This window comes from Triticum aestivum, chromosome 4B (assembly GCF_018294505.1).
Source record: "Triticum aestivum cultivar Chinese Spring chromosome 4B, IWGSC CS RefSeq v2.1, whole genome shotgun sequence".
NCBI lineage: Eukaryota > Viridiplantae > Streptophyta > Magnoliopsida > Poales > Poaceae > Triticum > Triticum aestivum.
In genome coordinates this window covers 285,270,865-285,342,953 of record NC_057804.1, presented here as the reverse complement: position 1 = coordinate 285,342,953, position 72,089 = coordinate 285,270,865, and the positions used below count along the sequence as shown (strand labels likewise).

At 46.6% G+C, this 72,089-nt stretch overlaps 1 protein-coding gene across 7 annotated transcripts; it reads left to right on the top strand.

Moving 5' to 3' along the window:
- Nucleotides 1-43,619: 43,619 nt before the first annotated feature.
- LOC123092001 (paladin) lies at nucleotides 43,620-71,282 on the top strand. Of its 7 annotated transcripts, XR_006444026.1 has the most exons (22): nucleotides 43,620-44,022; nucleotides 44,438-44,569; nucleotides 45,134-45,205; nucleotides 45,589-45,659; nucleotides 45,736-45,835; nucleotides 45,914-46,012; nucleotides 46,302-46,428; nucleotides 46,678-46,811; nucleotides 46,893-46,952; nucleotides 47,037-47,269; nucleotides 52,556-52,985; nucleotides 53,624-53,947; nucleotides 54,064-54,669; nucleotides 54,753-54,926; nucleotides 57,861-58,091; nucleotides 58,159-58,442; nucleotides 58,531-58,809; nucleotides 58,970-59,098; nucleotides 59,438-61,278; nucleotides 61,360-62,804; nucleotides 62,913-63,035; nucleotides 63,151-64,904. XR_006444026.1 is itself a non-coding variant. In XM_044513638.1 (20 exons), the coding sequence occupies exons 1-19, from the start codon at nucleotides 43,855-43,857 to the stop codon at nucleotides 62,989-62,991; spliced, it is 3,732 nt and encodes a 1,243-aa protein (XP_044369573.1). In that variant the 5' UTR covers nucleotides 43,620-43,854; the 3' UTR covers nucleotides 62,992-63,035; nucleotides 70,751-71,282. The 7 variants fall into 7 exon arrangements, 4 of the variants coding, with proteins under 4 accessions (XP_044369573.1, XP_044369574.1, XP_044369572.1 ...); XR_006444024.1 differs by lacking the exons at nucleotides 59,438-61,278; nucleotides 61,360-62,804 and having other exon boundaries at nucleotides 63,151-63,302; nucleotides 63,398-64,904; XR_006444025.1 differs by having other exon boundaries at nucleotides 59,438-62,804.
- The last annotated feature ends 807 nt before the right edge of the window (nucleotides 71,283-72,089 follow it).

Below are 72,089 nucleotides of genomic sequence, written 5' to 3'. Positions count from 1 at the left end.
TCCAGAAATTGTTTTAAACTTCAAAAATTCATAACAATTCAACCGTAGCTCAGATTAAAATAATTTATATATGAAAAATTATCAGAAAAATGCAATCTTTCCATCTGTACTAGTTTCATGCATGACAAACCAACTTATACATGCTGAATATGAGAAAACACAGTATGGCATATATAGGAGCTTAATTTGGAGATGCATTTGAACCTTTGGTTCAAATGGACTTCAAACCAAATGATTACTAGTTGCATTAGCTCAAAGAACCTCACATCCTCATGCCATGTTCATGCATCATATTGTTGCATATGTTTGTGTATTGATTGCCGACACTGTTCCTTCTCGATAGGTCCTGCTCCGGAGTCTGTTCCAGAGTGCCTGTCTATGAAGCAGTGCCTTCCTTGTTGATCTACCAGGCAAGCAAACCCCCTTGTTCATTTCGATAAAACCCTACTCTCTCGCTCCTGCTCTCAGTTATTGCATTAGGACAACAACGGTTCATCTGCTACTTTGTGTTGCGGTAGTTGAACCCATTCCTCTGCATGACCTGTCATTGCCACGGTAAATAGTTGAAACCCACTAGCATGTGTAGGAGTTGATTGAAGCCATTATTGTGTTCCTACCATGCTATGCCTGCTATTGCTTAGAGTTGTGTCAGGTCTGGTTCATTGGGAATGAATTGGAGTGCTACGATATGTTCTGATGCTGAGAGTGAAGTGTGTGAACACGATTTGGTAAAGGTAGCGGTGAGAGGCCATGTAGGAGTACATGGTGGGTTGTCTCATTGGAACCGTCCTTAAGCACTGAGTTCTATGTATGTTGTCCAATGACTCGATACTACCACACATTGGGTTCCGGTAACTCGACCCCTCTCGACTTATTAACCAACTTGGTCTCTGTCCAGGAGTCGCAACTAGTTTCTGGTGTTTGTAGGTAGTGCTATTTTTCTACCAAGTGGCACCCGGCAGGGTGGGCTTGGGACAGACTAGGCACACGTGGCACGGTGTACCAAGTGGCACCCGGATGGTGGGCTTGGGAACCCTGCTCACATTGTTTGGGGCCGTGAGCGACACCTCGGCCGGATCTCCTTGCGGATGGAACCCGAATAGGCGATAAACCTGGGCTAGAGTCTTGTGTGGTTAGTCAGGTCGTGGCCGACACCCTCGCCAGGCTTCCGCTTGAAGGTTGCCGAGATACATGACGTGTACATGGCGGTAAGTGGCGAGAGCGTGTGTGAAGAAGTACACCCCTGCAGGGTTAACATGATCTATTCGAATAGCCGGGTCCGCGGATATGGACTTCTTGGATGCTTACATGGTACATAGACAACTTGAAGTGGATACTCTAAAATGCTCAAGACAGGTGTGAGTGCTATGGATGGCCTTCTCGTAGGGAGACGGGGATGAATCCATAGTAGTGTATTGTGTGGTGATTAGTGGACTCGTGTGCGCCATATCACCTCAAGAGTTTCTGGTAGTCGTAGAACAGGATAGCCACAGAGTCAAAGCTGGCTTGCTGCAACTAAACCCCACATTACCCTCTTGATACAAATGCATGTATGATAGGATCTGATGTAAGTCTTGCTGAGTACCTTTGTACTCATGTTGCTTTATTTATGTTTTTGCAGCGGAGACTTCGGTCTTATTAGTGTTCCGTGGACTTCGACGAGTAGCTTGTACCTCAGCTACGATCTTGATCGGATGTTGTAGATAGTCAGGCTCTTCAGCCTTTTTCATTTGTAGGTGTCTGTACCCAGACATGTAATGCTTCCGCTTGTTGCTTGTATGCTCTGTATGACGGGTTTTGTGACCCCTGTTTGCAATAAATGCTATGATGGCTCTTCTGAGCCTTTATCTATATGATTGTTGAGTTATGCTGTGATGCCATGTTGTACAACACATACTTGCATGTTATGCGTACGTGTAATGTGTATTGCTATGTGTGGGATCTGACTATCTAGTTGTTTATTCTTAGTAGCCTCTCTTACCGGGAAATGTCTCCTAGTGCTTCCACTGAGCCCTGGTAGCTTGCTACTGCTCCGGAACACTTAGGCTGGCCGGCATGTGTCCTTCTTCGATCCTGTGTCTGTCCCTTCGGGGAAATGTCACGCGATGAATACCGGAGTCCTGCTAGCCCGCTACAGCCCGGTTCACCGGAGTCCTGTTATCCCAGTGCTACAGCCTGGATTCACTCGCTGATGACCGACACGTTCGATGATGGGTCATGGATGCCTGTCCCTGTAAGTTAGTGCCACTTTGGGTTTACGGCTAGCCATGTCAGCCCGGGCTCCTTATCATATGGATGCTAGCGACACCGTCATATACGTGTGCCAAAAGGCGCAAACGGTCCCGGGCAAAGGTAAGGCGACACCCGTGGGGATACCGTGCGTGAGGCCGCAAAGTGATATGAGGTGTTACATGCTAGATCGATGTGGCATTGAGTCGGGGTCCTGACAGCGTTGGTATCAGAGCCTGACTGCCTGTAGGATTACCAAGCCAAACTGGTCGAAGTTGAGTCTAGAAAATCTTTTAGTTATGTAAGGGAATTGATTGTGGGAAGGAACGTAAGGCTCTTTTTACTCCTTATACCTCATGGCCTTCTGATCTGAGTCATCCTATCCTTTCTACGGGGTTAAGGAACTAGGCTTTCTCTTCCGTCTATCAGGATCACGTGTTACTACTCCGTAGTCCCATAGGATTGGTTGATCAGAGTCATACCCCAGTTTTCGAGTACTTCCGGTGTAGTCTGTTTAGTATGATCTCAGAACCTTGAGTATTGCTGATGAGTATGTTACCACCCCATTTCTAGTAGGATGTCTCATTCTGAGCATTTTACTGCCGTTATGCTGCCGGTATTTTCCCAGGAGTTCGAGAGATACTAATTCTTTGTCCTACATTCTACATACTATAGTTAATGTTGATTTCATCCCTGGGTTTCGTTTCTCAGGATGTCATCAAGTTCTATTGTTCGTGGACAGAACCATGGAGATGCTAGGGATAAGGATCCTCCCGACCAGCCTTCATTGGCAGAGTTCATGTTAGAAATGGAGGGGAACAAGCGTGAGTCTAACCGTTTGTTGGCACATATCGAAGAGAACACCGCACATCAGTTCAAAGAGTCTGCGACCATTCATGACTTCATTCGCTTGCACCCACCTACCTTTCATCATTCCATCGAGCCACTCGATGCAGATGACTGGCTCCGTAGCATCACTCATAAGCTGCGTTCCGCGAGCGTAGCTGAAGATGACAAGGTCACCTATGCCACATACCACCTGGAAGGTCCTGCTAGTCTTTGGTGGCAGAACCATGAGGCTATGCTTCCAGCTGGCCAGATTCCTAACTGGAGAGATTTCACTGAGGCCTTTCGCGAGCATCACATTCCTGAAGCCCTCATCGATCGCAAGAGAGAAGAGTTCTGTAGTCTCACCCAGAATAAGATGGTTGTTGATGCTTATAGTAGAGAGTTCGAGTACCTCGCCCATTATGCCACAGAAGAAGTTTCCACGGACGCCAAGAAGCAGGCTAGGTTCCGAAAGGGTCTCAACCCCAAGTTGCGTCGTGATCTCCACCTGCATCATTGTGATACATTCCAAGCCCTTGTGAACAAGGCCATTAATGCAGAGACAGCTCAGCTCACTTACGAGGAGTCTCGTAAGCACACCCGTGATTTGGGATCCTCCTCTGGCTCTAGTTCCCAGAAGCGCCGGATTTGGGTTCCAAACTCCGCTCTTCCTTCCGGATATACACCGAGGCCATCCTATGTGGTGCCTTCCCCAGCTCAGTCGTATGTTCCACCCTTGCCTACTGGTAGACCGCTTGTCAGTGCGGGTCCACGTCCAACCTCAGGGACTTGCTTCACATGCGGGAAGCCAGGACACTATGCACGTGATTGCTCTCAGACTAGTTATGCTCCACCCCAGCCCGAGAAGACTGTTGGCTGTATTAAGCCATCACGCAAGATGATCAGGGTCAAGTCAGTTCCCACTGAACGTGGACGTGTGCATCACGTCTCAGCTAAAGACGCTCATGATGATCCGGATGTCGTTATTGGTACACTCCTTGTCAATTGTCACCCAGCATCAGTTCTATTCGATACTGGAGCATCTCACTCCTTCATTTCTGAAAGCTATGCTAACTTGCACAGTCTGTCATTTTGTGATATGCCAACTCCGCTAGTCATCCAAACTCCTGGATCCAAATGGCAAACCTCTAGTGTAAGCCATGGTAATGAAATCCTTGTTGACAGACTTGTATTCCTTGCATCACTTGTAGCCCTCAAGTCCTCAGATATTAACATCATCTTGGGTATGGACTGGATGACAGCTCATCATGCCAAGATTGATTGTTACACCAGATCTGTTCAGCTTACACACCCGTCTGGCAAGATAGTCACCGTCTCCACTAGAGTTGCAAAGCGTCAGCTCTATTCTCTTAATGCCAGCCCTCTTCCAGACCTTGAAGATATCCCGGTAGTCCGTGACTTTCCGGATGTCTTTCCAGAGGAACTGCCAGGTGTTCCACCTGACAGAGATGTAGAGTTCGTCATAGATCTTATCCCAGGAACAGCTCCAATCTCCAGGAGACCTTACAAGATGGCACCCTTAGAACTAGCCGAGCTTAAGAAGCAACTTGATGAGTCCTTGAAAAAGGGTTTCATCCGTCCTAGTTCTTCTCCTTGGGCTTGCCCCGTCCTCTTCGTCAAGAAGAAGGATGGTACGGACCGGATGGTTGTAGATTATCGTCCCGTTAATTTGGTCACGATAAAGAACAAGTATCCGCTCCCCAGGATCAACGACCTGTATGATCAGCTCGCTGGATCCTCAGTCTTCTCCAAGATGGATTTGAGGTTAGGATACCACCAAATCAAAATCAGAAACGGGGACATTCCCAAGACAGCTTTTGTCACTCGTTATGGCCAGTACGAGTACACCGTCATGTCTTTTGGCCTAACCAACGCCCCAGCCACATTCTCCCGCTTGATGAACTCGATCTTCATGGAGTACTTAGATAAGTTCGTCGTGGTTTACCTCGATGATATTCTTATTTACTCGAAGAACGAGGAAGAGCATGCCGAACATCTTAGACTTGTGTTAGAAAAACTCAGAGAGCACCGCCTTTATGCCAAGTTCTCCAAGTGTGAATTTTGGTTGCCAGAAGTGACCTACCTAGGCCACGTAATCTCTGGTAAGGGCATTGCTGTCAATCCCGAGAGAGTCAAGGTTGTTCTCGATTGGACTCCACCTGAGACCGTCAAACAAGTTAGGAGTTTCCTTGGTCTAGCCAGCTATTGTCGCCGCTTTGTTGAAAATTTCTCCAAAGTAGCCAAACCCCTCACGGAACTTCTCAAGAAAGATAAAAAGTTCGAGTGGTCCCCACAGTGTGAGTACAGTTTTCAGGAACTGAAAAGACGCCTGACTTCTGCTCCCATACTTGTGCCACCGGATTTCACAAAGGACTTTGTTATCTATTGTGACGCCTCACGACAGGGACTAGGTTGCATTCTTATGCAGGATCGTCATGTGATTGCCTATGCATCTCGACAGTTGCATCCACATGAGGATAATTATCCTACACATGATCTAGAGCTTGCAGCCGTAGTCTATGCACTCAAGACCTGGCGACATTACCTCCTTGGTAAACGTTGCGAGATCTACACCGATCACCAGAGTCTCAAGTATATCTTCACCCAACCGGATCTGAACCTTAGGCAAAGACGTTGGCTGGAGTTGATCACAGATTATGATCTAGGGATTACCTACACCCCAGGCAAAGCCAATGTCATGGCTGATGCTCTAAGCCGTAAATCCTATTGCAACAATCTCATGTTGCAGCAAGGCCAACCACTTCTCCATGAGGAATTCTGTAAGCTTAATCTTCACATAGCTCCTCGCGGATTTCTTTCCACCTTGGTGGCGAAACCTACCCTTGTGAATCTTATCATAGAAGCCCAGAAGCATGATACGGGGATTACCCGGACCAAGAGAAACATTGCCAAGGGTATTGCTGGTAGTTTCTCTATAGATGATCGAGGTGTTGTTTTCTTTGGGAACCGCCTGGTGGTCCCCAAGAAGCAACATCTTCGACAATTGATTCTTAAGGAGGCGCATGAATCTCCTCTCACGATTCATCCCGGTAGTACTAAGATGTATCAGGACCTACGCCAGAAGTTTTGGTGGACTAGGATGAAGAGAGAAATCGCTGAGTTCATTGCTAAATGTGACGTTTGTCGTCGCGTTAAGGCAGAGCATCAGAGACCTGCTGGCACCCTTCAGCCTTTAGCTATTCCTGAGTGGAAATGGGATAAAGTTGGTATGGACTTCATCACCAGCTTTCCCAGGACCAAGAAAGGGAATAACGCTATCTTCGTAGTCGTTGATCGTCTTTCCAAAGTGGCTCAATTCCTTCCTGTTCGAGAGAGTATCACTGCTAGTCAGCTTGCTGACTTATATATTTCTCGAATAGTGTCACTTCATGGTGTTCCACTAGAGATCAATTCAGACCGTGGCAGTCTTTTCACTTCTCATTTCTGGGAGAGTTTCCAAACTGCCATGGGAACCCATCTTTCCTTCAGTACCGCTTTCCACCCTCAGTCGAGTGGTCAGGTGGAACGGGTCAATCAAATTCTCGAAGACATGCTCAGAGCTTGCGTTATCTCATTCGGTATGGATTGGGAGAAATGTCTTCCTTTCGCCGAGTTTGCCTATAACAATAGCTACCAATCCAGCCTCAAGAAAGCTCCTTTTGAGGTTCTCTATGGACGAAGATGTCGAACACCTTTGAACTGGTCAGAAACCGGTGAAAGACAATTCTTTGGACCGGACATGATCCAGGAGGCAGAAGAGCAAGTTCGCATCATTCGTGAGAATTTGAAAACAGCCCAGTCTCGTCAAAAGAGTCAGTATGATCGTCATCATAAGGATATGACTTATGAAGTTGGCGAAAAGGCTTACCTTCGGGTTACTCCTTTGAAGGGTACCCATCGTTTCGGTATCAAGGGCAAGTTGGCTCCTCGTTACATTGGTCCTTTTCGTATTCTCGCTAAACGAGGAGAGGTTGCCTACCAATTGGAACTACCCCCACATCTTTCTCGAGTTCATGATGTCTTCCACGTCTCTCAACTCAGGCGTTGCTTCTCGGATCCCATCCGCGGAGTGGACCACGAAACGCTTGATCTCCAAGATAACCTCACATACCGAGAGTACCCGGTTCGCATTCTTGATCAAGCCGAGCGTGTTACCCGACGTCAGAACATCAAGTTTCTTAAAGTTCAGTGGTCTCATCATTCCGAGAGAGAAGCTACTTGGGAGCGAGAAGATCGTCTTCGACTGGAGTACCCCGCTTTCTTTTCGTCAACCCTTGAATCTCGGGACGACATTTTTTCAAGTGGGGGCGAGTTGTCACATCCCTAGTCTGGTATGACCTAGACTAGCTAGTCATTTGTGCATCATGTTTAAATTTTCATTTAAATTTGAAATGAGGATTGGTGGAACCCTCAGAACCATTCTGAAAATGACCCAAATAAAAATTTCTCCAAAAGGGTCCAAGAAAATGCTCATGTTGCTCTCTGAAAATATTGGACAGAGATAAAAATCGAACCAATATTTTTAGGAGCTCATGGATATTTATTTTGGCCATTTGGATTAATCCGATAAATATTTGCATTGGAAATATATTAGTTATATATATTAATATATGTCCAAAAATTATGCCACCGGTTGGGGAGTTCTGGAATAATATAGCTAGCTCCTGCAAAAATTGGCATAAGGTAATTAAATCATTTAATATTTTAATTAAATCAAAACAAATGTCAGAAAATTTAGAAAAAGAAATAAAACAGGAAAACCTTACCTGGGCTTCTGCCCGGCGCCTCTGGCCCAGCAGCAGCAGGCCGGCCCAACCAGCAGGCGGCCCAGCCCGCCTCCTCCTCTGTCGTCTTCGTCCTCGACAGAGGGAGGGGAGCGTGCCCGGCGCGCGCGCGCCACCGCGCCACGCCACCAGCCTCCCTGTCTGCCTGGCGCTCCCCCCCCCTCCCCCGTCGCTCTGGACGATCCCGCGCGTCGCCACGCCCCCCCGTACCCTCTCACTCTTCCCCCGATTCTTCCTCTCCTCTCCCTCGCTCTCTCTCTCCCGTGTCCGAACGCGTCGGTCGCCGCCGTTCGCCGTAGCCGCCGCCACCGGCCTCCCCTCGCCTCCCCGACACGCGCAGGAGCTCCGCCCCCTCGCCCTGAAGCTCCCCATCAAGCCACAAGACGCCGGACACCCAGTGGAGCCGCCGTCGCCGTCGTCTTCCACCTCGGGCTCCGACCACCACCGCCGTCGATTCGCCGCACGCAGGACGTCCCCGAGCCCGCTGACGCCTTCGCTGGGTCCGCGGTGAGCTCCGCCATCGTTCCCCTCTCTTCTCCCCCCTCGTTTCCGTGCCGTAGCACCGTTCCCCACCACGGCCGGAGCCTCTCGCCGCCGTCCATGTCGCCGTCGCCGTCTCGGCCCGCCTCCGCCCAAACCGAGCATCCCATCGCGCTCCCAGTGCCACGAGGGTGCCGCCGAGCCCCTCAGGTGGCCTCCCCGTGCCCCGCAGCCCGTTCCCGCTCGAAGCCGAGCTCCGGCCGCCGCCGCGAGCTTTGCTCCGGCGAGCTCCGGCCTCCCCCGCTCCTTCCACCTGCCCCACCAGATGCGCGAGAGCCCGGGCTACACCCTGGTGCTCTCCGACGCCGCCCCCGTGGCCTGTTTCGCGGACGCCGCCGCGTCCAGAGGTCGCCGCCGACGACCTCGCCGGCCTGACGAGTGGGCCCTGTCGGCAGGTGGTTAGCTTAGTGCTAATCACTGTTAATTAACCCCCCCTGACACTGACAGTGGGCCCCAGCGCCACTAACTTTTAATTAGGATTAAATTAGCCCCCTGTTTAACCCCCTGTCACTGACGTGTGGGCCCCACACGTCAGGTTTGACCCCATCAGCCGCAGTTGACTGCTGACGTCATGCTTACTCAATGCTGACGCAATATATGATTTCTGGATTTATATTTAATCAGAAAATTCCAGAAATTGTTTTAAACTTCAAAAATTCATAACAATTCAACCATAGCTCAGATTAAAATAATTTATATATGAAAAATTATCAGAAAAATGCAATCTTTCCATCTGTACTAGTTTCATGCATGACAAACCAATTTATACATGCTGAATATGAGAAAACACAGTATGGCATATATAGGAGCTTAATCTGGAGATGCATTTGAACCTTTGGTTCAAATGGACTTCAAACCAAATGATTACTAGTTGCATTAGCTCAAACAACCTCACATCCTCATGCCATGTTCATGCATCATATTGTTGCATATGTTTGTGTATTGATTGCCGACACTGTTCCTTCTCGATAGGTCCTGCTCCGGAGTCTGTTCCAGAGTGCCTGTCTATGAAGCAGTGCCTTCCTTGTTGATCTACCAGGCAAGAAAACCCCCTTGTTCATTTCGATAAAACCCTACTCTCTCGCTCCTGCTCTCAGTTATTGCATTAGGACAACAATGGTTCATCTGCTACTTTGTGTTGCGGTAGTTGAACCCATTCCTCTGCATGACCTGTCATTGCCACAGTAAATAGTTGAAACCCACTAGCATGTGTAGGAGTTGATTGAAGCCATTGTTGTGTTCCTACCATGCTATGCCTGCTATTGCTTAGAGTTGTGTCAGGTCTGGTTCATTGGGAATGAATTGGAGTGCTACGATATGTTCTGATGCTGAGAGTGAAGTGTGTGAACACGATTTGGTAAAGGTAGCGGTGAGAGGCCATGTAGGAGTACATGGTGGGTTGTCTCATTGGAACCGTCCTTAAGCACTGAGTTCTATGTATGTTGTCCAATGACTCGATACTACCACACATTGGGTTCCGGTAACTCGACCCCTCTCGACTTATTAACCAACTTGGTCTCTGTCCAGGAGTCGCAACTAGTTTCTGGTGTTTGTAGGTAGTGCTATTTTTCTACCAAGTGGCACCCGGCAGGGTGGGCTTGGGACAGACTAGGCACACGTGGCACGGTGTACCAAGTGGCACCCGGATGGTGGGCTTGGGAACCCTGCTCACATCGTTTGGGGCCGTGAGCGACACCTCGGCCGGATCTCCTTGCGGATGGAACCCGAATAGGCGATAAACCTGGGCTAGAGTCTTGTGTGGTTAGTCAGGTCGTGGCCGACACCCTCGCCAGGCTTCCGCTTGAAGGTTGCCGAGATACATGACGTGTACATGGCGGTAAGTGGCGAGAGCGTATGTGAAGAAGTACACCCCTGCAGGGTTAACATGATCTATTCGAATAGCCGGGTCCGCGGATATGGACTTCTTGGATGCTTACATGGTACATAGACAACTTGAAGTGGATACTCTAAAATGCTCAAGACAGGTGTGAGTGCTATGGATGGCCTTCTCGTAGGGAGACGGGGATGAATCCATAGTAGTGTATTGTGTGGTGATTAGTGGACTCGTGTGCGCCATATCACCTCAAGAGTTTCTGGTAGTCGTAGAACAGGATAGCCACAGAGTCAAAGCTGGCTTGCTGCAACTAAACCCCACATTACCCTCTTGATACAAATGCATGTATGATAGGATCTGATGTAAGTCTTGCTGAGTACCTTTGTACTCATGTTGCTTTATTTATGTTTTTGCAGCGGAGACTTCGGTCTTATTAGTGTTCCGTGGACTTCGACGAGTAGCTTGTACCTCAGCTACGATCTTGATCGGATGTTGTAGATAGTCAGGCTCTTCAGCCTTTTTCATTTGTAGGTGTCTGTACCCAGACATGTAATGCTTCCGCTTGTTGCTTGTATGCTCTGTATGACGGGTTTTGTGACCCCTGTTTGCAATAAATGCTATGATGGCTCTTCTGAGCCTTTATCTATATGATTGTTGAGTTATGCTGTGATGCCATGTTGTACAACACATACTTGCATGTTATGCGTACGTGTAATGTGTATTGCTATGTGTAGGATCTGACTATCTAGTTGTTTATTCTTAGTAGCCTCTCTTACCGGGAAATGTCTCCTAGTGCTTCCACTGAGCCCTGGTAGCTTGCTACTGCTCCGGAACACTTAGGCTGGCCGGCATGTGTCCTTCTTCGATCATGTGTCTGTCCCTTCGGGGAAATGTCACGCGATGAATACCGGAGTCCTGCTAGCCCGCTACAGCCCGGTTCACCGGAGTCCTGTTAGCCCAGTGCTACAGCCTGGATTCACTCGCTGATGACCGACACGTTCGATGCTGGGTCATGGATGCCTGTCCCTGTAAGTTAGTGCCACTTTGGGTTTACGGCTAGCCATGTCAGCCCGGGCTCCTTATCATATGGATGCTAGCGACACCGTCATATACGTGTGCCAAAAGGCGCAAACGGTCCCGGGCAAAGGTAAGGCGACACCCGTGGGGATACCGTGCGTGAGGCCGCAAAGTGATATGAGGTGTTACATGCTAGATCGATGTGGCATTGAGTCGGGGTCCTGACACACCCTTAATATTATTTCTTACGGAGGGAAGCTCACTCTTCTGAACTGAGTCATAACATCTCTCATAATTTTTGCTCTTTGCACACTCAAACTTCCGACTGGCATTATTGAACTTGTCGACAAAATCCGAAGAAAATGCTTATGGACAAAGAAAACTGACCAGGGTGACAAGTGCAACTCATTGGCATCATGGAACATGATTTGCAAACCTAAAGAGTTGCTCCTCAAATTTCTGCACAAGTTCTATAACCATTGGGATTTACCTTGGGTGGAACTAATTTGGAACACATACTATACCACCAAAATCCCACATGCAACGGACCCGTGTGGCTCTTTCTGGTGGCGCGACGTTTCAAAACTTATGCCAGTATATAGAGGAATCAGCAATGTCACCATTCGCAATGGATCTACTGCTCTATTCTGGAAGGACGTCTGGATCAGTGAGGTTTTGGCTGAGACCCACCCCCATGCCTTCTCATTCTCGCAAAATGAGGATATATCAGTGAGGGATTTCTTGGGCAGTACGTCTCTCCGCGAATCGTTTCATCTGCCGCTCTCCATAGCTCTTGAGGAGGCACGTGACTTGCAACAGAAAACCATGCATGTCCAAATCCTAAACCCCTCGATCAATGATGAATGGACATGTGTTTGGGGGAGCAACTATTACTCAGCCAACAGATTGTACACCTTCTACTTCAAAGATGTCCATGCACACCGAGCATACAAATGGATCTGGAAATCTAGAGCAACAATGAAGATTAAAGTGTTCGGCTGGTTGCTTCTTTTGGATAGACTCAACACCAGAGACATGCTCAAACGGAGACATTATAACATTGGCAATGACTTTGGATGCCTTCTTTGCACAAATTGCAACAACGAGACTGTGGAGCACCTCTTCTTGGAATGCACCTTTAGCCTTGATTGCTGGGATAAACTTCATATCATGGGCCACTCAGCGCATGCACACCTAGATTGGGTGGAGCAAGCTAAACCTCTTGGAACAAACCATTGTTCATGGAAAAAAATTTGCTTGCAGCCTGGAGCATCTGGAAGGAACGAAATAATAAGCATTTCAGAGGTGTGCTCCCTTCCCAAGCCTCCTGGCTTGCAAGACCCAAGGAAGATCTTCAACTCCTTGCTCATAGAGTAGGAGATAATCACAAACCCTTCCTCTTTTCCTTCCTTAACTCACTGTAAAATTCTCATACCACCCCCCCCCCTCATTCCCAAAGGGGATGACTTGTAATTAATCTCATGTAAAATACTTTTCATTATTTAATTCAATTGCAGTAGGAGCCTCTCCTACTGTTTCAGGTGTCAAAACAATAAACTCATGTGCTACCATGCTCCTATAATCTAAAATATAAGGAGGCAATATTGTCTCCTCTTTTTCATGGTGCCTAACAGGTATCTCAAAATGTCTAGCAAGACGTGTAGCATAGATACCTCCAAAGATGGGGCCTTTTGTACGATTCAGGCTTAGCTGTTTAGCAATAACGGCACCCATACTAAAACTATTATCACCAAACAAGGCATGGTGAAGAATAATAATATCAGGAACATTGAAGTTTCCACTATTTCCACGACCAATTAAGCATCTACTAGCAAATATGGCAAAGTAGCGTAAAACAGGAAAGTGTATGCTAGAGATTCTCGCATCGGACCCCTTCTTTGGATCCCCTACAGTGATAGTGTTAACAAAGCCATCCACATCTTTACGATGTGGTTCATCTAATTTACCCTCAAAGGGTATTTTACATACCGCGCAAAAATTACGTAAAGACATTTCCCTGAATTCATCATATAAATGAAATGACACTGAAGGCGGTGACTTCTTAGGATAATAATAAAAGTTTTGCATGAAAGTATTGGTGAGTAAGAGATACTGATCGATCCAGTCGCGGAGGAAATCGGTGAGCCCTGCATTCTCGATCAAGGAATAAAAGTCTTCATAAATCCCGGCTTCTCTCAAGAAATTATCGCATGGCCATTCACACGGCCGAACTTCCGCTATGCGAGGAAGATTATACTTGGCCTTTTCCTTCTCTTTAGCTTGTTTTTCCTGGGAACCTTGGCTAGAAGAGCCCCTCAAAAATCTCCTTAACATTTTCTAAAAATTTCTGAAATTTTATTAACTTCAAAATAAAAGTGAATAAAACTAAACAAGATTGATAGCAACTACTCCTACAAGTGCCTAGAGCCTATATCATGCATTAGAATTACTTGGGACCTCATAAATTTAACATGCAAGCTCAAGAACATGGTCACCTATGCAGCAAAAATTTGCAATGAATAAAGCACTAGAACAAAAACTAATTGGACCAATGGAGGAGCCACATACCAAGCAACAATCTCCCAAAGCAGTTTTGTGAATGGAGCTTTGAGCAAGGAGATCAAAAATCGCAGCAAAATGAGCTAGCACTCGTGCTTGAGCTGGATGAGGAATTTTTTTGGGAAGAAGATGGAGTGTGTGGGTGCAGGAATAAGTGGAGGGGGCCACCATGGGCCCACGAGACAGGGGGGCACGCCCAAGGGGTGTGGGCGCGCCCTCCACCCTCGTGGCCAGGTGCTTGCCCCTCCTGCAGTGTTTTCAGTGCCTAAAATCCTCAAATATTCCATAAAAAATCATACTAAATTTGCAGGGCATTTGGAGCACTTTTATTTTCGGGATATTTTTTATTGCACGGATAATTCAGAAAACAGACAGATAATACTATTTTTGTTTTATTTATTCTAAATAACAGAAAGTAAAAAGAGAGTACAGAAGGTTGTGCCTTCTAGTTTCATCCATCTCATGATCATCAAAATGAATCCACTAACAAGGTTGATCAGGTCTTATTAACAAACTCATTCCGAATAACACGGAATCGGAGAAATTTCAAATAACACTAAGTTACCTCAATGGGGATATGAACATCCCCAATAATAAGAATATCATACTTTTTCTTGACAGTAGGAAGAGGAAATTCAAAACCTCCAATAATGATAGTTGGACTTTTTCCAATAGAATTGATACTATGAACTTGAGATTGTTTCCTCGGAAAATGTACTGTATGCTCATTACCATTAACATGAAAAGTGACATTGCCTTTGTTGCAATCAATAACAGTCCCTGCAGTATTCAAAAAGGGTCTACCAAGGATAATCGACATACTATCGTCCTCGGGAATATCAAGAATAACAAAGTCCGTTAAGATAGTGACATTTGCAACCACAACAGGCACATCCTCACAAATACCGACAGGTATAGCAGTTGATTTATCAGCCATTTGCAAAGATATTTCAGTAGGTGTCAACTTACTCAATTCAAGTCTACGATATAAAGAGAGAGGCATAACACTAACACCAGCTCCAAGATCACATAAAGCAGTTTTAACATAGTTTCTTTTAATGGAGCATGGTATGGTTTGTACCCCTGGATCTCCAAGTTTCTTTCGTATTCTACCCTTAAAAGTATAATTAGCAAGCATGGTAGAAATTTCAGCTTCCGGTATCTTTCTTTTATTTGTAATGATATCCTTCATATACTTAGCATAGGGATTTAATTTAAGCATATCAGTTAAGCGCATACATAAGAAGATAGGTCCAGTCATTTTAGCAAAGCGCTCAAAATCCTCATCATCCTTTGTCTTGGATGGTTTAGGAGGAAAGCGCATGGGTTTCTGAACCCATGGTTCTCTTTCTCTACTGTGCTTCCTAGCAACAAAGTCTTTCTTATCATAACGTTGATTCTTTGATTGTGGGTTATCAAGATCAACAGCAGGTTCAATTTCCACTTCATTATTTTTGCTAGGTTGAGCATCAACATGAACATTATCATTAACATTATCACTAGGTTCATGTTCATCACCTGATTGTGTTTCAGCATCAAAAATAGAAATATCATTAGGATTCTCAGGTGTGTCTACGACAGGTTCACTAGAAGCATGCAAAGTCCTAACGTTTTTCTTTTTCTTCTTTTTGGAAGAACTAGGTGCCTCTAAATTATTTCTCTGAGAATCTTGCTTGATTCTCTTAGGGTGGCCTTCAGGATACAAAGGTTCCTGAGTCATTCTACCGGTTCTAGTAGCCACTCTAACAGCAAGGTCGGGTTTATTATTTAATTCATCGAGCAAATCACTTTGAGCTTTAAGTACTTGCTCAACTTGAGTGGTAACCATAGAAGCATATTTGCTAATGAGTTTAAGTTAACCTTTAACTCTAGCCATATAATGACTCAAGCGTCCTATCTCGAAAGCATTATTCTTTAATTCTCTACCAACATAAGCATTAAAACTTTCTTGTCTAGCCATAAAGTCATCAAATTCATCTAAGCATGGGCTATGAAATTTAGTAGACAGGATTTCAACTTTATCATATCTATATAGAGAATTTATGATGCGGAGCATCCCTCGACCATCCCCATGGACGTCACACCGCAAGCATGGAGAGGACCTACGACAAGAGCTCGCGCACGCACCGTCGAAACCAAGGTGAACTCTTTCCTCTTCGGGTCTCTTTCGGTGTCACACGAGAGTCGGATTCTACCTCATATGGAAACTCTATGCACTCGTAGGTACCAAGAAGAAGACCGTGAAGAGGCGAGGACGGAGACACAAGCACATGAAGAGAAGAAGAGCGAGAGAAGAGCACGAAGCTACGGAGGCCTCGGACCCCTCCGGGTGCCCGGCCACCAGCCGCCGGTTGGCCAAGGCCCAGGCCACCCCGGGTGCCCGGCCAGGAGGGCCCGGGTGCCCGGCCCTGACCACCAGGGCGCTGTGCAGCCCACCTTGGGTGCCCAGGTCACCACCCCCGAGTGCCCGGCCTCCTCCCAGCGCCGGCCCAGCCCCGCCCTGGGTGCCCGGCCCTGCCCGAGCCCCGCTCCAGCCCTGACCGGGTGCCCGGGCCTTGGACCCCCGGGTGCCCGGCCGAGGCCGCCCAGCCGCCTACACCGACCCCGGGTGCCCGGGCTTAGGGCCCCGGGTGCCCGGTCCCCCCTTCGCCGGGTCCCTGTCCGGTCCGGGTGCCCAGCCCCCTTTGCATCCGGTGCCCGGACCCCTCCGAGGCCTGCGTGCCGTTTGGGCTTTTTGCCCTTGTATTCCCCCCTCCTCTCTTATTTCATCCCTAAACTATATAAGGGCATCTCCTAGCTCATTTAGAGGATAGCAAAGTATTTGATAGACAAAGAGAGAGCTTTTCTCATCTTCCTCCTCATGGAGATCATGACCTCCATTGGAGAAGATCCTTAGGGATTCAAGCTCCCCTTGAGGGAAGGATCTACCTAGATCATCAAGCCCTCATCTCCTTCATAGGATTTGGGATGAACTCTACCATGTATCTTATTTCCCTTTGATTGTTCATGTACCTTGTGGATCTTGTGCGTTTGTTAGTCTAGTGGATGTGTGATTTGGACTTGTTCTTGAGTGTTCCTCTTGTTTTCCCTCTTGTCTTCATCTTGTTCTTGGGGATTCCCCCTCCAATTCGTGAAAGATCTTCACTTAGGGTTCCACCCTACAACATCTTGGTATCATGAGCCACGTTGATCACGAAATTGGAGCCTCCCCTCTTTGTTTTCTAGCCTAATTTTGTGTGTTCTTCCCCAATTTCAAAAATTCCCCACCAAAAATTGCCCCAAATTTTTTTGTGATTTGTTGGTTTGATGAGATTTTGTTGGATTTGATCCATACATTTGCTTTGTTTCAAGTGGATATAGCCTTCGCCCCATCCATCCGCACCTTTCCCTCCACGAAATCCACCAATTTCTTGCATCTTCCTATGAATTTCCGCCCAAATCCGTCACCCCCGGGCACCCGGACCTCAAACCCCGGGCACCCGGACCCCCCCCCCCCCCCCCGCGCATCCCCGCTAACCCCCCCCCCCCGGGTGCCTGCACCCCAAGCCCCGGGCACCCACACCCCCGTGTTGTTTGCCCCTGACCACCCCGGGTGCCCGCACCCCCAAACCCCGGGCACCCGCACCTCCACGAATCAGCTCACCGACCAACACCGTTTCGGCCATAACGTTTGCTCCCGGAGTCCGTTTTTGACGTTCTTTAGCTCGTTGAGTAGCTATTGACATCCCCCATCCATATAGATAGGTTTCAACACCATTTGACTCCATAAAAATTTGGCATTTTGGCATCTTTGCATAGGCCATCCACCATATCATTCGCAAAACCACCATCGCTTTCCGCCACCGAACCCATTTTTTATCCATATCGCATTTGTGGTTGCTTGAGTGGTGACTTGAGTCTCCTAAGGTGTTTCGGCTACTTAGGGACGGTCGCTTAGTCATCAACCACCACCACCACTTCCACATTGTTAACTCCGGAACCACCTACGCATTCCGCTACCACCATTTGACATTTTCCTTGAGATTTTGAGTTCGCAGTTTTTTACCGTTTCCTAAGGTGTTTCGGCTACTTAGGGACGGGTCCACATCATCTTGGTATCTACATCAAGAACACCGCCACTCATCATCGCCACGAGGTCGTCATCGACATCGACCACTTCACCATTTTGACAACCTAACCATAAGCAAGAACGGTAACCTCTATATCATCTTGGTATCATGGTATCCCTTCATTGTACATTCTTGCCATTACATTGTTAACCCCTTAGCCCATTTTGCGTCACTTGCCTGTGGAGACTAGCCATTTGAGTATTGCCGGCAATGTTACTTGTACACATTAGTGATCCGTACCTTCCATTGCATACATACCATATCATATTGGTATCATCGTGGTATCATCATATCATCCCTTGTGTCACAAGATCGTTCCCGCATATACACAATTGATATCTTGGTTTGTGCATTTTGCATAAGTGGCCATATCAAAAAAAAGGAATAAGCTTTTAAGCAAAAAAAGAGCAAAGAGCTCGTGAGCAAGAGCCATAGCATCATACCACATTGCACATAAGATTGTCATATACGATCATCTAGGATCATCTTGAGAGGAACACCGGGAACATCATACACATAGCATACTTGGGATCGAAGGCTCATACATTTTGCATCTTATAGGTTGTGCACAAGTGTCGTATCCGCCTATTGAGCAATCGTGCTAGCATCTCTCTTGAGTTGTGCAACACGAGCGTTTTCCATGGATTCCACATTTTGTGCTCATTCCTTGGTTGCACGACCCCATTTATCTATCCGTGTGTGTGTTTTCGTGTGCCACATATTGCTATTGGTCTACTTGTTTCGCTTGCGAATTTGTGAATCTTTTCCAACATTGTTGACTCTTGCTAACATTTTGTATCAAATTTTTGTGCCACTATCCTCACCGAGCTCCACCATAAGCTTTACTTGATAGGTGTGAGTGAACAAGTCCGGTACCAATTACACTATTCTTTCATCTCACATTGAGTGAAACGGGATACATCCTAAACTTTGGTAAAAGGTAACTTGGTATTGTTTATCTCATTTCCTACTTACTCGAGTCTTGTGATGGATAGGCAAGGCATTTCATCTCCGGTCTTCCACGACAACGACAACGCGAACAACTACATCACCAAAACGTCCATCTTCGGACTACAACAAGCAATGCAAGGCATTGAGCGACTCGCCATCGACATTCGCCAAAACGAAGCAAGGATAAGGGACTACCTCGACACCAAGTTGGCCGAACAAAGGGATCAAGTACGAGACATGGTGGCCAACTACAAGTCTTCTTCCCCTTCGTCATCTTCAAGGCAGCGACGCTCAAGTAGCCAATCTTCAGAACGTCATCGAGCTCAAGCACTACAACGCCATCAAGATGAAGCTGCTCGCGATGCGTACACCTACAAGTCCCAAAAAGCTCTACATCAAGCTACGGCCAGACATCATGAGCACAAGAGAACACCGCGAGACAAGCACCACCAAGACGGAGCTACGACTACTACGACCACTTCGGCATCAACGCCAAGTGTCATCAAGGCATCTTCGCCTTTGGACGTATGGCATCTTTGAAGGAAATATGCCCTAGAGGCAATAATAAAGTTATTATTTATTTCCTCATATCATGATAAATGTTTATTATTCATGCTAGAATTGTATTAACCAGAAACATAATACATGTGTGAATACATAGACAAACTTAATCTCACTAGTATGCCTCTACTTGACGAGCTCATTAATCAATGATGGTTATGTTTCCTAACCATAGACATGTGTTGTCATTTGATTAACGGGATCACATCATTAGGAGAATGATGTGATTGACTTGACCCATTCCGTTAGCCTAGCACTTGATCGTTTAGTATGTTGCTATTGCTTTCTTCATGACTTATACAAAGTTCCTACAACTATGAGATTATGCAACTCCCATTTACCGGAAGAACACTTTGTGTGCTACCAAACGTCACAACGTAACTGGGTGATTATAAAGGAGCTCTACAGGTGTCTCCGAAGGTACATGTTGAGTTGGCATATTTCGAGATTAGGATTTGTCACTCCGATTGTCGGAGAGGTATCTCTGGGCCCTCTCAGTAATGCACATCACTATAAGCCTTGCAAGCAATGTAGCTAATGAGTTAGTTACGTAATGATGCATTACGTAACGAGTAAAGAGACTTGCCGGTAACAAGATTGAACTAGGTATTGGATACCGACGATCGAATCTCGGGCAAGTAACATACCGATGACAAAGGAACAACGTAAGTTGTTATGCGGTTTGACCGATAAAGATCTTCGTAGAATATTTGGGAGCCAATATGAGCATCCAGGTTCCGCTATTGGTTATTGACCGGAAACAGTTCTAGGTCATGTCTACATAGTTCTCGAACCCGTAGGGTCCGCACGCTTAGCGTTACGATGACAGTTTTATTATGAGTTTATAAGTTTTGATGTACCGAAGGTTGTTCGGAGTCCCGGATGTGATCACGGACATGACGAGGAGTCTCGAAATGGTCGAGACATAAAGATTGATATATTGGAAGCCTATATTTGGATATCCGAAACGTTTCAGGTGAAATCGGGATTTTACCGGAGTACCGGGGGGTTACCGGAACCCCCCCGGGGGGGGGGGTTAATGGGCCTACATGGGCCATGAGGGAGAAGAGGAGGGCCGGCCAGGGCAGGCCGCGCGCCCCCTCCCCCCCTAGTCCAAATAGGACAAGGAAGGGGGGCGGCGCCCCCTTTCCTCTTTCCCCTCCCCCCTTTCCTTCTCCACCAAGGCAAGAGGGGGGAGTCCTACTCCCGGTGGGAGTAGGACTCCTCCAGGCGCACCCCTAGGGGGCCGGCCGCACCTCCCCCCTCCCTCCTTTATATACGGGGGCAGGGGGCACCTCTAGACACACAAGTTGATCATCGTGATCGTCCCTTAGCCGTGTGCGGTGCCCCCCTCCACCATATTCCACCTCGGTCATATCATTGCGGTGCTTAGGCGAAGCCCTGCGTCGGTAGAACATCATCATCGTCACCACACCGTCGTGCTGACGGAACTCATCCTCGACACCCTGTTGGATCAGAGTCCGGGGACCGTCATCGAGCTGAACGTGTGCTGAACTCGGAGGTGCCGTACGTTCGGTGCTTGGATCGGTCGGATCGTGAAGACGTACGACTACATCAACCGCGTTGTCATAACGCTTCCACTTACGGTCGTGGACAACACTCTCCCCTCTCATTGCTATGCATCACCATGATCTTGCGTGTGCATAGGAATTTTTTTGAAATTACTACGCTCCCCAATAGTGGCATCCGAGCCAGGTTTTATGCGTAGATGTTATATGCACGAGTAGAACACAAGTGAGTTGTGGGTGATATAAGTCACACTGCTTACCAGCATGTCATACTTTGGTTCGGCGGCATTGTGAGATGAAGCGGCCCGGACCGACATTACGCGTACGCTTATGCGAGACTGGTTTCACCGCTACGAGCACTCGTTGCTTAAAGGTGACCGGCGGGTGTCTATCTCTCTCACTTTAGTTGAACCGAGTGTGGCTATGCTCGGTCCTTGCGAAGGTTAAAACAGCACCAACTTGACAAACTATCGTTGTGGTTTTGATGCATAGGTAAGAACGGTTCTTGCTCAGCCCGTAGCAGCCACGTAAAATTTGCAACAACAAAGTAGAGGACGTCTAACTTGTTTTTGCAGGGCATGTTGTGATGTGATATGGTCAAGATGTGATGCTATATTTTATTGTATGAGATGATCATGTTTTGTAACCGAAGTTATCGGCAACTGGCAGGAGCCATATGGTTGTCGCTTTATTGTATGAAATGCAAACGCCCTATAATTGCTTTACTTTATCACTAAGCGGTAGTGATAGTCGTAGAAGCAATAGATGGCGTAACGACAATGATGCTACGATGGAGATCAAGGTGTCGCGCCGGTGACGATGGTGATCATGACGGTGCTTCGAAGATGGAGATCACAAGCACAAGATGATGATGGCCATATCATATCACTTATATTGATTGCATGTGATGTTTATCCTTTATGCATCTTATCTTGCTTTGATTGACGGTAGCATTTTAAGATGATATCTCACTAAATTATCAAGAAGTGTTCTCCCTGAGTATGCACCGTTGCGAAAGTTCTTCGTGCTGAGACACCACATGATGATCGGGTGTGATAGGCTCTACGTTCAAATACAACGGGTGCAAAACAGTTGCACAAGCAGAATACTCAGGTTAAACTTGATGAGCCTAGCATATACATATATGGCCTCGGAACACGGAGACCGAAAGGTCAAACATGAATCATATAGTAGATATGATCAACATAGTGATGTTCACCATTGAAAACTACTCCATCTCACATGATGATCGGACATGGTTTAGTTGATTTGGATCACGTGATCACTTAGATGACTAGAGAGATGTCTGTCTAAGTGGGAGTTCTTAAGTAATATGATTAACTGAACTTAAATTTATCATGAACTTAGTACCTGATACTATTTTGCTTGTCTATGTTTGATGTAGATAGATGGCTCGTGCTGTTGTTTCACTGAATTTTAATGCGTTCCTTGAGAAAGCTAAGTTGAAAGATGATGGTAGCAATTACACGGACTGGGTCCATAACCTGAGGATTATCCTCATTGCTGCACAGAAGAATTACGCCCTGGAAGCACCGCTGGGTGCTAGGCCTGCTACTAATGCAACTGACGATGTTAAGAACGTCTGGCAGAGAAAAGTTGATGACTACTCGATAGTTCAGTGTGCCATGCTTTACGGCTTGGAACCGGGTCTTCAACGACGTTTTGAACGTCATGGAGCATATGAGATGTTCCAGGAGTTGAAGTTAATATTTCAAGCAAATGCTCGGATTGAGAGATATGAAGTCTCCAATAAGTTCTATAGCTGTAAGATGGAGGAGAATAGTTCTGTTAGTGAACACATACTCAAAATGTCTGGGTATAATAATCACTTGATTCAACTGGGAGTTAATCTTCCTGATGATAGTGTCATTGACAGAATTCTTCAATCACTGCCACCAAGCTACAAGAGCTTCGTGATGAACTATAATATGCAAGGGATAGACAAGACTATTCCCGAGCTCTTCGCAATGCTAAAGGCTGCGGAGGTAGAAATCAAGAAGGAGCATCAAGTGTTGATGGTCAATAAGACCACCAGTTTCAAGAAAAAGGCAAAGGGAAGAAGAAGGGGAACTTCAAGAAGAACAGCAAACAAGTTGCTGCTCAAGAGAAGAAACCCAAGTCTGGACCTAAGCCTGAGACTAAGTGCTTCTACTGCAAGTAGACTGGACACTGGAAGCGGAACTGCCCCAAGTATTTGGCGGATAAGAAGGATGGCAAAGTGAACAAAGGTATATGTGATATACATGTTGTTGATGTGTACCTTACTAATGCTCGCAGTAGCACCTGGGTATTTGATACTGGTTCTGTTGCTAAAATTTGCAACTCAAAACAGGGACTACGGATTAAGCGAAGATTGGCTAAGGACGAGGTGACGATGCGCGTGGGAAATGGTTCCAAAGTCGATGTGATCGTGGTCGGCACGCTCCCTCTACATCTACCATCGGGATTAGTTTTAGACCTGAATAATTGTTATTTGGTGCCAGCATTGAGCATGAACATTATATCTGGATCTTGTTTGATGCGAGACAGTTATTCATTTAAATTAGAGAATAATGGTTGTTCTATTTATATGAGTAATATCTTTTATGGTCATGCACCCTTGAAGAGTGGTCTATTTTTATTAAATCTCGATAGTAGTAATACACATATTCATAATGTTGAAACCAAAAGATGCAGAGTTGATAATGATAGTGCAACTTATTTGTGGCACTGCCGTTTAGGTCATATCGGTGTAAAGCGCATGAAGAAACTCCATACTGATGGACTTTTGGAATCACTTGATTATGAATAACTTGGTACTTGCTAACCGTGCCTCATGGGCAAGATGACTAAAACGCCGTTCTCCGGAACTATGGAGCGAGCAACTGATTCGTTAGAAATCATACATATTGATGTATGAGGTCCAATGAATATTGAGGCTCGTGGCGGGTATCGTTATTTTCTCACCTTCACAGATGATTTGAGCAGATATGGGTATATCTACTTGATGAAACACAAGTCTGAAACATTTGAAAAGTTCAAAGAATTTCAGAGTGAAGTGGAAAATCATTGTAACAAGAAAATAAAATTTCTACGATCTGATCGTGGAGGAGAATATTTGAGTTACGAGTTTGGTTTACATTTGAAATAATGTGGAATAGTTTCGCAACTCACGCCACCCGGAACACCACAACGAAATGGTGTGTCCGAACGTCGTAATCGTACTTTACTGGATATGGTGCGATCTATGATGTCTCTTACTAATTTACCGCTATCGTTTTGGGGTTATGCTTTAGAGACGGCCGCATTCACGTTAAATAGGGCACCATCAAAATCCGTTGAGACGACACCTTATGAACTATGGTTTGGCAAGAAACCAAAGTTGTCGTTTCTTAAAGTTTGGGGCCGCGATGCTTATGTGAAGAAACTTCAACCATATAAGCTCGAACCCAAATCGGAGAAATGTGTCTTCATAGGATACCCAAAAGAGACTATTGGGTACACCTTCTATCACAGATCTGAGGGCAAGATTTTCGTTGCTAAATTAGGATCCTTTCTAGAAAAGGAGTTTCTCTCGAAAGAAGTGAGTGGGAGGAAAGTAGAACTTGATGAGGTAACTGTACCTGCTCCCTTATTGGAAAGTAGTTCATCACAAGAACCGGTTCCTGTGACAACTACACCAATTAGTGAGGAAGCTAATGATATTGATCATGAAACTTCAGATCAAGTTTCTACTGAACCTCATAGGTCTACCAGAGTAAGATCCGCACCAGAGTGGTACGGTAATCCTATTCTGGAAGTCATGTTACTTGACCATGGCGAACCTACGAACTATGAGGAAGCGATGATGAGCCCAGATTCTGCAAAATGGCTTGAAGCCATGAAATGTGAGATAGGATCCATGTATGACAACAAAGTATGGACTTTGGTTGACTTGACCGATGATCGGCAAGCCATTGAGAATAAATGGATCTTCAAGAAGAAGGCTGACGCTGATGGTAATGTAACTGTCTACAAAGCTTGACTTGTTGCAAAAGGTTTTCGACAAGTTCAAAGGGGTTCACTACGATGAGACTTTCTCACCCGTAGCGATCCTTAAGTCTGTCCGAATCATGTTAGCAATTGCTGCATTTTATGATTATGAAATTTGGCAAATGGATGTCAAAACTGCATTCCTGAATGGATTTCTGGAAGAAGAGTTGTATATGATGCAACCGGAAGGTTTTGTCGATCCAAAAGGAGCTGACAAAGTGTGCAAGCTCCAGCGATCCATTTATGGACTGGTGCAAGCATCTCGGAGTTGGAATAAACGCTTTGACAGTGTGATCAAAGCATATGGTTTTATACAGACTTTTGGAGAAGCCTGTATTTACAAGAAAGTGAGTGGGAGCTCTGTAGCATTTCTGATATTATATGTAGATGACATATCATTAATTGGAAATGATATAGAATTTCTGGATAGCATAAAGGGATACTTGAATAAAAGTTTTTCAATGAAAGACCTCAGTGAAGCTGCTTACATATTGGGTATCAAGATCTATAGAGATAGATCAAGACGCTTAATTGGACTTTCACAAAGCACATACCTTGAAAAAGTTTTGAAAAAGTTCAAAATGGATCAGGCAAAGAAAGCGTTCTTGCCTGTATTACAAGGTGTGAAGTTGAGTCAGACTCAATGCCCGACCACCGCAGAAGATAGAGAGAAAATGAAAGATGTTCCCTATGCTTCAGCAATAGGCTCTATCATGTATGCAATGTTGTGTACCAGACCTGACGTATGCTTAGCAATAAGCTTGGCAGGTAGGTACCAAAGTAATCCAGGAGTGGATCACTGGACAGCGGTCAAGAACATCCTGAAATACCTGAAAAGGACTAAGGATATGTTTCTCATTCATGGAGGTGACAAAGAGCTAGTCGTAAATGGTTACGTCGATGCAAGCTTTGACACTGATCCGGACGATTCTAAATCGCAAACCGGTACGTGTTTTTATTAAACGGTGGAGCTGTAAGTTGGTGCAGTTCTAAACAAAGCGTCGTGGCGGGATCTACATGCGAAGCGGAGTACATAGTTGCTTCGGAAGCAGCAAATGAAGGAGTCTGGATGAAGGAGTTCATTTCTGATCTAGGTGTCATACCTAATGCGTCGGGACCAATGAAGATCTTCTGTGACAATACTGGTGCAATTGCCTTGGCAAAGGAATCCAGATTTCACAAGAGGACCAAGCATATCAAGAGACGCTTCAATTCCATCCGGGACCAAGTCCAGGTGGGAGACATAGAGATTTGCAAGATACATACGAATCTGAATGTTGCAGACCCGTTGACTAAGCCTCTTCCACGAGCAAAACATGATCAGCACCAAGACTCCATGGGTGTTAGAATCATTACTATGTAATCTAGATTATTGACTCTAGTGCAAGTGGGAGACTGAAGGAAATATGCCCTAGAGGCAATAGAAAAGTTATTATTTATTTCCTCATATCATGATAAATGTTTATTATTCATGCTAGAATTGTATTAACCGGAAACATAATACATGTGTGAATACATAGACAAACTTAATCTCACTAGTATGCCTCTACTTGACTAGCTCATTAATCAATGATGGTTATGTTTCCTAACCATAGACATGTGTTGTCATTTGATTAACGGGATCACATCATTAGGAGATTGATGTGATTGACTTGACCCATTCCGTTAGCCTAGCACTTGATCATTTAGTATGTTGCTATTGCTTTCTTCATGACTTATACAAAGTTCCTACAACTATGAGATTATGCAACTCCCATTTACCGGAAGAACACTTTGTGTGCTACCAAACGTCACAACGTAACTGGGTGATTATAAAGGAGCTCTACATGTGTCTCCGAAGGTACATGTTGAGTTGGCGTATTTCGAGATTAGGATTTGTCACTCCGATTGTCGGAGAGGTATCTCTGGGCCCTCTCGGTAATGCACATCACTATAAGCCTTGCAAGCAATGTAGCTAATGAGTTAGTTACGTAATGATGCATTACGTAACGAGTAAAGAGACTTGCCGGTAACGAGATTGAACTAGGTATTGGATACCGACGATCGAATCTCGGGCAAGTAACATACCGATGACAAAGGGAACAACGTATGTTGTTATGCGGTTTGACCAATAAAGATCTTCGTAGAATATGTAGGAGCCAATATGAGCATCCAGGTTCCGCTATTGGTTATTGACCGGAAACAGTTCTAGGTCATGTCTACATAGTTCTCGAACCCGTAGGGTCCGCACGCTTAACGTTACGATGACAGTTTTATTATGAGTTTATAAGTTTTGATGTACCGAAGGTTGTTCGGAGTCTCGGATGTGATCACGGACATGACGAGGAGTCTCGAAATGGTCGAGACATAAAGATTGATATGTTGGAAGCCTATATTTGGATATCGGAAACGTTCCGGGTGAAATCTGGATTTTACCGGAGTACTGGGGGGTTACCGGAACCCCCCCGGGGGTTAATGGGCCTACATGGGCCATGAGGGAGAAGAGGAGGGCCGGCCAGGGCAGGCCGCGCGCCCCCTCCCCCCCTAGTCCGAATAGGACAAGGAAGGGGGGCGCCCCCTTTCCTCTTTCCCCTCCCCCCTTTCCTTCTCCACCAAGGCAAGAGTGGGGAGTCCTACTCCCGGTGGGAGTAGGACTCCTCCAGGCGCACCCCTAGGGGCCGGCCGCACCTCCCCCCTCCCTCCTTTATATACGGGGGCAGGGGGCACCTCTAGACACACAAGTTGATCATCGTGATCGTCCCTTAGCCGTGTGCGGTGCCCCCCTCCACCATATTCCACCTCGGTCATATCATTGCGGTGCTCAGGCGAAGCCCTGCATCGGTAGAACATCATCATCGTCACCATGCCGTCGTGCTAACGGAACTCATCCCCGACACCCTGCTGGATCGGAGTCCAGGGATCGTCATCGAGCTGAACGTGTGCTGAACTCGAAGGTGCCGTACGTTCGGTGCTTGGATCGGCCGGATCGTGAAGACGTACGACTACATCAACCGCGTTGTCATAACGCTTCCGCTTACAGTCTACGAGGGTACGTGGACAACACTCTCCCCTCTCGTTGCTATGCATCACCATGATCTTGCGTGTGCGTAGGAAATTTTTTGAAATTACTATGTTCCCCAACAATCTTCGCCTACCTCCAATGAGTACGCCTACATCAGCCTTCCTCCCCGGCGACGGTGATGAGATGATCGAGCATGGGATTTTCCCTTCGATCATGGAGGAGAGCGATGATGTGCCATCTTCGGCCTTCATCCACGGCGACGACGACGAGATGGTTGAGCATGGGATTTTCCCTTCGACCACGACGACGTATGATGACTTGAGTGACTTGTGCCACCATATTGAGAGTGAGAGTGACTTCACCACTAGCCCCATATATGATGAGTTGCCACAATTCCCATGTGAGGAGAGCCACCACCACCACCACTTGAGTGATTTGAGTGACTCCACCATATGTGACATTGAGTGCACCTACCTTGAGGGAGTGAGTGAGGCACCACCACATAGAGAGAGTGAGGTAGTTGATACAGCATGTGAGGCCATTTCGATTTCTAACAACTTAACCTCTACCTCTATTGTGTCTTCTCATTTGGTTCTAGGTCCCATTTATGATGATGCACCGATCCTCGACGACTTCGTTCTTCCTTTGGACAAGACGATGGCCATGGTGCAATATGATGCACCCCCCACATGGTTCCATCAAGATGAAGATGATGACCACCATTTGGTCTTTGCCACCTCACCTGCACCACTTGAGTGGAATGAACAAGGTAACATAGGTGAAGGTGATGCTCTTGTCCCACTAGTGGACATTCTTGACATTGATTGCTTGCATGATGTTGATCCACCTATTTCCATGCTTCATGCTAGTGCGATTACCCCATGCGATGATTTGCCCATTTATGATGAGTATGATGATTCTCATGTGGAGTCTATTAGTTGTGATGCCATGTTACATAGGATTTCTTGTGACAATTCTCTAGGTCACATCGTGTTTGACAATCCGCTTGACTTGTCATATGCTATGCATGAGATCAACCATATGTCATATTTGCAATCTCATCTTAGTGACTATGCATATGCCATCAACATAAACCCAATTTGCACATATGGCATAGATGACAAGCCCATGGTTATTGGCATTTGTTTTTCTTGTGATAATATGGATATGCTCCCTTTGCATCATTTATCTCATATGCCATGCCATGACCACCTAGCTCTGGATATGCATTGTCTTGGATGTTCTCCATTTTCTCCATATGATGTTTCCACTATTGCTCACAAGGACACCTCCATAGTTTCCTCATTCATTTTAGGAGATTTTGATTCATCCTATCCATTGCATGATCCCAATACTTGTGTGCACAATATGCTTCCCATGAATAAACATGCTATTGATGTGCCATATACTTCTATGCTAAATTTGCATCCCCATCGTGTCATACACAATAACTATTCTTTCATGATGGATGACATGTTCTTATACCATGCATCAAATTTCTTTGAGCGATGCTTATCTTGTGCTAACTCACATGTGCACATACACATCATGATGGATGATGTGTACATTTACCACACGCACAATTTCTTTGGTTTGTGTTTCTTTTGTGTAGGTACCCGTGAATACTTGTCAACCTCACAATCCCATGAGTTGACAAAACGAGCTCTAGAGAGCAACGATGACATGGGATTCCATGGAGTGTACTTCCCACCACTCTCTTCGCGCATTTCTTCTACATGGCTCTCACTTGGTTATGGGGATTACAAGATGGTGCGCCATTGGAGAGTGCCCATTTCGAGCTTCAACATGATGAGTACTTGGTGGTTGTCAACTCCTACACGGCGACGCCCTCTCTTTCCCATGGTGATGAAGATCACGATCCATGGACGGATCTCTCCCAAGGGGGGAGATGATGCGCAAAATCCCTCGACCATCCCCATGGACGTCACACCGCAAGCACGAAGAGGACCTACTACAAGAGCTCGCGCACGCACCGTCGAAACCGAGGTGAACTCTGTCCTCTTCAGGTCTCTTTCGGTGTCACACGAGAGTCGGATTCTACCTCATATGGAAACTCTATGCACTCGTAGGTACCAAGAAGAAGACCGTGAAGAGGCGAGGATGGAGACACAAGCACATGAAGAGAAGAAGAGCGAGAGAAGAGCGCGAAGCTACGGAGGCCTCGGACCCCTCCGGGTGCCCGGCCACCAGCCGCCGGTTGGCCAAGGCCCAGGCCACCCCGGGTGCCCAGCCCTGACCACCAGGGCGCTGTGTAGCCCACCTCGGGTGCCCGTCCACCAGCCGCCGGTTGGCCAAGGCCCAGGCCACCCTGGGTGCCCGGCCAGGAGGGCCCGGGTGCCCGGCCCTGACCACCAGGGCGCTGTGCAGCCCACCCTGGGTGCCCGGGTCGCCACCCCCGGGTGCCTGGCCTCCTCCCAGCGCGGGCCCAGCCCCACCCCGGGTGCCCGGCCCTGCCCGAGCCCCGCTCCAGCCCTGACCGGGTGCCCGGGCCTTGGACCCCCGGGTGCCCGGCCGAGGCCGCCCAGCCGCCTACACCGACCCCGGGTGCCCGGGCTTAGGACCCTGGGTGCCCGGTCCCCCCTTCGTCGGGTCCCTGTTCGGTCCGGGTGCCCAGCCCCGTTTGCACCGGGTGCCCGGACCCCTCTGAGGCCTGCGTGCCTTTTGGGCTTTTGGCCCTTGTATTCCCCCCTCCTCTCTTATTTCGTCCCTAAACTATATAAGGGCATCTCCTAGCTCATTTAGAGGATAGCAAAGTATTTGATAGACAAAGAGAGAGCTTTGCTCATCTTCCTCCTCATGGAGATCATGACCTCCATTGGAGAAGATCCTTAGGGATTCAAGCCCCCCTTGAGGGAAGGATCTACCTAGATCATCAAGCCCTCATCTCCTTCATAGGATTTGGGATGAACTCTACCATATATCTTATTTCCCTTTGATTGTTCATGTACCTTGTGATCTTGTGTGTTTGTTAGTCTAGTGGATGTGTGATTTGGTTTTGATCTTGAGTGTTCCCCTTGTTTTCCCTCTTGTGTTCATCTTGTTCTTGGGGATCCCCCCTCCAATTCGTGAAAGATCTCCACTTAGGGTTCCACCCTACAACAATTTACCTTTACTACCTATGTCGGGTTATCAAGACAATGTGGTTCTTTGATAGACGGTATATTAAGACCATGTATTTCTTCAATAGGTGGTAAATTCTTAACATCTTCAGCTTTAATGCCTTTTTATTTCATTGATTTCTTTGCCTCTTGCATATCTTCAGGACTGAGAAATAGAACACCTCTCTTCTTCGGAGTGGGTTTAGGAATAGGCTCAGGAGTTGGCTCAATTGGTTCAGGAATTGCCTCAGGAATTGGCTCAGGAAGAGTCCAATTATTTTCATTAGTCAACATAATATTCAATAGTAATTCAGCTTCGTCAACTGTTCTTTCCCTGAAAACACAACCAGCACAACTATCCAAGTAGTCCTTGGAAGCATCGGTTAGTCCATTATAAAAGATATCAAGTATTTCATTTTTCTTAAGAGGATGATCAGGAAAATCATTAAGTAATCGGAGAAGCCTCTCCCAAGCTTGTGGGAGACTCTCTTCTTTGATTTGCACAAAATTATATATTTCTCGCAAGGTAGCTTGTTTCTTATGAGCAGGGAAATACTTAGCAGAGAAGTAATAAATCATATCCTGGGGACTACGCACACAACCAGGAGCAAGAGAATTAAACCAAGTCTTAGCATAACCCTTTAATGAGAACGGAAATATCTTAAGGATATAATAATAGCGAGACTTCTCATCATTAGTAAACAGGGTGGCTATATCATTCAACTTAGTAAGATGTGCCACAATAGTTTCAGATTCAAGGCCATAAAAAGGATCATATTCAACTAAAGTAATAATCTCACGATTAACAGAGAATTCATAATCCTTATCAGTAACACAGATAGGTGAAGTAGCAAAAGCAGGGTCAGGTTTCATTCTAGCATTAAGAGATTGTTGCTTCCATTTGGCTAATAACTTTTTAAGATCATATCTATCTTTGCAAGCAAAGATAGCTCTAGCAGCTTCCTCATCCATAACATAACCCTCAGGAATAACAGGTAATTCATAATCAAGGGGAGAACTTTCATCATCACTATCATCAACAATAGCATCTTCAATAATTTCATTCTCTCTAACCCTAGCAAGTTGTTCATCAAGAAATTCACCTAATGGCAAAGTAGTATCACACAGAGAAGTAGTTTCATCATAAGTATCATGCATAGCAGAAGTGGCATCATCAATAACATGCGACATGTCAGAATTCATAGCAGTAGCAGGTTTAGGTGTCGCAAGCTTACTCAAAACCGAAGGAGAATCTAGTGCAGAGCTACATGGCAGTTCCTTACCTCCCCTCGTAGTTGAGGGAAAAATCTTGGTTCTTTCGTCTTTCAAGTTCCTCATAGTGATCAACAGATATAAATCCCAAGTGACTCAAAGAATAGAGCTATGCTCCCCGGCAACGGCGTCATAAATTAGTCTTGATAACCCACAAGTGTAGGGGATCGCAACAGCTTTCGAGGGTAAAGTATTCAACCCAAATTTATTGATTCGACACAAGGGGAGCCAAAGAATATTCTTAAGTACTAGCAGTTGAGTTGTCAATTCAACCACACCTGGATAACTTCGTATCTGCAGCAAAGTATTTAGTAGCAAAGTGGTATCATAATAAAGGTAACAGTGGCAAAAGTAAAGATAATAGTTTTGTAGTAATTGTAACAGTAGCAACGGAAAAGTAAATAAGCGAAACACAAGATGTGAAAAGCTCGTAGGCATTGGATCAGTGATGGATAATTATGTCGGATGCGATTCCTCATGTAATAGCTATAACATAGGGTGACATAGAACTAGCTCCAATTCATCAATGTAATGTAGGCATGTATTCTGAATATAGTCATACGTGCTTATGGAAAAGAACTTGCATGACATCTTCTGTCCTACCCTCCCGTGGCAGCGGGGTCCTAGCGGAAACTAAGGGATATTAAGGCCTCCTTTTAATAGAGAACTGGAACAAAGCATTAGCACATAGTGAATACATGAACTCCTCAAACTACGGTCATCACCGAGAAGTATCTCGATTATTGTCACTTCGGGGTAGTAGGATCATAACACATAATAGGTGACTATAGACTTGCAAGATAGGATCAAGAACACACACATATTCATGAAAACATAATAGGTTCAGATATGAAATCATGGCACTCGGGCCCTAGTGACAAACATTAAGCATAGCAAAGTCATAACAACATCAATCTCAGAACATAGTGGATACTAGGGACCAAACCCTAACAAAACTAACTTGATTACATGGTAAATCTCATCCAACCCATCACCGTCCAGCAAGCCTACGATGGAATTACTCACGCACGGCGGTGAGCATCATGAAATTGGTGATGGAGGATGGTTTATGATGACGACGGCGACGAATCCCCCTCTCTGGAGCCCCGAACGGACTCCGGATCAGCCCTCCCAAGAAAGATTAGGGCCTGGCGGCGGCTCCGTATCGTAAAACGCGATGAAACTTTCTCCCTGGTTTTTTTCTCCGTGAAACGGAATATATGGAGTTGGAGTTGAGGTCGGTGGAGCCTCAGGGGGGCCACGAGACAGGGGGCGCGCCCAGGGGGGAGGGCGTGCCCCCCACCCTCATGGACAGGGTGTGGGCCCCCTGGTCTTGATTCTTTCGCCAGTATTTTTTATATTTTCCAAAACTTATCTCCGTGGATTTTCAGGTCATTCCGAGAACTTTTGTTTTCTACACATAAAACAACATCATGGCAGTTCTGCTGAAAACAGCGTCAGTCCGGGTTAGTTTCATTCAAATCATGCAAGTTAGAGTCCAAAGCAAGGGCAAAAGTGTTTGGAAAAGTAGATACGTTGGAGACGTATCATCTACCACTCCACTGGAGACCAAGCCCCTTCAAGGGAAGATACGTCAGTGGATATAAGGCCCCTTCAAGGGAATATCCATCACATGGATGCAAGGCCCCTACTTTAGGGAATATCTATCTACCTCCAAGGCTCATCTCCTATGGATTTGGGAGGAACTCTACCTATTACTTTTCCCTTGGGTTGATCTTGTATACTTGTGGATCTTATGTGTACTATCTTAGTGGATGCGTGATTTGGGCTTGTTGAGTGTTTTTTCCTTTTGAGTTCTTCCTTGTTCTTCTCCCCACCTCCAAGAGTGGAAAGATCTTGAATCTAGGATTCCATCCTACACCAGGTGGCTTGCAAAAGGAGGTAAGCGGCGACAAAGGCGGGCCCTAGCGGGATCAACCTTCTCCCTTGGTTGCAGCGGCATCTTGGATTAGATGGGAGAGATAATGTCACGCCCAATATGCGACCCTATCCAAAAGGAACTCGAAGGTCCCACCAAGGATAGACCTGCATATTGAAACGCTTTTGCAAGGTGCATATCATTACATCAACATTACATAATAGATGGGGATACATACATAAGGCATACAATGCCACACGAATACAACTTCATCATACATAAGATCAACATCTAACTACGGATGAAACACAAACAGAAACTCAAACGACATCCACCCTGCTAACCCAGGCTACCGACCTGGAACCTATCCCCTAATCGAAGAAGAAGCAGAAGAAGAACTCCAAAACAAGCAAACATCGCTCTCGCGTCATGATCATCGCATAACCTGCACTTGCAACTGTTGTTGTAGTAATCTGTGAGCCACGAGGACTCAGCAATCCCATTACCATGGGTATCAAGACTAGCAAAGCTTAAAGGGAAAGGAAGGGGTAAAGTGGTGAGGTTGCAGCAGCGACTAAGCATATATGGTGGCTAACATACGCAAATAAGAGCGAGAAGAGAGCAAGCGAAACGGTCGTGAAGCTAGCAATGATCAAGAAGTGATCCTGAACTCCTACTTACGTCAAACATAACACAGAAACCGTGTTCACTTCCCGGACTCCGCCGAAAAGAGACCATCACGGCTACACACGCGGTTGATGCATTTTAATTCGGATCTGGTGTCAAGTTATCTACAACCGGACATTAACAAATTCCCATCTGCCTATAACCGCAGGCACGGCTTTCGAAAGATTATACCCTGCAGGGGTGTCCCAACATAGCCCATGATAAGCTCTCGCGATCAACGAAGGATATACCTTCTCCCAGGAAGACCCGATCAGACTCGGAATCCCGGTTTACAAGACATTTCGACAATGGTAAAACAAGACCAGCAAAGCCGCCCGAATGTGCCGACAATCCTGATAGGAGCTGCACATATCTCGTTCTCAAGGCACACCGGATTGTCCAAACTTCCGGTAGGCCAGCCCAGAGTTGCCCCTGGTGGCCACCGGCGGCTGACAGGTTGGACCAACACTCACGACGAGCACTGGCCCCGGGGGGGATAATATAAAGATGACCCTCGAGAGCGCGACTCCCAAGGGAAAAAGGGCTAGGTGAGGCAAATGGTAAAACCAAGGTTGGGCCTTGTTGGAGGAGTTTTATTCAAAGCGAACTGTCAAGGGGGTCCCATAAATCACCCGACCGCGTAAGGAACGCAAACTCCGGGAACATAACACCGGTATGACGGAAACTAGGGTGGCAAGAGTGGAACAAAGCACCAGGCATAAGGCCGAGTCTTCCACCCTTTACCAAGTATATAGATGCATTAATAATATAAGAGATATTGTGATATCCCAACCAAAATCCTGTCCACCATGGAGCAATCTTCAACTTCACCTGCAACTAGCAACGCTATAAGAGGGGCTGAGCAAAAGCGGTAACATAGCCAAACAATGGTTTGCATAGGAAAGGTGTCAAAGGTTAGAGGTTCATGGCATTATGGGAGGATTGGTAAACAGGTGATAGGTAGCGCAGCAAAGTGATAGAATCGAAGAAACTACCATAGCAATGATAGTAGTGAGATCCAGGGTAGCGGTCATCTTGCCTGAAATCCCGCAAGGAAGAAGAATGAGTCCATGAAGAATACGAACGGATGAAGCCGAACCAACCATAGACGAACGAATCCTCACGATCGCAACGAAACAGGAACTATTGAAAAGAAGCACACAACATGGTAAACACACCACACATAGACAAGACATGATGCACAACAAGCATGATGCATGACAAGGCCACATGAAGCTACTCATGGCAAGAGATGATGCAAACAAGAGCAGCACATCAAGGCAAGTTTAAATGAGGCTGGGAACAACATATAACAATTCAGGTAAGTCCTTATATGCATATTTCGAAATTGGTCCAGATCTGAATAAACCTTATGTTCAAGTTGTTAAACAGCAAGTTAAGATGCACCAAGATGATCTACACGAGATTCTAGTCAAGTTACATATAAAGTTCATTTAGTTCGGAGCTACGGCCTAGAAGATATGAGCAAAACAAGATAAACATGGCATTGATGCAAAATGCACCCAAACATCAAGCAAACACCTTAAAACAAGGATGCAACATGATAATATGAAACTACATGCAATATCAAGCAAGTTTCATATAGGGCACACTCAAAACGGAGCAACGGTGCAACACACACACTCTATACAAGTTTAAAGGACAAGCTGTCCAAAACAGCAACTAGGCATATTGCAAGCATCAAAACAACATGCTACAGGACCTCAACAAGTAAACAAAAGGCATGGGCATGATGTACAGGTAAAGCATTACAAAACATGAACACTGAGCTATCTCCAGAAATCACTAGAACATGCTCAAACACACATGGCAAGATTGCAAATAATAACAATTCAGACTTTGCAGAAAATAACATCAGGTTGCAATGTTTAGAGCTATCAAACAACATGTTACAAGAACTTATCATGGCAAACAAAGGCATGGCATGAAACTAATAATTGCATAGATCAAAAGTCCCTTACTGACCATGAGCCAAAAAGGATCAGAAAATATGATGGCACCCATGTAAACATGGCAAGTTATATTATAGATTCAAACATGGCAGAAACAGAATTATGAAGGCATATTAGTGAGCTTGTACCACTCACCACAGATCACTACATGGCATGATAAGGTACCCAACAGTAAGAAGGAATGTTTATGAAGCTAAGCATGGCAAGAGCAAGTCCATAGCATGCAAGGATCAACTACAACAAGCTTGGCAAAATTGAATAACATGTAAACAATCTGCCAGGAAACATTTTAAAGCAAAAGTAGAGCACAAAAATGACATGCTAGACTACTCCATAATTGCAACCAAGGGCATGAATGGATAGAGGAAAATCATATGTCCAAAACATCCTTACTGAAGTATCTCAAAATATGCATGGATCTCTCTGTAGCATCATGTTTACATGGCATCAAAATAACAGCAGAACAGGGACTAAAATCAGCAACATCACGATGCCTAGTTTGCATGCTTGTGCTAGTCACCACATTGATCAAAAAAATACATGGTAAGCACCTTTGTAAAGAAGACATGGCATAGTTTAAAACACATGTAGACATCAACCTCATAGGATGCACACATCAATCATGGCAAAATGACAAAAGAGCTCGTTCTGTTAACAGACAGCAGAAAACATCATGAAGCACCCTTACAACGATGATTCAGGCATCTAGATGACCTCAAATGAATATGATGCAATGGAATGAAATGAAGTACTCGTTGAGACGAACAATTTGACATATTACACGCACGAAACGGAGCTACGGATGCAGAGATACGATGCGATGAACATGGCATGATTATATCAAAAATCTGGGACAGGGATTTCGAGGGTCAACCTTCGTTTTGGATCTAGGGTTCGGGCGCGACTCCCGAGGTCGGCCGGACCTCGCCGGAGCGGACGGGGCCGGTGGCGGTGGGAGGATGCACAGGGGAGGCCGGGGCGACCGGATCCGGGAGGCGCCGGCCCGGATCTGGCCGGAGGGTGGCCGGCGGAGGAGCTTGGCGCGGGGCGGCCGGAGCTGCGGGCGCGGGCCCGGGGAGGGCCGGCGAGGGGCGAGGGGCCGGGCGGCACGGCCACCGGGCCGGAGGCGAGGAGGGTTGGCAAGGACAGCGAGGCGGAGGCCCGCGGGCGGCGCGGTGAGGTTCCGGCGGAGCAGAGCGGCGGCGGAACTCCGCGGCGGAGCGGGACGGGCGCGGGCCCGCGGCGGGAGGAACCGGACGACGGCGCTCGGCGGCCGGGCCGCGGGGGCCGGCTGCTGGCCGAGCGGGCCGCGAGCAGGGGGGCGGCGGCGGCGGCCACATGGCAAGCCACGATTGGCTGCGGGCGCGGGCGCGGACATGTCCGGCATGGGGCGGACGCGTCCGGTGGCAGCGGAGGGCGATTTTGCTAGGGTTAGGGTAGAATGACCCGAAAATTTCGGGGGAGGTCTAGTTTTATAGGTAGAGGGAGCTAGGAGAGTCCAAATGAGGAGCGGTTTTCGGCCACACGATCGTGATCGAACGACCGAGAGCATGGAGGGGAGTTAGATGGGTTTTGCGCCACCTTGGAGAGGTGTTGGGCTGCAAGGAGAAGGAGGCTTTTGCGGTTACCCGGTTAACCATTGAAGTACCAAACAACCTCCGAATGGCATAGAACTTGACAGGCGGTCTACCGGTGGTATACCAAGGCCGCTTGGAAAACCTCGGTCCATTCCGAGAACGTTTAACACCCATTCACAACAAGAGACAAAAAGGGGGACGCCGGAGGACATAGGCGCGCCGGATTGCAAAACGGACAACGGGGAAAATGCTCGGATGCATGAGACGAACACGTATGCAAAATGAAATGCACATGATGACATGATAAAATGCAACACGCAAGCAAATGACATGGCAACAACGGCGAATAACTGGCGGACACCTGGCGCATCGAATCCGGGGCGTTACAGATAAGTCACTACCGAGGATGGGCGAGCAATGACGACATGGTGGGTGAGAGGCGCTGGCGACTAGAGGAATAGCTTAGGAGAGACGAGAGAGAAGTGGATGGGATGGTTCACTCAGATGGGGGTTGGGGTGGCAGTTTTGTTGCAACTTTTACTAAAAACAATGAAGGGCTCAATATGAATAGTTTTCTTTTATGGGAAAGTGCAGACCGACCAGAATCACCAAAATCGTTGTTTCCAGCTTGGCTTGCCTGGTAGTTAATTTTCTAGAATCGATTCTAGGCAATTTGATGTGTTTGTTTGAGATTATAATTTTGGAGTGCCTAGAATATGAGAATCAGTAGCTTCAGCCCAGACAGACGCCACCACAATCGATCAACCAATCTATCCTTTTTATCTTTGCCTTTCTTCCTTTCCTCTCATTTTGTTATTTCTCGTTCTTTGTTGTTCTTCGTGTTCGATGTGAGCGGATCTTGAGGCTTTAGAGGCGATTAGGTCAATTTAGGACAACCATAGCCACTGCGCGTCATGACGGGTCCCCCTCTCGCGTGTGGGATTTTGGGTCCTTTAGCGTGTCTTGCGTATCACATTTATCGAGAGTACGCCAATGGTGTACCTTAGCTTTATAGAAGATGAAGAAACATTTACAAGAGATTACAAAGCGGCGTCCACTTCACATAAGCGTCCGCCCTCCCGATCTCCGATGGCCACCTAAGGAACTACTCACAAAAATGTAACACTCCACTCCTACTGGCTAACTCCCACAGTTTGCGTTCTCTGAGGATGCACTCCACAGTACCTAGCTCATTCGTGATGCCAGCCCTACCAAATACTCTATTGTTCCTTTGTTTCCATAAACACCAGGCAATGAGCATCACAAATGAATCGAAGTCCTTCCGCATGGTCTTCGGCACTGCCTTCCTGGCTCTCATCCACCAAACTTGCAGAGGAGCATTGCCATCCGGTAGCAGGGCAAGATCAATCCCTGTCTTAGCGAAGCAAAGGTACCACACCTGCCTAGCGAACACACAATGAGTCAAAATGTGGTCCACAGTGTCTTCTTCTTGCTCGTAGAGAAAGCATGGCGATGCTGTTTCTTGTAGGCTATGTCGAGCTCTCCTATCCGATGTACATAGCCTGTACTGAAGTGCCAACCACATAAAGATTTGGCAAGAGAGTGATGCTTTGCTTTTCCATATGGCTGCCGCCGGCTGGAACTTGATACCTCCTTCACACATCATCTTGTAAGCGGAGGAGGCTGTGTAAGTGCCTGACTCGTTCCAGGCCCAGTACGGTGCGTCCTCCGAACCCTGGTGGAGTTGGATGCCCACCAGCGCCTCCCAAAGCCTTATGAACTGCGCCAAGTCCTCGGTGTTCATGTCCCCCACAATATCATTCATCCAAGCGTGAAGATACAGCCCGTCCTTTGCTATTCGCCTGTTGATTGTCCGAGTTTTGATCTTGGGCATCAAGTTGTGCGCCAGCTCCTTCACTATCGCCCCTCCAATCCATCTATCCTTCCAGAAGAGTATCTTCGCGCCATCTCCTATGCGCCATTGCATCAAGCTCTGGAACACCGTCGATGCCTCCTTGTCTACAATCTCTTGAAGGCCCTGCCATGGTTTATCGTCATCTGTTTGCTTCAGCCATTCCCAATGCAGCCGGAGGGCAATCCCTTGTTTATGTAGGTCAATGATACCCAGCCCACCAAGGTCTTTTGGCCTGCATACCCGCTGCCATGCAACCACGCACTTCCCTCCTACTACCTCATCTGTGCCTGCTCAGAAAAAGGCTCTGAATGGAGTATCGTGGGGAACGAAGTAACAAGGCTCTGAACGGCTCTGAACGGTATGCCTGCAATTTTTTCAAAAGATTCTGGAGTATCATGGGGAACGAAGTAACAAGAGAGGTACTACATGTTCTAAATGGAGGAGAAATGCCAGAGGACTGGAACAATACAATGATTGTGCTGATCCCCAAAATAACAAGACCAGAAAAGGTAAAAGAGCTAATACCCATAAGTCTTTGCAATGTTCTATATAAAGTGGTATCAAAGGTAATTACAAACAGACTCAAACTACTTTTACCTGACATCATCTTTCCAAGCCAAAGTGCATTTGTACCTGGCCGCATGATTTCAGATAACATTTTGCTTGCTTATGAGCTAACACATTTTATCAAGAGAAGAAGATCCGGTGCAAAAGGTGTTGCTGCTTTAAAGCTGGATATGAGCAAAGCATATGACAGAGTGGAATGGAAATTTCTCGAAGACATGATGATAAAGTTTGGGTTTAGAAGGGATTGGGTCCAACTGGTAATGAAGTGCATAACTACTGTCAAATACCAAATTAAGGTAAATAGGGGCAAAACTGATGTAATTGTACCTCAGAGGGGATTACGCCAAGGAGATCCATTATCCCCATACCTTTTTTTAATCTGTGCTGAAGGTTTCTCTGCAATGTTGAATGAAGCTGAAGCAAATGGAAGGCTCAAAGGCATAAGAATTTGTAGAAATGCTCCTAGTGTAAGTCACCTCCTTTTTGCGGATGATTCACTATTGCTAATGGAGGCTAACGAGGGTGCAGCACAAGAAGTAAACATGATACTAAGCACATACACAATGCTCTGGACAAATGATAAACAAAGACAAATCATCAATATTTTTCAGCAAAATATGGATGAAGGTCTGAAAAACGATATGAAGAGGATCATGGGCATCAATGCAGAGGGCCTAACCAGAAAATACTTGGGCCTTCCTACATACATTGGGAAAGGAAAAGTAAAGATTTTCAACTATATTCGAGAGAAGGTCTGGAAAAAGATACAAGGATGGAAGGAGAAATTATTGTCAAAAGCAGGGAAGGAAATACTAATCAAAGCAGCAGCACAGGCAATTCCAGTGTATGCTATGGCATGTTTGGACCTGACCAAAACTTTTTGCGAGGACTTGAGTGCTCTCATTGGACGATACTGGTGGAGCCAAATGGACAAAACAAATAAAATCCATTGGGTCAGTTGGGAAAAGCTATCAAAACCGAAAAAAGATGGGGGTCTGGGATTTCGAAATCTGCATTTGTTTAACACGGCCATGTTGGCTAGACAGGCATGGAGAATCCTACAGAACCCCCAATCCTTATGCTCCCAAGTGTTGGCTGCTAGATATTTCCCAAATGATCAATGCTTGAGGCTACTCCATGTGCAGGTATCTCCTATACATGGCGAAGCTTACTGAAAGGAATTCAATTGTTGAAAAAGGGAATAATATGGAGAGTAGGAAATGGGGAAACGATCAAAATCTGGACCGACCCGTGGATACCTAGAGGGACGACACGGAGGCCCATTACTCCGAAAGGTAATCAACTCGTGGAGAAAGTTGCTGATTTGATCAACCCCATAACAAATCAAAGGGACATCCAGTTGGTGAATCAGACCTTCTGGGCCGAGGACACAAGCCTCATCCTGCGAATACCGATTCAAGAAGATACATGTGATTTCATAGCTTGGCATTATGATAAAAGAGGAGCTTTTTCTGTAAAATCGGCTTATAAGGTGGCTGTAGATAGTGCAGGTAGAGAATATTTATCAGGACTAACTTCAACTTCTATTGCAGAAGGGGAAAACTCAAGTTTCAACTGGAAGAAGCTATGGGCACTCCCGCTACCAAACAAAGTGTTGCATTTCTTATGGAGAATTGCGACCTATAGCCTCCCCCTGCGCACGAAACTTCATGGAAAAGGTATTCCTATTGATACTCGATGCCCTCTCTGTCATAGAATGGATGAGGATGGTGGCCACCTTTTCTTTAAATGCAAAAAAGTTAAAAGTCTGTGGAGAGCATCCCTACTTGAACACATCAGGCTAAAGTTAGTTCAGTGCCCTGAACCAGAGAGAGTTTTAGAAGATATTTTCATCTTAAGTGAAAATGAATGTTTAAAAGTCTGCTGGCTGTTATGGTTATGGTGGCATGAAAGAAACAAAGCTAATAATGGTGAATCCATAAGAAGTATATATGAAATTTCATCTTCAATTGATTATCATTTGAATATGTGCATGAAGGGCAAGCCAAAAAAGGAAGGGATAGGCAAGCAAGAACCACATAAATGGAAGCCACCTCCAAAAGAAATTCTCAAGATAAACACGGACGGAGCTTTTACAGAGAAATCACACTCAGGAGGTTGGGGTTTCGCCATTAGAAATGATCAAGGAACTTTACTGGCAGCAGGGGCAGGAAACCTGTACCATGTCTCTAGTCCTCTACATGCTGAAGCTTTGGCCATACAGCAAGCAACTATCATTGCTACACAAATGGGCTGCCAACAGGTGATTTTTGAAACAGATTCTACAATCCTGAAGGAAGCAATCACAAGTAAAAACTATGATCTTTCAGCTTTAGGAACTTTATTTAAAGATGTAAAGTTTCAGATGTGTGTGGGCTTAAATGTTGTAAGTGTGGAATACTGTAACCGTGTGTGTAATAAAGCAGCACACATGCTAGCTGCGAGGGGAGCCTGTTTGGATAGTGGCTGTTATGAGACCTGGATTGGCCACTTTTCACAGTTTGTATTAGATGTTGTTGCTGGCGATACGGCCAGTGAGGTATAGTAATGGAATACTACGTTTTCCTTTCAAAAAAAAAAAAAGGCTCTGCATCCTTTATCAATCCAGTCCAGCCCCCATCACATTTAGAGCGTCTTATGTATGGTGTTACACGGTTTATGGATAGGAAGAAGAATTTTGATTCGAAGACGTGCTCCCTAGCCTGCCGGCCTTCCCACCCGACCTCTTTTCTGTTCGTCCCCCCTCCCCCTATCGCATCGTCTTCTTCTCGCCTACTGGCTCCTTGCCTCCTCTGCCCCCGTCCTTCTCTTCCCTCCGCCGCGTTCTCCCTTCCTCCTCTTACCCCGTATCCGCATCACGCGCCTCGCCGCCCTGTCGGTGCCTTACAAGCCGGTCCACCGTCAGAGGAGGAGGATTCGTGGAGGACAGGATGGAGGTGGGTGAGATGGACGACGTGCAGGCGGTGGGAGAGCAGGTCATCAGCAGCAGGGGCGGCTCCGTGCTCGGGAAGAAGACCATCCTCAAAAGTGATCACTTCCCCGGCTGCCAGAACAAGCGCCTCACCCCGCACATCGACGGCGCGCCCAATTACCGGCAGGTTACGTCTCAACCTCCTCTGAATTGTTCGATTTCCTGGCCTCATTCCCCAAATTTTCGAGGAAATCGTGCCAATTTGGAAGCGTGGTTGGTTGCCTCTGTTTTCTGAGCGACCCCCCGCCCCCCCCCCCCCCCCCCCCCCCAAACAAAAAAAAAACCCAAAGGACCTGCTTTTTAGCGTTGCCATGCTTTCTTAGCTGTCTGCTTGTCACGTACGTATCTCATCATAATGTAGGCTTTGAGTTTCAAACAGTGCTTTTGTGCTTTTGCAATAATCTAGCTTCCTTTTTGACGGGATTCTGTGAATTCAACGTGATGCCTAGGTTTTCAGCATCCTTCAAATCTATTCCATATGTTCGGTCTTCATGCTTTACAAAGGTGCCATGTCATCTACTCATTATCACCATTTTTTTCAGGCAGGATCACTGCGTGTTCACGGTGTTGCAATGCCGACAATGGAAGGAATTGTGAATGTGCTAAATCATATTGGGGCACAAAAGAAGGGAAAGCAAACCCGAGTTCTATGGCATAGTCTTCGAGAGGAACCAGTAAGATAGCTAATTACCATATTAGAGTCTTTGTGCAAAATATGCAAAACACAATGCTTATCACTTTGAAAACTATGGAAATTTACAATGAGCAAACAATGGATGCTCAACTGACCAGAATATCAAGTTGCAACTCTCACTGAATAGATGCAAATAAATAGAGAGTGGTAGGGAAGAGGTCTTTCCACGAACATTAAACATGTTATCTAATGTCTATACATATGATAGAAGCTATTTTTCTGTTATATGTTTAATATCTATACAAAATCTATATGTTCCATTAATCGTGTCTCTATATCTTTTCCATAGAGGCCTTTGACTTCAATTTTTTGGTTTATCTGAGACACATGTCTAAACCATATGTACTTTTCAAAATTTGTGGTTTATCTGAGACACATATAGTTCCATTAAACTATATGTTTTAGCAGCATTTTGCTTAAATTTGAAATTTCAGTGGAGTGTCTCTTGAACAGGTTATATTATATACCATGTATGCTCTAACTCATATGTTATGTCTTTTGTTATCACATCTAGTAATATGTGTTTTTCCACTAATATTACAAGGTTATCTATATCAATGGTCGCCCTTTTGTTCTACGAGATGCCGAAAGACCCTTCTCAAACCTTGAATATACGGTTTGCTTCGACACCTGACTTTGATAATTATTTTGCGTGCATTTTATGATAATTTATGGTTTCCCAAATTTACTGGTTATGTTACAATCTCATTAATGTCTTATATTGGAGATAGTTGTCCTGGTAAACTTCCACAGTGGAAGTTATGACACAAATGTCCTTATACCAATGCTATTGCTTTATTTAAAGAGATTGTGATGTTTTGGTGCAGAGGTGTTAACTATAGCTTCTTAGGGATTCCTGTCGATTTGGGTATTTCCAGTTACACGTAGGCTATACAGTTGAGCCATCCCATCGAAGATACCTTGTTGATGTCCATATAGCTTCCATTTCATTTTCCTTCTAACTAATATTAATCCTTGACTTTTGCTAATATATTATAGGGAATCAACCGGGAGAGAGTCGAGCAGATGGAGTTTCGTTTGAAAGAAGATATTCTTCAGGAAGCTTCAAGGTACATTACTAGCAAGATAAACTACTTCTCTGTTTACTTCGAGCAGATTTTTATAATGCAATATTTGATGGTGCAGATATGGGAATAAGATCCTAGTTACTGATGAGCTGCCGAATGGTCAGATGGTGGACCAGTGGGAGTCAGTGATGTCTGATACAGTTAAGACTCCACTTGAGGTAACTCCATGGTTGATGATTTAGAACATACCTCTTACCTCTCCTTGGTATTTTTGAGAAAACTTAATTCATCTGCAGGTCTATGAGGAGTTACAACATCAAGGATACCTTGTTGATTACGAGCGTGTTCCTATAACTGATGAAAAAGCTCCGAAAGAAGGGGATTTTGATAACCTGGTTAGTTTTATATGCCGCCGTTAGGTTCTCCACCTAACTTCTCGTCCCAATGTCTTCACTATATTAAATTGAACCTTCACTCGTCCAGGTTGCCTGTCTACCACGAGATCTGTGTGCTAGTCACACTATTTCTTTATGCTTTAACTTTCAACTCTTTTGACACAGTTAGTAGGAAATACATTTAGCAGGGATTGCATTCTCTGCAGACAATCAGCTATTGCAATAATAAAAATACTGAGATTGGAAAGTATGTTACATATAATTAAATTTCCTTTGATGTGTCTAACAGGTACATCGAATCTCTCAAGTTGATATGGAGACTGAAATTGTATTCAATTGTCAAATGGGGAGGGGACGGACTACTACCGGCATGGTCATATCTACGTTAGTTTACCTAAATCGGATAGGAGCTTCAGGTGAGCACCGTTGTTACCAGTTTGTTATATAGAACTGGTCAAGAAATATAATGCTCCACATGCACAATTATATGATTGTCAAGTGTTTTGAATTTTCACGAGATTATTTAGTATTTATATACTGATGGCAACTGAAAGCCTGCTTGATGTGTACTTGTCTGACTATATGGTTATCACATTATGCGCTTATAGTTTACGCCTATACTTGGATTTTCAGATATTTAACGTGTGCGGTGCTTTCTGCTGCAGGTATCCCAAGGACAAGTTCAATTGGGAAGGTTTTCTATGCTGGAAATGATGTAGATGACTACAGTCCTAGCTCAGAAGAAGCAATTCTCAGAGGAGAATATGCTGTCATTAGGAGCTTAGTCCGAGTTCTGGAGGCAATAATCTGAATATGTTAAACTGTTCTCCTTTTAACTTAGTTTCTCTCAGTAGTGACTTTGTGTCTGATATTTATGCAGGGTGGTGTTGAAGGCAAAAGACAAGTGGACAAAGTTATTGATAAATGTGACTCTATGCAGGTATGCCGTTTTATGTCCTGATAATTCAATTCACACAACCTTATCAAATTGTTTCATGTTTGTGCTTGCTGTCCTTGTGAACAGAACCTGAGAGAAGCTATTGCGACCTACCGCAATAGCACTCTTCGGCAACCTGATGAGATGAAACGGGAGGCATCACTTTCCTTCTTTGTGGAGTACTTGGAACGTTATTACTTCCTCATATGTTTTGCTGTCTATGTACATTCGGTGAGCTCTGCTCACCAAGCAACATCTTCAGGAGTTCATTTTTCTGACTGGATGAGAGCAAGACCTGAACTGTACAGTATTCTTCGAAGGTGAGCCATGGTACTTTCGCATACGAATGCCAACAGTTCATAGCTTGTAAGAGTGTATCTGGCTCAAACTTTGTTTCCTTTGAGACACAAGACAAGTCTTAATTTTTTACCTTCCTTGTTGTTCCACTTCATTGAATAGTAGGCTGAATGTGGATATCCAAACTCCAAAGAACTGCTATCTGCTTACTTTAGTGCATTTTTTCTTTGTAATTGTTTTCTTTTGTAGTTTATTTGGAATGATTGCTAGGTCGCGCTGACATTTCTACTAGGCAGTCCCCATGTTCAAGACATTGGTGCTTGAGTGTCGAGTCATGTAGTAACTATGTCTCCTATCAAACAGTTAATGCCATGTCAGTTTACATACATTTTTTCCTCAAGTTATTGTCTTGCTATAAGAATGAATGCCAATGGTTAATTGGCATCAATAAAGAATGAATGCCAGACACTCAAGTTTAATAACTGAACACAGCTCCATCACCCTGCTATATTTAATGAGTTTTATGCAGCATTGCCATTTTGAATAAATACATAACTACAACTTGTTGAATTTTGGTAACCCAGTTTGTGATTTACATCAAGTGAAATTTGTTAGGAAATATGCAACTGATACTATTGAGAGGCCAAAGCCAGCAGGCCCACCAGCGGCCTAAGCAAGCCGATCTAGCACGGGCCTGGAGAATAGCACGCACGCCTGCCGATCTAACGATTTAGCAGGCACGCACACACTGCATGGATCACGCGACCCTGACGCAGTCAACGCACGCAAGCCTGCGGTGGTGGAGCACGGAAACCGGCGGCCGGCGGCCGATCTTGGGCGGGAACCAGGCGCCGCGGACGACAGCCTGGGCGGGAACAGGTGGCCGGCGGCCAAATTTGGAGGAGAGCCGGCGATCTCAGCGGCACACGATCTGGACGAAGCCTGCGGTGGAACTGGAAGCCGCCGGCTGATCTTGGGGGAACCGGGCGCCGTGGACGGCAGCCTGGGCGGGAAGCGGTGCCAGCGGCCAAACTTCGACGAGAGCCGGCGATCTCTGAGCTGGGCGGCGCACGATCTGGACGTGCAGGGAAGCCGTGAAGAATCCACAGACCGGTAACTTGGGTCTGCTGGCGTTGACGAGACAGGAGCAGCAGCTGGTGGGGAGAGAAGGAGCAGCTAGCCGGGAGAGGAGAGCACCGGCGTCCAACGGGGAAGGGAGGTGTAGCAGCGGCCGGTGAAGAAAACAATGGCGGCGCAAAATTGGACCGAGAGCACGAGTTGTGCGTGCGGTAAAAAAACCCTAAGCTCTAATACCATGTTAGGAAATATGCAACTGATATTATTGAGAGACCAAAAGCCAGCATATATACACATACATGAGGATGCCAAAAGGCTACAAGAGGATGCCAAGAGACTAGAATGTAAAAGGTCAAAAAACATCACTAATATAACTCTTAACAAAATTGATAGGTACAGGTAAAAAGGTTAACATCTTGTACACTCTTCTGGCATTTCACAGATGCTTTGTTATATCCCACCTTCCCACTCATTCTCGCAGCTTCTCACGTGTTCTGACCAAGTCATATGATATCTTAAACACACAATAATGTCTGCCAAACACCATATTGATCTAACTCGAAACATAAATCATAGCAAGAATGCTAGAGGAAAAAACAAACTAGTATATACTCCCTCCGTCCCATAATGTAAGACGTTCTTGTATCCACAAGGGTGACCACCAGACCACATGCGCGATTTGTATTTTGCAGCTCAGTTATTCTTTAGGTCATGACATGTAAGTATCTGAATAATTATCACAACTGTAATTTGCCATTCAAATTCTGTGCTTCTTTAGTCCATGGCCTATATTTGAAGAATTATCTTTATTGTCAGAATTAAATGGAACTATTTAGTTTCTTACCAGGGCTTGGAATTACTTAATGGTAACTGCTTGGTTAACTGGTTTCTCCAGTTTCCATGTAGATTACCTACCCCAGCCCACCACCAATCTGCCGCAATTGCATGCATGATTGGCGCCACATTCCTTGATGGTTATATTCTACTTATCAAAGTGTTAAAATAAAATGAAATGTGCTAATTCAATTCTGGTCCAGTTTTGTGCTAAAAAAGCTTTCGGCATAAAATTGTAATCATAATTGTTCCAAATATCGGCCAGTTAATCGGCATCTCGGTCAGTTAGTCACTACTTGGTGGGTCACCGAATAGCTGATTAACTGATTTATTGGCCGATTAACTGGAAAATTTGCCTATTTATCTCTACTGAGCACGCGACCAATATGGTACCAGTTACCGATATCCTGAACACTGGATCATATATCAATATGATCCATTATAACGTTACATTAGTGATCATCCCCAGCTCACAGATAATAAATTAATAATTTAGGGCCTGTAGCCGCTTCTGTAACATCTTTGCACTTCAGTTTAAGAGCATTTCAGAATTCCATAGGAGCATTCATTGCAGTTAGCCCTAGCTCACAATGCAACTTTTGTGTTTTGTTCACATGGGCCATTACTAATGTGACATAGAAGGAAGAACAAACAAGCCTATATTGCCATGATAAACTATCCGCATGCCGCCAATCTGTGTACTTTATCTCTCACTGTAAATGTTAGGAGCTTGGGCCCTACCTGGCCTGAACCGTAGGTTGTAGGGGTGGGAGGCTGGTCGGCGAGGAGATGGGCGGCGGCGTCGGCGCCGTAGTTGCGCGGGAGAAGGCGAGGCTGAGAGGGAGATGGCGCAGGGGAGGAGGCTAGGGTTAGATCTCCCGGCTCCCTAAGGAAGCCGAGCAAATATGATTGTGTCTTGCTTGATTAGATTGATACATCTCCTCTCCTTATATAGAGAGGTTTACTTGACTCCCAAGCCCCTAATAACGATAATTGGGCTAAGCCCCTAATAACGATAAGATAGAATGGGCCACAACTAACTGGGCTAAGCCCCTAACATGCCGGTCATAACATTTCTCCCTGCCTGCACAAACAGCTCGTCCTCGAGCTGGAAGGTGGGGAAGCGCTTGCGGAACTCCTCGAGGTGATCAACCGTCACCAAACACCTCCGCGGCAGCTGGGGCGGGCAGGTCGCCGAGCCTGGCGGCGGCGTCCTCCTCAATGTAGTCCGCAGCCTCCAGGTAGAAGAGTCGCGGGCAAACGTGTCCGGGCGCATAGGGCTCGTTGCAGTTGAAGCACAACCCTTGGCAGTGACGCTCGAGTTGCTCGGCCGGGGTGAGCCGGCGGAACGGGAGCGCCGCGGTCGCGGCGAGGGGTGCCGCGAAAGCCTGAGCAGGACGGCCCTGCACGGGAACGTCCGGCCAGGGTGGCGGCCCAGCGGCCCGGGACGGTGACGCCTCCTGGATGGCCACCGCACGGCGCTCAAACGCGCGGGCGTAGTACATGGCCGTCTGGAGGTCCTGGGGTCCCTGCAGCTCCACGTCCATGCGGATATGATCCGGCAGACCGCCGACGAAGAGCTCAGCCTGCTGGCGAGCCGTCACGCCGGGCGCGTGGCACGCCAGGGCCTGAAAGCGGTCGGTGAAGTCCTGCACCGTAGGGGTGAAGGGAAGATGGCCCAACTCCGCTAGCCGGCTCCCGCGTATCGGCGGCCCGAAGCGAAGGAGGCACAACTCGCGAAAATGCTCCCATGGAGGCATGCCGCCCTTGTCCTGCTCGAGAGCATAATACCAAGTCTGTGCGGCGCCTCGGAGGTGATATGAAGCGAGCCAGGTGCGATCCGACGCGAGCGTGCGTTGCCCCCGGAAGAACTGGTCACACTGATTAAGCCAGTTGAGGGGGTCCTCGGTGCCGTCGGTGACGAAGGCGAGCTTGGCGAAGCGCGGCGCCGTCTAGGTATGACCACCGTGGTGGTACGGCGCCGTCTGGGTATGACCGCCGTGGGGGTATGGCTCGACGGTGCGGAGCAGTGGCGCCCGGTCGGTGATCACAGGGGCCCCCCGTGGAACTGCGTCGCATCGAGGCCAACGTAGGGACCCGCGGAACTGGAGGACCCGCCGTACTGCGCCTGCTGTGACGGCACGTGCGGCGGGCCCGAGGCCATCGTGTAGACCGGCTGAGATGACGACTAGGTCAACCAAGCCGGTAGCAGGGACGGCGAGGGCGGGAACCGGACCTGGTGGAGCGGGACTCCCGCCGGCGCGGTCGATGCGGGGCCGGAGCTGACCGGCGGTGGCTGCTGCAGCTGCAGCGGCTGCTGCGGTGGAGCGTCGGCTGCCACTGCAGCCAAGGCTGGGCGGTGGTGGCGATGGATGGTAGCTGCAGCGGCCCGGCTTGCGCGGCGGCGGCGATGTGCGCTGTAGGCGCGCGGGAGCCGACGCCGGCCACTGTGGCCACTGCGGGGCGGCGGCGGGCTGCGGCGGCAGCTGCAGCCGGGGCTGCAGCGTCCCACCGAACGCCGCGGATGCCCTTGGATGCGGCGAGTACCACGGCAGGGCCGGCAGCCCGGTGGCGGCGGTCGGCGGCAGGGGCGGTGGCGGCCCGTAGGAGCTGGCCAGGTACAGCCGGATCCCCTGGACGGCTGTGACGATGTCGTTGAGGACCCCGGTGATCTCCTTCGGGGTGTAGGCGGCAGCCGGTGGTGCGGTGGAGGGCGCCGGCATCTGGGCGGTGGCGGCGCCAGAGGATGCGACCAGCGGCGCGGACGGGGAGGGCAGCAGCGCGGTGGAGATGGCCAGTGGCGCGGTGGAAGCGACGGGGTGGGTGGCGGAGAAGACATGATCGGAACTGAGCTACCTGATACCAAACCATTAGGAGCTTGGGCCCTACCTGGCCTGAACCGTAGGTTGTAGGGGTGGGAGGCTGGTTGGCGAGGAGATGGGCGCCGGCGGTGGCGCATCAGCGCCGTAGTTGCGCGGGAGAAGGCGGCGGCTGAGAGGGAGATGGCGCAGGGGAGGAGGCTAGGGTTAGATCTCCCGGCTCCCTAAGGAAGCCGAGCAATATGATTGCTTCTTGCTTGATTAGATTGATACATCTCCTCTCCTTGTATAGAGAGGTTTACTTGACTCCGAAGCCCCTAATAACGATAATTGGGCTAAGCCCCTAATAACGATAAGATAGACTGGGCCACAACTAACTGGGCTAAGCCCCTAACATGCCGGTCATAACAGTAAAACATTAGTAAGGACGCTTTCTGTTGACAGTTAATATTCGAGAACACCATATTAAAAATACTATTTATAATAGTGCCAGCAAAAAGTGTTTAATTTTCTGTTTATGGGTTCTTGTTGCATTATTTGACATAACCTGAAAGTCATTTCATATTTCAATATATTCAGGCTGCTGAGGAGAGATCCAATGGGCGCTCTTGGTTATTCAAGCTCAAAACCCACTCTTCCAAAAATTATTGAATCTGCTGACGGGCGCCCACATGAGATGGATGTTGTTGCTGCCATGAGGAATGGAGAAGTTCTTGGACGTCAAACTGTTTTAAAAAGTGATCACTGTCCAGGGTGTCACAATCTTAATTTGCCTGAAAGAGTTGACGGTGCACCTAATTTCCGGGAAATTCCGGGGTTTTCAGTCTATGGTGTTGCAAATCCTACTGTTGATGGCATTCGGGCTGTTATTCAGCGAGTTAGTACAAGCAAGGGAAACCGGCCGATACTCTGGCATAATATGAGAGAAGAGCCCGTCATTTATATACATGGAAAGCCTTTTGTGCTACGAGAAGTAGAAAGACCGTACAAGAATATGCTGGAGTACACGGTATGTTCCATTTTCAGTTGCCTCTATGGATTTATGACAGATAGTTGGTGCTATGATTTGTAGTGTTAGTATAAACAAAATAACTTCATATGGAATTTTATATGCAATTTCCATGCATTGCTTCTCCAACATGACTTCATTTTCTCTCTGAATAGTAATGTGCACTAACCGCACAAGTTATAGCACTTAACGTGATGATTAATTTGAATCCACAACTAAGTTATCTTTATTTCTGCATATGCTTTTGTACAAGTACTGAGGTTGAAGGTGCTGTCAGGTGTCCAAAGGCCTTGTGCTGATACTATTTGTCTGAAAAAAATCTGCTCATTTATTCAGACCATTAAAATGTGAACTTGTCAATTATAATGTCTAAACATGTTCAGTACTCGAATAAACTACTTGTTGTGGCTTGTGGGGCTTGGTTCACATTGGGTTGATCAGCTCTCATATGTTGCGTAGCCTTCTCTAGGCTGACCTGTCCCTCAAGACTCAGACTGTATCTCAGCATTCTAATCACACCTAAACTAATTAGTCTAGTATAGTAGCATTTTCATTGAATGTGATATGTGATATGCTATCCTGTACTTTCCGTGAGGAACATTTAGTGGTCTAAATCAGATAAAATGCACTGATATCAGGGGATTGGTCGTGATAGAGTTGAGCGTATGGAAGCTCGGTTGAAGGAGGATATTTTACGAGAAGCAGAACGGTATGATGGGGCAATAATGGTTATTCATGAAACCGACAATGGTGAGATCTTTGATGCATGGGAAAATGTCAATAATGAAGCTGTTCTGACTCCACTGGAGGTATACAAATGTTTGGACTCTGAAGGCCTTCCAATCAAATATGCACGAGTGCCCATTACCGATGGTAAGGCCCCCAAAAGTTCAGATTTTGATACGGTAGCCTTTAATGTCGCAGCTGCTTGCAAGGATGCTGCTCTTGTATTCAACTGCCAGGTACTACAACTTATCTCTTTGCTGGGCAAGAATTCTATACTTGTTATTTGAGAAAAGTATTGGCTCTTCATATCACAGGCTTCAAAAACTTAGATTTTAACATTGTGGTCTTATAGATGGGCAGGGGCAGAACAACTACTGGTACTGTGATTGCTTGCCTGCTCAGACTTCGAATCAATCACGGCAGACCTATTGGAATGCCAGCCATCCAAAATAATCATGAAGATACAACTGATGCCGATTACTCAAGCGGAGAAGAAACAATGGACCACAATGGTCACTTGAATTCAGAATCATGGAAACCTCACACTTTGACAGAGCTACACCCTAGATTTGACATTAATGACATCCTTCTGTTGCGAAAGATTACAAGGCTATTTGACAATGGGATTGAGTGTAGACAGATTTTAGATACTGTTATTGACAAGTGTTCAGCTTTGCAGAACATTCGCCAAGCTGTTTTGCAATACACAAAGGTGATTAATCAACAAAATCTGGAGCCAAGAGTTAGGAGAGTCGCATTAAATCGTGGTGCTGAATATTTGGAGAGGTACCTGAAATTAATTGCATTCTCAGCATACCTCGGGAGTGAAGCATTTGATGGTTTCTGCGGGCAAGGAGAAACAAAGATCTCATTTAAAAATTGGCTGCAACAGCGTCCGGAGATCCAAACCATGAAATGGAGCATAAGACTGCGACCTGGGCGTTTTTTCACTGTACCTGTAAATATCTTCCTCTTCTCTCCAAAGCTTCATTTGGGCACTTTGGAGGCATGATGTTACTAAAAACTATTTGCCATCTGCAGGATGAGCATAAAGCAACATGTCAACCTCTGCAAAGTGATGTAACGATGGAGGCCATCGTGAAAGCCCGTAATGGTTCTGTTCTGGGAAAGGGATCCATACTCAAAATGTATTTCTTTCCTGGGCAGAGAAGGTCAAGCAGCATGAACTTCCGTGGTACACCACATGTTATCAAGGTATCTAACTGTGCAACTAACCAATGTGAACTCCATATTTGCTCGCTAGATGTATATACAGTTCTATCATTATTATCCTTATTTATTTCTGTGAGTTAAACCTTCTATGTTATTCAAACATTCTTACCCATAAGGGTAGCTAAACTTAGTGTAAGAATTCAGGCTTCTATTGTAAAATTTATCTTACTAGTTCACACCATGTGCAGTGCTCTATTAGGACCGCAAACCGTGTCTTAGATGCAAGGGATTCCTCGGTTGGTGTGGATGGCGGCACCATTCTTGTCCAGCTTCCCCAAGCTCATGATGCTGTTGCGGAGCAGAGGAATGTAGTAGACACCCATTAAGACCTTGTGCGCACCCAACTTGTCAATGAAAGCGACCGAGCTGCAGCCTTGGACGCTCACAACCAAGCATCCCCGAACGTGACGGAGCCAACCGCTGAGTGATCGAGCTTGGAGAAGACCTCCCGTGGCCTGTCATGTGGTTGGTTGGCTCTATATCGAGGTACCACCCCTCCAGATGCTCGATTGTCCGTAGTTTCGAGGAATGCCTTTGCCCGTGGCCCCTCCTGTTGCATGCCCTCGTCGTCCTCATGGGCTTGGGTGAGGTGTGCCCTTGCCTTACCTGGATTTGCGGCAGTCCTTTGCCCAATGCTCAAGGCGCTGTAGTTGCGGCATCTCTCATGCTCGTCATCCTAGGTGCCCTCTTGGCAGCGGGCATGTTGCTTATTTTCTTTTGCACGCCATGGGGCATCACCACCCACTGCTCGGCTTAGGGAGTCCCGGAGGTTCCCTCTCCGTCCTGCCTTTCCTTCATCCGGGTGAGCCACTGCTCCTTAGTGAAGTAGAGGTGTAGAGTTTGCCGCTAAACATGATTGGCTGATTCAACTCGGGTGACGGCTAGTTGTAATTAATATCCCTCGTAATCTATGCATCCTCTCGTTTGACTCTCTCATGCAACCCCCTTTAACTTCTTGGCTCCCTTTCCCATGCATTCACATCTCAATCCTCCCATTCTCATGCATGCACAATTAAATGTTTCTTCCAATTGTGTTTTTGAGGGCACACGATAGGCTTGTTTTCACAACCTCAAACTTAACGCTAGCCTATCACAGTGCGTCTTGGTCGTGGTGCAGCTCCTCCTATGCACCTGGACGGAGAGTAATGGTCGTCAACAGCCTTGAGCTGTTCGTCACCTCTTCAATTGAGAGCAACAGCATCGAGGAAACTCTTGATTGGCAACACAGTTTGCTAGGGGAACGACGCGTAGCAGCTTCTCAATGCCCTCTGTTTGTCGACGTGATCGGCATGGATGGTCAGCGAACTCATGAGGCCGGAGAGGAAGAGCGCAAAGTTTTCAGCTCTCTCCCTGTTGTGGAAAGTGAGCAGCTCCCATTTCTGGCCAACTTCTGCACCGGGGACTTCGTGGACTTGCGGATGCGATTTTTGCTGATGTGAATCGCATGGATCACCTCCCAAGCTTCTGTGGTTGTTCTCTTGACCGTCAGGGTGCGGATCATCTCCAGTTGCTCGACACTGAGGATGCCCTCAACCACCGTACGGTCTACTTGTTGGGCAGCGTCACCAAATTCGACGGCAGTCCTCATAGTTGTTCCGATTCGGCTGTGGCCGCCAACTTCTTTTTTCACATGTTGGATAACCACGTCCGGTATGTCATGGTGTTGCCCGCACCTTGGCTGCATGGAAGTGGAACGACAATGATAGGCGTGCTGCTATGGGCTTGTGACTGACGGTGGATCTAACATCGTCTTGGATCAAAATCTTGCGTTGTTGAGGTATAGACGCCATGAGTAGGCAAAACTAGTTAGTTCATAAAGTAAAACTGGAGATGATGTTAACCATGCTAGAGCTGCTGTCGATATCACGGAAGCTCTTGGTTCCCAAATCTTCCATAGGTTAGAAAAATCGAAGGCCAAATGGAGACATCCAAATCGCTTTGGGTAGGCCAGTCCCAAGATGGTTGATATCGTTACCTTGATTGATGCTAATGCACAGCCGCAACCTAGAAGTCAGGTGGCAATTGATGAAGATGTGTGCGCAACCTTCTAACTTGTGTCCACACCTAGGGCAGGCGGCGTTGGAGGCTTTGTGTTGACGGAGCAAGTTATCCTTTGATTTAGCCGTTTATAGAATAAGGGCCAAGTAAAGACATTGATCTTGTTTGGAACGCTTGAGGCCCAAATGTAGTCCGGGTCTTTATGATCATCATGAAGTAAAAGGTTGTATGCATGCTTGGTGGAGAAGGCTACTAGTTTTGCTAATAGCCATCACCTGTGTTAATGCTACTTCCACTTTCTGAGAAGAATTTCCTAAAAGTTATGTTCATTTCTGCCATAGGTCTTGGCGACAACGTAACTTGAACTTCTATAACTATAACTGTAACAGACCCCTTAAGACAATGCTTTTGTTGGAATCACCATATTTCAAATGATAGTCAGTGTCACTAATTAGTACTCCCTCCTCCCAAAATAAGTGACTCAACTTTGTACTAGCTTTAGTACAAAGTTAGTACAAAGTTGAGTCACTTATTTTGGGACGGAGGGAGTAATACTAATAATGATTGCTATTACATCATCTGTCTCGTTGGTCAATATAGAACAACAACAATAACAACAAAGCCTTTCAGTCCCGAACAAGTTGGGTAGGCTAGAAATGAAACCCATAAGATTTCGAAACCAAGTCATGGTTCTGGCATGTGGATAGCTAACTTCCACGCACCCTTGTCCATGGCTAGTTCTTTGGTGATATTCCAGTCCTTCAGATCTCTCTTTATGGACTCCTCGCATGTCAAGTTGGGTCTACCCCGACCTCTCTTTACATTATCAGCACGCTTTATTTGTTCGCTAAGTTCATTTTAGAAATATATGGCTACTTATATTCTAAAAATACTGAATTTTAACCATGTCAACCTTAGGTGGATGGATACCCTGTGTATAGCATGGCAACACCAACTGTTGATGGAGCTAGAGAAGTTCTGTCGTATTTGGGCTGTAAGGATACAACTGGAAGAGACATTATTCAGAAGGTGGTCATCATGGATCTTAGGGAGGAAGTGGTAGTTTACATCAAGGGAACACCGTTTGTTTTGAGAGAGTTAGATCAACCTGTTGATACACTGAAGCATGTGGGCATAAGTGGCCCAATGGTGAGTAGCTCCTCCAATATTCGCCCGTTCGTTTCTTTTGGCAGTCCTTAAAGTCTATCGTATGCAGGTAGAGAACATAGAGGCAAGGCTGAAGGAGGATATACTTTCTGAAGTTAAACAGCTAGAAGGTCGGCTGCTTCTGCATCAAGAAGAATTTAACACAGCCACAAATCAATGCAGTGTATTAGGTTATTGGGAGCACATAGATCTGGAGGACGTAATGACACCGGCTGAAGTGTACAGCACATTGAGGGATCAGGGGTATTGTATTGACTACAAAAGGATACCTCTGACCAGGGAAAGAGAAGCATTAGCTGCTGATGTTGATTCAATACAATCATCAATCAATGAGTATGCACCCTTATCCAAAAATTCATATAACTTGATGACTTCTGTTGCTCAACTGCGGGACATAAGAATCACTGTTGCTTCTTTACAGATCTTCTAGGTACTATCTCTTTGTTTCACACACGGGATATGGTGGTGTTGCTTATGCAATGGCCATTACATGCCTGAGACTTGGTGCAGATGCAAAGTTTGTCATGGAACAAACAGCAGAAACACACTTCGTATCAAGTTCTCTTACAAAAAGTGTACCTGTGAAAACCTTCACTGACATAGCCCTCAGGCAGGGGGACTACCGTGACATACTAAACCTTACTAGAGCACTGATACATGGTCCTAAAAGCAAAGAAGAGGTTGACAAAGTTATTGACAGGTATTATAGCATAAGATGTGGCGTTTACTTAAGCTACGCTTCAATATGAATTTTTTAAATTGTAGTTGTGCAGTACCTGGAAAGTTACTAAGTTAGCAGTTGATGTACTCCATGTTATGATGGTTCAGCATTTTTTTAAGTACTGATTTCTCCTATGAAGATGTGTTGGTGCTGGGGATTTGCGGGAGGATATTTTGCAATACAGGAAGGCATTGCGAGATTGTTCACATGATGATGATGATGATGAGGCACGGTCATATCTCATGGATATGGGGACTAAAGCTTTGAGGTATGTATAATTTGATTTAACTCGAGGGGTTTTCTGTCACATGACACTCTTTTATTCCTAACATCTTAAGTTCTTCATACTTGATATAATATATTCAAGACGAAGTGCATGCTTTTATTTTATCTGATTATAGAAGAATATATTAACTTACCTCACATCACTGAAGTTTATTTTTGAGCGTCACTAAACATCAGTAAAGTATTATTTCATAGGTATATCGCTTGGTATAGCATTGACAGTACATGTATTCCATTTTGCTCTGTGGATACCTTAAGGAAGCGTAATAGGACATTGAGTGTTTCCTTACTTTGCGACACTTGACATTGCTATTAAAATTAGGCAAAAATGGTCCATACAACAATGAAGCAACTAATTTTAGAAATGCCACTGAGAACACCCAATTGACTGCCATGTGAAACAGCGGTTGTTTACAATTTGCAACATATCACTGGCAAGATCAAGGAGGTTCTATTCAGGTACAAATGATCATTTATGTTAGAAAAGGTACAAATGATTTTTCTTCTAAGAATTAGTACAAGAAATCATTTTCCTTCAAAAGAGAGATTTTTTTTCAAAACTATCACGTTATTTGAAGCAAATTCGGAAACTACAGCATACTTTGGAGAAATATCAAGTCTAGCACCCTGTCGGCCAGGTGTTGGCCAAAAAGGGTGTTTTCGGCCACCTCTAGGCCGAAATAGGGTTTTCGGCCATGCCTTGGCCGAAAAGGTGCAAAGCTGGCCGAAGAGGGGTGTTTTCGGCCACCCTTTGGCCGAAAAGGACTTTTTGGCCTAGTGTAGGCCGAAAAGTACTTGTTGGTCAATCGTAGGCCGAAAAGTACTTTTTGGTCAAGTTTAGACCGAAAAGTCCCTTGGACCACCTTTTTCCGTTAACTGTTGGCCAATGTATTTTCCCGCCAACCCCTTCGTTGATGCAACCCTCTTGCCCTTCGATGATGTGGTCCTTTTGCCATCCGTCGATGCAGAACTATTGCCCTTCGAGGATGCAGAAGTCTTGCCCAACAGATAACGGAAAGGTAGGCCCAAGGGACTTTTCGGCCTACACTAGACCAAAAAGTACTTTTCGGCCTAGTGTAGACCAAAAAGTACTTTTCGGCCTACATTTGACCAAAAAGACCTTTTGGGCCAAACAGCAGCCGAAAACAGCCATTTCGGCCAGCTCAATCACTTTTCGGCCATGGCAAGGCCGAAAACCCTACTTCGGCCAACAGTTGGCCGAAAACTACCTTTTCGGTCTGCACGTGGCCGACAGGGTCATAGTTTTGCAATTTTTTCATTATGTGTTATAGTTTCCGAAATTGCTACAAAATACGTCATAGTTTTGAAAAAAAATCCAAAAGAGAACCATTGAATTGATGATTTATTTTGTTTGTAAATGACACTGTTGCGGTTAGTGATACACCAATACACTATACAAGGGCTTGCACTTTAGAGTGGAATATATTTTTGAATTTGCCGCCACGCGGTGCTCCTATGTGCCAAGAGTATTGCCATTAGATATCCACTAGCAACATTTTATCTTCTATACTAATTGGGCTAGTGGCAACAAGCTGAGTTGACTATCCATGGCTGGAGTCACCTGACGCGTTTGGCATTAGAAAAATGTTTTGGTGCTACTTTTGGAATAATGCAAGTGATCATTTGCACTCATGCCAAACCTTACGGCCTTGAGAGTGAAGAGAACTCGTTTTGAAGGCAAGAGTGAGCGCATGAGACCAAACCTTACCCTCCCTCCCACATTGGCCACTCTGTTGGATGTCCACCTCCCGCCGACCGCCACTTTGGCCCTGAGGGTCACTCCCCTTCCCAACCCCCACTTCCGAGCTCCCCTTTCTGTAACCATGGACCACTTGTCCAGCGGTAGCCCTGAACAGCAACACGTCCGTGAGGATCGTTGGGGCGGCAGCTTGGACTCGTCTAATGAAGATTCGCGGCGCTCGTAGCACGGTGTCGTTAATGGGAAGGCCATGGCGGTGGAGGTTGCCGAGTCTCAGTGTGTGTGTTAGGGCCCTCGCTCGGAGGGTCACGTGGTGGACTCTGACAATGGCTTTGATGAGTTGGATGACCCAAACGAGGATGAAGACATGGGTGTGGAGCAGCCCAAGAGCAAGCGTTGAGATGGTGGTCGTCGCGGTAGCAAGCGCAGGTTGGCGGTGACAGGTGAAGGTCGCCACCCCGCCTTTGATAGACCGTGCCTGCTCTATATGGACCCTAACCACTGCATCGCCGACTGTACGACAGAGCCGACATGGCAGTTTTTCGGCTCACCGGCTGGTGTCTGCACGCAACTAGGATCACCAGGGAGGACTTCTTCATGGTGCAATCGGATGATCCGTCATTGTCACAACATTGGCAGGCTGTTTGAGCTCGTCATGCCGCTGAACGTCAAGACCCATGTCTCGCTGTTTATCCATGTGGCCCTGATGGTTGATTACCATTGTTCGCCCATGCGGTCAGACTTTGGTTGGTCACGAGGTGCTTCAAGTACACGCTAGGGAGACTAGATTCGCTATCGTCGACCTGCGGCGGTGTTGCCTTCGCTCCGGGCACCTCTAATGATTGATTAGGCTAGTCCTGCTTGAGATAGGTGGCGTCATGGAAGATGTGGCCACCTCCGCCAATGGAAGACTATAGGAGCATGGATGATTTGCATGCTTTGTTCGACAAGGCCGAGTAGGAGGGTCTCCTATCTCATCTGGGTTATTGCGTCCTGAGAGACTATCTTTATATGTTGATGATGTGATTGTGCTCATCCAGGCTTGTACGGACGAGGCTTATGCCGTTAATTACCTTCTTGATATGTTTGGTAGGGCCTCTGGCCTCCGATGTAATATGAGCAACAGTTCTTTGTCTCCCATCGTGCCGAGGAAATTAGTGACATCATGTGTTGCAAAATCTGCCCTCTGCTCGTCAAGTATCTTGGTCTCCCGTTGAGTCTCAAGAAAGTATGTAAGGAAGAACTCCAGAAGTTAATTGATATTATCAGGAACAAATTGGTAGCACGGCAGACGGGTTTTCTCATCCAGGGTGGTTGTTGCTAATGAGTAATTGAGTATTGGTACTAGTCTAGAAGTCCTTATCATGCTATGTTTCTTTGTACCCCAAGTCTTGCGTACTATATATTTGCCCCTTGGGCTATGCAGTAGAGATGAGTTGCATCCATAACATTGTATTGGAGCCTAGGTATTTCTTTTAGCACAGCAACTCATGCTTCCCCTATCCAATCTTGCACCGCCGTTGCTTTCTATTCCTCGGCTGTCTCTGCTTTTCTCTACTCGCACGTTCGCGTTTTGCTCATCTCCTCTGAGCAACCGCCATGTTTGGTCAACAGCCGTTGCTCCTGTCTGCTCGTAATGACGGATTGTGCTGCGCCCCACTGATTTCCCACCGGATCCGGCTGTCGTGAAGGTTGTCGCTGCTGGTCAACTCTACCACGCCGGATCCCGCCGCCCTGAAGGTTGCCGCTGCCCCAGTCAACTCTGCCATGCCGGATCCCGTCGCCTAGAAGGTCGCCGCCGCCCCAGTCAACTCTCCCATGCCAGATCCACCGCCCCGAAGGTCGCCGCTGCCCCACCGCTCCATTCAACTCTGCGTCGCCGGATTTTGCTTGGATCCCTCCCGATTTCCGCCCGTGTACACCGTCCCCTGCCAGATCCCGCCCGTCCGCCGTCACTTGCTAGATGCCCGTATTTGCCCAACTTTGTCCGGATTTCAGCGCCTCTTGCCTGATTTCATAGCATCGGAGGCATCTCGCTTGGGGCTTCCTTGCTCATTCGGCTTGCTTGTTTTGCCAGGTTGACTCGGCTGGGTCTCGTTCGGCTGGATCAGACCTTCTCGCTTGGGTCGCTGCTTCCTCTCATTAGTTTGGGCTGAACCGATTGCTTGGTGTTTAAAGAAAAGATTATATAAAAAAGCAGGTACAACTCCTGTGTCATCGGGCTATGTCGTCATTCCTCGTTGCTCGGTTATTTCTGATTGTACTAACTACACCGAGTTCGTTGCCTTCTTTCACATTCATATGCGTGGCATTAGTTTCTGGTGAGGTCTCCGGTCCGCCGCATCCAGTTCTTCCTGTGGCTCCTACTCCGCCAACATCACAGGCTATTGCTGCGGATGCTCCTCAAGCTGCTAAGGACGCTGCTAAGCTTGCTGATGAGACTGCGGATCATGCTTATGAGCAGCAGGTTTTGGCCTCGCTACCGTCTTCGAGATGTGGAAATGTTTTTGCCAGCGCTAGCAGCCCTTTGGTGATGCGTTATACCTGTTTGTGGTTTGCCAGGAGCATGCTCTTCAGCAGGGTGACTCCATTGTTGATGATTCCTACGCATAGAGTTCTGCTATCTAGCGCCGGCTTGACTCTCTTCACTGCTGGTTGTCCTACTTGCCAGTGTTGCCAGGCTGTGTGGCCAGACTTGGAGTTTCATCGTGTCTACGAGTTCTTGTCTCAACTTCATAAGGAGTTTGAGCCATGGCGGTGGCATGCTGAGTTGTTTGCTCGTGGCTGTATTTCATGAGATACGGGCGGAGGAGACTCGCCTTTGTGGGGCAGGTTTACTTGATGTTCCCTCTGTGCTTGAGCTCTTTCTACGCCGTCTGCTATACCGTTGTTTTTCCGCTCCAGTGCTCCGCCACTCCACTCTTGGTGGCGAGGATCGCTCTCGTACTCATTGTGGCTACTACGGGGATGGTCACCTCGAGCCTGATTGGTTCTTGAAGAAGCGACATCTACGCCAGGCACGCATAACAACTTCAGAGATTTGTCCTTGACTCAGCAGGATATTGTGCGACTTAAGCGTCTGGTTGCAACTTCGGGTTCTAAATCAATAGATTAAATCGGTCTTGCTGCTGACTCTTCTAGCTCAGAGAGACCACCCTCTTCACAGTTAGGAGCACAACACAAGAGCTCTGCTTGGTTTTGGCCTTCGTCTCTATGATTTTTCTTTCACGCCATCGCATCTATAGTCTAGTATGTGCTATCTAGTTTTCTATAATTTCGCTGCGTCCACCAAGTCTGTTGCTCTTTTTCGTGTTTCTCATGTCATGCGAGTCCACGATACCTTTATCCGTCAGCCTTTTGTCCTTGTCCTTTCTATAGGATTTTTGTGGCCTCCTTTTGGATTGTCGATCTACACCCATTCTCTTGCCGCCGAGCTTCTTTCGCCGCCGGTTTTCTTGGGCTATGAGTTTTTGCACAATGTTTCATTCTCTTGATGTACCATTTTCTTTTGACAACCCATCTTCTCTTGTATCTTCTACCGATGCGGTGTCTTCCTCTGATGCGGCATCTTCTTTGTTATTTATCCCCTTTGGCTTGACTCAACAGGTTATTAAGACTCTAAATGCTATGACAAAACTGTCAGGACATAGTTTAAGGAGTATTAGTATTGTCTAGGAGTCCTTATTAGGCTATGTTTCCTTCTTTGTACCCCAAGTCTTGTGTACTATATACTCCCTCCGTTCCTAAATATAAGTCTTTTAGAGATTTCAATAAGAACTACATATGGGTGTATATAGACATATTTTAGAGTGTAGATCCTCTCATTTTGCTCCGTATGTATGTCAGTACTAGCGCACTTACAGCAGTCATCAAGCAAAGGACAAGGAAGATCAGCGCCAAGAAGAAAGTAGAGAAAATGAGCATGTGATTCAAATCGAGTGTTGGGCTGAAAGGGTAGCGTGTGTAAGTGTGGGCCATGGGCCGGCCCAGTCATGTAAGTGAGTCGTGCGTATATAAGCAATGGTCGACTACTGTAGCAAGGCATCGATGATATAAAATTTATTCTGAACCTCTCGTTCTCTCTTATCCTCTCTGTATCGTCTTCTACCTTCCGACCTTCCCTCTCTGCCTCCGATCTAGATCCGCCTCCTCTATCAGACTTAGGTCGCCGGAGAGATCCTGCCGTCCCTAGGGCTTGACAATCTGGTATCATAGCCGTCGCTCCGCTCGGGCCCAACTTTTTTCCCGAATCGTACCTACCAAATCCGAGGCGACGGTCGTGGATCCCCTCGGGTTGATCTGCATAATTCCCGACCTGAGGTGTTGATTTGGGAACGAATCGCGACCACGACGACAATCAAGCTGAACCCGCAGACGCGCTTCCTCGTGTACGAGATGGAGGCGCTACAGGAGCGGATATTACAGGAGTTCGCCGAGCTGCCGCGGCGCAGAGCAAGCTCACGGTCGTCGACGGCATCTGCGCACAGCTCGAGGCTCTCGACGCCAAGCTCACAGAGCAGTCCGCCCGTCTCGACCAGGTTCAGGTGAAGGTAAATCTCTTGTGTGACACGCTGGGAAAGGTTCAGCAGGAACAGGCACATGCTGCACAGCTGGGGAAGCAACCGATGCACCCAGGAATTGGAGAGAGTTCATCCCCCACAGCATCAAAGGTGCCGGACGGCTCACTAGGTGCCATGCCGGGTCTTTCACAACGGGCGCCCCTGCGTTTTTCTCAGCAGAGTGCTTACCATACCATACATGGGAACAGTTTTGTGTAGCAGTTCTGCAGGAATTTGATGTCAACATCCACAGGGAAAGGATGAAGGAGTTGATGTTGCTTAACAAGGGGGCACAGTGGAGGAATACAAGCAACAGTTTCAGCAACTTGTATATCACATCAGGCTATACGAGCCCACCATCAGCAATACTTTCCTGGTCACTCGCTTTGTCATGGGGTTGAAGGAGGAACTGTGCTTGGCTGTGGAAATGCAACTTCCAGCAACGGTTCAGTTGGCTGCTATGTATGCTACAGTGCAAGAGGGGCTGGTGCATCAGCAGAAGTCTCTAAAGTCCACCTATCAAAAAAATTCAGTTCCAAGGAATGATAACAGACATAATTTTGTTCCTATTGAATTATGGAAAGCCAAGCAACTGAAGGATTATCGGCGTGCAAATGGACTATGTTATGGGTGTGGAGAGAAATATGTGCCAGGTCATGCATGTAAACCACCAACTGCTCCTGCAGCTCAACTGAAAGCAGCAGAGTTAGTGGACCCTCATGAACTCATATCAGATGCTGTGTTGGATGCACTGGTGGACAATTATCAGGAAGAATGTGCCACAATCTCGGACACAGTTCTGTCTGGGGCCTCACACCTTAAAACCATACAATTGAGAGCTCTGATAGGAAATCAGGTGGTGCTGATACTCATTGACTCTGGTAGTACTCACACCTTTGTGGATCAAGCACTCTTGGACAGAGTTTCGGTGCCTGCACAGAAAATGCAGAAACCCATGCAAGTAAAAGTAGCAAATGAAGGTCTGGTGGACTGTACCAAGTTTGTGCCTAAGCTAACTTGGTGGATTCAAGGGCATAGTTTTTCAAGTGCCATGCAAAGGATATGATATCATCTTAGGTATGGATTGGCTGGAATAGTGGGGAGTGATGTAGTGTCACTGGGCTGGGAAGTGGATTCAGTTTGAATATCAGCAACAAACTGTGAGATTGCAGGGAGTACTACCTGCTAAAGCAGAACCTATTAAGGAGGTCTCTGTGGAGCAATTGAGAAAATGGGAAAAAGGAAATGACATCTGGGCAACTGCTATGTTGCATCATATTGTGGTTAGTCCACAATCCCAAATACCTGAAGAAGTTCAGCAAGTTCTACAAGCAAACAAAGCTGCTTTCAATGATCCTAAAACATTGCCTCCACAAAGAGATTTTGATCATGAAATACCTCTAGTACCTGGTGCAGTTCCTGTCAACTGCAGGCCCTACAGATACTCACCTCAGCAAAAAGATGAAATTGAGCGACAAGTAGCTGAAATGCTACAGGCAGGGCTCATTACCCCCAGTTTAAGCCCTTTTGCGTCTCCTGTGTTGTCAGTCAAGAAAAAGGATGGCACCTGGAGATTTTGTGTGGATTACTGGAGATTGAATGAGGTAACTATCAAAAACAAATTTCCACTGCCTGTGATTGATGAGTTGTTGGATGAACTAGGAGGAGCTAAATGGTTTTCCAAACTGGACCTTAGGTCAGGTTACCACCAAATTAGAATGGCTGAAGTAGATGAATTTAAAACAGCTTTTAAAACCCACAATGGCCAGTATCAGTTCAAAGTAGTGCCATTTGGATTGTCAACAGCTCCTGCTACCTTTTAGTGCTTCATGAACTACATATTCAAGGGCTCTAACAGAAAGTTTGTGTTAATTTTCATGGATGATATCTTGGTTTTCAGTGGAACTTTGGAAGAACATGTCACTCACTTGCAATCAGTATTTGACATACTGAAGGAAAACCAGTTGTTTGTAAAGGAAAGCAAGTGCTCTTTTGCACAACAGTCCATGGAGTATTTGGGCCACATAATTTCTGACAAGGGAGTAAGTACTGATCCTGCAAAAACTGCTGCAATGTTGGACTGGCCAACTCACACCAATGTGATTGAACTGAGGGGTTTTCTGGGTCTCACTGGATACTACAGAAAATTTGTGCAAAACTATGGTTTACTGGCCAAGCCACTCACTACACTGCTCAAAAAACAGTCCTTCCAATGGTTAGAGACAGCTGATACAGCCTTTCAGTTGCTCAAGCAAGCTATGGCCATAACACCTGTGTTAGCACTTTCAGATTTCACCAAAACCTTCACCATAGAGACAGATGCTTGCAATACTGGCATTGGTGCAGTACTCACACAAGCAGGGCGTCCTGTAGCTTATTACAGCAAAGCTCTAGGGGTGAACTGTCAGAAGGTGTCCATCTATGAGAAAGAGTTTTTGACTATCATGATGGCCATTGACAGGTGGAGGTCTTACCTGTCTAGAGCTCCCTTTTTGATCAAAACAGACCACCTGAGTTTGTGCCACCTAGGAGATCAGAACTTAACTTCTGATCTGCAAAGGAAAGCAAGGACCAATTCTAGTGGGACTGGATTTCTCCATCCAGTACAAGAGGGGTGTCGAAAATATAGCTGCAGATGCTTTGTCTAGAGTGGCACACCTGTTTTCAGTACAAGCAGCACTGAAGGAACAGTTAGCCGGAGCGCAGAGCAAATACAAACAGTATGCGGATCGTAAGAGGATTGACAGACAGTTTACTGAAGGAGAGATGGTCTATTTGCGGTTGCAACCGTATGCCCAATCGTCAGTGGTCAATCGTCCTTGTCCTAAACTGGCCATGAAATACATTGGTCCCTTCAAGATTCTCATCAAGATCGGACAGGCAGCTTACTGGCTGGAGCTGCCGCGAGGAAGTATGGTTCACCCGGTCTTCCACGTCTCTCAATTGAAGGAGCACATCCCTGACCACACTCCAGTTTTCAGTACATTGCCAGCACCACTGGACTTGTCTGATCCAGCCATGCAACCAAAGGAGATCATTGATCATCGCTTGGTCAAGAAAGGGAATGCCGCTTATCAGCAGGTACTAGTTAAGTGGACAAAGTTTCCTGCAACGGAGGCTACATGGGAAGACTACCAAGTGCTTCGCAACCGCTACCCAACTGCACCAGCATGGGGACAAGCTGGCTCTTCAGGGGAGGGTACTGTCGGTACTAGCGCACTTACAACAGTCATCAAGCAGAGGACAAGGAAGATCAGCGCCAAGAAGAAAGCAGAGGAAACGAGCGGGTGATTCAAATCGGGTGTTGGGCCGCAAGGGTAGCGTGTGTAAGTGTGGGCCATGGGCCGGCCCAGTCATGTAAGTGAGCCGTGCGTATATAAGCAACGCTCGACTACTCTAGCAAGGCATCGATGATATGAAATTTATTCTGAACCTCTCGTTCTCTCTTATCCTCTTTGTATCGTCTTCTACCTTCCGACCTCCCCTTCTCTGCCTCTGACCTAGATCCACCTCCTCTACCAGACTTCGGTCGCCGGAGAGATCCGACCGTCCCTAGGGCGTGACAATGTAGTCCGCATTGAATCTCTACAAAGACTTATATTTAGGAACGGAGGGAGTATTTATTAGGCTATGTATCCTTGTACTCCAAGTCTTGTGTACTATATATTTGCCCCTTGGGCTATGCAATAGAGATAAGTTGCACCCATAACGGTTGTCTTATCCTTGTGCAAGCCATGCTCACCGCACCGCTGCACCCATCTTTCATTTTATCTCTGTTGATCCCCCCACCGTGGGACTTCAAGGCTATTGACAAGATTCGTAGAGTCTTCTTTCAGAAAGGAACCGATGCCTTTGCGGGTGGGCATTGTTTGGTCAGTTGGAAGGTGATTTGCAGGACAAAGTGAGCCGGTGGCCTCAACATGCTTGACCTGTAAATCATGTGTAGAGCCTTCAATCTGCGCTGGGAGTGGAGGTTGCATATGGCCGCTGACATTCCTTGGCTTTACTACAGCGCCTCACTGGAGGTTTAAGAAAAGGATCTATTCAATGCTGCAGCAAAGGTTGTGGTTGGCAACGGCGAACACACCTACTTCTGATGCGATAAGTGGCTGGATGGTGTTTCCCTGGACATGGTCGCACCGGAGATTGTCGACCTGATCACCCCCTCAACTAGAGCGTGCAGAAAGGTGTCGAGGCCTTGCTTGATCCGGCTTGGTTAAAAGACATAAGGGGCACCTTAACATCCGTGCTTATCTTCAATTACTCGAGCTCTGGGAAAGAGTTTGCAGTTTAATCTCCACCCGGAGCACAAAGATAGCTGGTCATGATCATCGGAGCCTAGCGGTAATTTCTTGGTCATGTCCGTCTATGCAGCACACTTTGCCGCTTCCTCTAGGAGCAGCTTCGATGAGACCATTTGGAGGGCTAAAGCCCCGCTCAAGTGCAAGCTCCACCTTTGCCAATCGCCTTGCCAAGAGAGATCTCCCTCATAACAAGCAATTTGCCATGTGCAGTTTCGTGCCTGAGGACTGCAGTCATCTCTTCGCCGGCTGCACCGTCACCAATATAATTTGGAACTCCATCCTCCAATGGGCTAACTTACAGGCGTTTGTCCCCACCATGGACCAGGGCCTCGTGTCATGGTGGATCTCTGCTAGGGAAGCTTACCACGGCAAGGACAGGAAGAGGCTTGATTGTCGTGGTAGAAAGGAATGTTTGTGTTTTTTAAAGTACTTTATTGTGATCTGCGCCATAACTTGGTATTATAATTTGCATAAACCACACAGTTATATAAAGTAAACTATGATGCTACTTAAGTTGTATCTGCAAGTTTTGTGGGTGCTTCTACTGCCTACTTCATGCCAATAGGTTATTTTATATAAGTGTCGCCGACTTACTACAAAGTTATAAACAAAGTTAGTATAACTCTGTAGTAAATCGGCGACACTTATTTTTAGGACGGAGAGAGTACTATTTTATGACATCCAAGAATGTGATCACTTTCGGACTCTGTTCTAGCTTTCTGTTTGGTTAGTAAGTGTTGCATGGTCTCCGTAACTAAATCTAAGATGTTTTTGAACTGCAAGAACTTCTTATATTTAGTAACAGAGGTAGTACTAAATAACATGCAGTAGTAGCAGTTGTGACAGGGGAATTCGGAATTGACCAGTGTGGAAGCTATTTTTGTTTGCATTGTTTTGACTTTTAACATATCCTAGACATGCATAGTTGAATTTAATATATTTAGCTAGTACTCCCTCTGTCTCAAAATATAAGACGTCTTTTGACACTGGAGTACATGTTTTTAAAATGTTGGCCTTAATAGTTTTCTTACTCTAAACTAATGCAATTGCAGGCGTTACTTCTTTCTGATAACATTTAGGTCCTACGTCCATTGTACATCCTTGCATGAAGTAACATTTGCGTCATGGATGGAGGCTAGGCCTGAACTCGGCCACCTCTGCGATAACTTAAAGCTGGATAGATAAAATATACCTTGGTCATTATTTTGGAGCCCGGGGTGTCTTGGGACTGGTGGACCGTGGACTCACCATTTCTGGACCTGAGAAGGTGGTACTAAAAGCGATGAGTAAGGAGTAAAGATAATTTGGAGGGAGTATGTATATTGGCCGTAAGAGGGGCATTGTATTGGACTTGCTTCTGCTAATTTACAGCGGCAAGCATGTATGTGTATATATTTATATATTGTCAAGCTTAAGTTGGACTAGGACAGTACAGTTGAGCTTTCCGATCTACTCCCTCTGTGCGGACGTTTTTTGACACTTCAAAAAACGTCTCATTATGAGATGGAGGGAGTACATGTTTTCCACTGCTTCCAAATTATATTCATCATTTAGATGCATGGCCTTATTCTTGTGCTCAACAAATCTGGATTTTAGGAGCTCTTCCTGTACTTTTTTATATGCTCCTTGGGCAATAGTTCTGGATCACTTGTACTGGAAAGACAGGATGAGCTCCTGCGATCCGCGCCGGCCACCGTCCCCTCCCCCTCCCCCTCCCCGCCCCTTGTGCTTGCTCCGGTGCTTCGGTGGGCTGACCTCTTGCCTGCTCCGACCAGGGATGCGCTCGCGTCTCGTGGCGCTCCTCGACGGCTGCGGCCTTTGCCGGCTCGGCCGGAGTCCCTCTTCGCAGCCCGGTCGCTCCTCTGGCGTGCTCCCCGCCCCTCCTGCGCACCTTCCCATTTCGGTTGTTTATTGTGTCATTTGGTTCGTTGGCCATCCGTTTCTCGCCCACTCCTGGCCCGCTCCCCCGCCGGCGCTGGCGCCGGCAGCGGTGGGGGTGGCGGTGTTGGAGGAAACCCTCGCGCCCAACCCACAGCCCTGCTGGCTGGGCCGCGTTCAGGTGGGCCGGTCGCGACCTGGGCCATGTGCGCCCATGCGGGCCGACCCCCCTCTCGGTTGGGCCTTCCCCGTGTGACCACTCGTGGGCCGGCCCACTCAGGTGGATCGGTGATTTGGCTCCCGGCCAGGCTCCCTCGGCACCCATCCCTGCATCGCCCACCCGCTCCCACCCTCGAAAATCCATCGTCGTGTGAACCCCCAGCGCTGCCGCCTTCCCTCCCAGTCTCCTCCCCGTGACGCCCTCGTCCGTGCCCATGCCGCGCGTGTGGGGCGATGATGACCCGCGGCCCAAGCGTCGGGCCGATGACCGCAGCGACTCCTCGAGGCCTTCCC

Excerpts from the sequence above, each read along its gene's own strand:
- LOC123092001 (XM_044513637.1), top strand. The coding sequence starts at position 43,855 with ATGGAGGTGGGTGAGATGGACGACGTGCAGGCGGTGGGAGAGCAGGTC. Across the intron at positions 52,986-53,623 it reads AGAATATGCTGGAGTACACG|GGGATTGGTCGTGATAGAGT; the intron begins GTATGTTCCATT and ends CACTGATATCAG. Across the intron at positions 58,092-58,158 it reads TGGGCATAAGTGGCCCAATG|GTAGAGAACATAGAGGCAAG; the intron begins GTGAGTAGCTCC and ends TATCGTATGCAG.